The sequence below is a fragment of the Armigeres subalbatus genome, chromosome 2 (genome assembly GCF_024139115.2).
Source record: "Armigeres subalbatus isolate Guangzhou_Male chromosome 2, GZ_Asu_2, whole genome shotgun sequence".
Classification (NCBI taxonomy): Eukaryota; Metazoa; Arthropoda; class Insecta; order Diptera; family Culicidae; genus Armigeres; species Armigeres subalbatus.
Window position 1 is genome coordinate 115332494 of NC_085140.1, and position 60948 is coordinate 115393441.

General features: G+C 39.8%; 2 protein-coding genes across 2 annotated transcripts; both read left to right on the forward strand.

Moving 5' to 3' along the window:
• The first annotated feature begins 4484 nt into the window (after window positions 1-4484).
• On the forward strand, window positions 4485-5335 carry LOC134214983 (uncharacterized). Its single transcript, XM_062694251.1, has 4 exons — window positions 4485-4602; window positions 4669-4760; window positions 4821-4980; window positions 5045-5335. The coding sequence occupies exons 1-4, from the start codon at window positions 4503-4505 to the stop codon at window positions 5191-5193; spliced, it is 501 nt and encodes a 166-aa protein (XP_062550235.1). The 5' UTR covers window positions 4485-4502; the 3' UTR covers window positions 5194-5335.
• Window positions 5336-32299: 26964 nt separating this feature from the next.
• Window positions 32300-36625, forward strand: LOC134214985 (uncharacterized). Its single transcript, XM_062694252.1, has 4 exons — window positions 32300-32526; window positions 32728-32819; window positions 32886-33066; window positions 33130-36625. Exons 1-4 carry the CDS (start codon window positions 32388-32390, stop codon window positions 33276-33278), a joined length of 561 nt encoding a protein of 186 aa, XP_062550236.1. The 5' UTR covers window positions 32300-32387; the 3' UTR covers window positions 33279-36625.
• Window positions 36626-60948: the final 24323 nt, after the last annotated feature.

Below are 60948 nucleotides of genomic sequence, written 5' to 3' on the forward strand. Positions count from 1 at the left end.
AACATGTATTTTATTATGTTTCTATTGACTAAAACTAAATACGCGCTGGATATAAAAATCCAGAAGTTTGCTTATGCCAAGTAACATTTTAAGTTTTATAACGCTCTTGAAAACCATAATTTACTCTACAAGAGTGTTATAAAACCAGTATAAAACCAAAATGTTACTAGGGATGGATCCATTATCCAATTGATAATGGTAGCATAAACAGGCGGGGCTTATTGTAAGCAGCCCGAGCAACACAGGTCATACAAAAATGGTTGCAGCAACTTGATTGTGACTGAATCTGGTCACATAAGAGTTGCAGTAACCCATGTGGAATATGTGTGCTGCTAGGGAGAAGTAACCTCGGACTGGTAATGAAATACCGGGCAGTCTGAAATGGGTACTGGAGCTGCTGTAGAGCTAGCACTTTCTAACTTCCGAATTAAATCTGCCCAAACTATTTAAACATACAGCATTCTTTGCGGGCTTCGTGGCCGTGCGGTTAGCAACTTCAATCGTCTAGCCACATGTGCTATGGAGTGTGGGTTCGATTCTCGCCCCGGTAAGGAGGAAACATTTCCTGATCGAAAAATTCTCCATCATTGGTTCATTGGGTGTTATGTGTCCTGTCCGTTGTCTCATGCTAGGTGTTAAGTGTTCATTCTGTACGACCTTTGGTCAAAGGCGGTGTTCCTGTCTTTTTAAGATAACATCACTGCCAACCAGTGGGGGTTAGTTTGTACAACACACACACCTTAATTTTTTATCTGGTTTACATGTAATTTGATTGTGCACATGATGTATCTGGCCTATGGCCGAATAGGTCATTTGAAAAGTAAGAAATAGGGTGTGAAAAGTGAGACGCCTCACTTCTCACTACTTATTTCCCACTTCTCACTGTGAAAAATGAGTAGCGCAAAGTGAGAAGAGAAACGTCTATCTACTCACATTTTTTACAGTGAGAAGTGAGAAATTAGGAGTGAGAAGTGAAAAATCCCAATTCTCACTGCTTATTTCTCACTTCTCACTGTAAAAAGTGAGAAGAGAGAAGTGAGTAGTGAGACGTCTCTCACTTTTTACAGTTAAATATGAGAAATAAGGAGTGAGAATTGATTCGTCTCACTTCTCACTCCTAATTTCTCACTTGTCACTGTGAAAAAATGTGATGTGAGAAGTAACTTCTCACTTCACACTACTCACTTTTCACAGTGAGAAGTGGGAAACAAGTAATGAGAAGTGAGACAGCTCACTTTTCACACCCTATTCCCCACTTTTCAAATGAATTATTCGGCCAAATGTCCTTTTCTGCTAAATGTCCTAATCGGCCAAATGTCCTATTCCACCAAATACCCTACACGGCCAAATGTCCTATTCGGCCAAAACAGTACCGAAACGACTACTGTAAACAATTATTCAAACGTCGATTTGATGAATCTGATAGCACTCTCACGCAAACCAACAACACCAAACTAAGATAGCAGAAGTCTTTACCTAAGTGTTGATGGTGTTGGTTTGCGTGGGAGGTGAGCGGGTCATTTGGCATAACGGACATGTGGCATATTTTTTTTGTTGAATATAACACAGCTTAATAATAATAATAAAAAGACATAATCTTTTCGAAGAAAGCATGTATTAGCCGAGTACGAAGCAATGATAAATGTTATCTCCCAATTGGAAATAAAGCATCTATCGTGATTTGTTTGCCCGGGTTAAGACAATGGTGGATGTGATCCCTTTTTGCCTTTCACGTATACTAAGCATACGTAAAGACTATAGGATCACTCCAAAACCGAACTTTTGATAGAAGGCTCGGAGACCCATAGTATTATATACCAATCGACTCAGCTCGACGAATTTAGGTGCTGTCTGTATGTGTGTATGTATGTGCCTGCTCGCAGAGCAAGATTACTTTTGACAGATATCGAATCATTTTGCATCGATGTCTTATTGGAATTGCTGAGTAGCACCAGCCATTCTTATGACCGGGTGATTTTCTAATTATCGAACTGTCACTTTTAAGTTTAATTCTCCAAATGAGACAGACCCTTAGTGTTCATTAGGCACTTCCACAGTTATTAACTGCGAAGATAATAAGTCGAGTTACCATTTTTGCATTCGTATATCATGAGACTAACACGATGATACTTTTATGCCCAGGGAAATCGAGACAATTTCCAAACCGAAAATAGCCTAGACCGGCGCCGGGAATCGAACCCAGCCACCTTCAGCATGGTCTTGTTTTGTAGCCGCGCGTCTTATTGCATGGCTTAGGAGAGCCTCCTGCCAGCAGTAGTTATTAAAATGAATTTTGTTGTTTACTTGCAAAGATCAACTCTAGACCAACATTTGAAAAGAGCGGAACAGACAAAATGTATGCCTTTTGTTTCTTTATCTACAAATATGATATGTGGACGAAGAATCAGAAGGAATAACTTGACTGTTACGCCCTTTCAATGTTGGTTTAGAATTATTATACAATCTCGCGAATGAGTTATACAAGAAGTCTTGTAGTTTGGCATCCTTTAAACTTGCGTATAGTTTTAAGCTCCCTGTCCTGTAAAAGATAAGTAAATTTTGATATTTTATTTATAGATGGTTATGCATATCCACAAACTTTCGTTGAATGGCAAACTATTCGACATGACTTTGCGAAGCTTATATTGTGTAAATCCATATTCAAACTGGATACATAAGTTTTTCTAATAGTTTAAAATTATTTGTTTGATGAGCTATTCCTCAAATATATCATGCTTTGTTACGAACAACCAGATATATTTTGTTTGAATTATTTGTGTAGAAAATTTTCCGAACAGAAGAAGAAAATTGCATGCTGCTCTATATAAATCAGTTCCTTTTTCATCTTGAATATATAAATGTTTTGCTCTTCTATGTAACTTACGTTTATTAAGCCCACTCAGTCAAAAAGACTCCCCGCCCACTCAGGGTCGGCTCTCTCCACCGAGAGTTTACGAACAAGAGGAAAATACGGTAATAATACGGGGTAATGACGGCTTTTATTAATGATTTTCCCTAACGTCCCTAAAGCCCTAACTACGGCCAACCATTGACAAAATTCAATTTTCCAAAAATATCAAGGGGGCGAAAAAAAAAGTTTTTTGATGGATTTTTTTTATTTTGAGCATTATGTATCACTGTTTTTATTTTGGCACGAAATATATCATTTATAGACCATACATTTGTCACCAAGAGTATTTAAAGTAAAAATACGAGCATACATCTCTATCGGCATAAATATTCTATATCCTATCAGGTCACAAATATTAAATGGAATCTCGCTTACAAATTTCGTCTAAGATCCCTTGCAATATGTGGCCGACCCATTTCCATCCACGATTTCGAACATCTATTGTTATCGGTATTTGGTATTTATCGGTTGCTCGGCACACGATATCCAACTGTTATCGTCGGAATTATAAATTTTAGACATCATCTGCGTTTCACGATAGAGTAGTACATTCGAATTTTGGTGCGTGTATCAATCCAATCCGGTTGGGTCTCCAAATATTTCGAAAACTCGCGAAGGTAGCCATTCTGACTAGTGCTTCCATGTCGATCCCAATTTTGCAATCTGATGATATCAGACTGTCAAGATATTGAAATCTTTCGATCGTTCGACTACTTCAAAGTTTGAGGGGCTGTTCTCGATGACACTCAACCACAGCCCCGTAACGTTGGGTAGACACCTTTGCGTGGTGTGTTACGGTGTAAAATCTACCACGGTCATATTGTCAGCTACAGGCAAATCCTGACCCAACGAATACCTTCCCCAATATCCAACTCCGTGGTACTTATGAGGGTGTCGCTGAGTCGGGGGCCTCTCGTTAAGTAAGTACTACATCAACACTTCCTTCCCCTCCCATGTTACGGTGAAGATGGGCGTGGTCAGGAGTAGTAATCCTCATGCTTTTGAGATTTTTATCCTAGATTGAAATCAAGGACCACACCCACCTAGATTTCTGATAGCAATCTGGATGAGGACTTCAAAAGAAAAACATGAGTATCACTAGTGTCCGATCTACGAAGTACACGTAACTATGGTATGCTATGCTATGCTATACTGAAAATCTAATTATTTTAATTTCACATATACCCAGCTTTTAAACAGAAGTGAACAATCGCAGTTTGAGTGATATTATTATGCATGAATATTCAAAATATAATCGAAATGTACAGAATAGAGATATGTAGATAGAAACTTTTTGGTGAGAAGTTGTTTAGTCGGAACAACTCTAATAAAACGGGTTAGCGCTTATTCATCTAACATTTGAGTTGAATGATAAATCATGGCAGGAAATATTTTTACAAATAACATTACGTTTGCTTCTGGAGCAGTGGATCTTAATATTATGAATTACAAAGATAAATCGCGTTCATTTCAATACAATCAAGTTCCTTATTATACACCATTCTACTATTGCAATTTGTGATGATTGATGAGTCTGTGAAGTCGCCGAAGAATCAGTAGGTGGAATGCGTTTTCGAGAACGAGACGCAACATGGTGCAGTCCGAGACGTTTCGTCTGTTGGGCTACTTTTTTGCAACTATCAAAATATGTTTGTCAATGTTGGAGGCGGTCAAGTGCAGCGTTCAAATAGGTAACCAATGAGAAGACACATTTTATTGAAATTATTACGTGTATTGAACATATATTTGATTTGTAGGTGGAGTCCATGATTTCACGGAGCTGATCAAGCTGATTCTGGCAGTCGTGTACATTACTATCAATTTGCTTTTAATTCTGGGCATTCGATTTGTAAGAATGAAAAAAATTCATTCAACGTTTTCGTTTCATTTTATTTTCATCTTATTTCAGCTCATTGTGAAACTTATTCTAATCAATAGGATATTTACGATTGTAATGAACATATTAGCGATATTGTACACAATCGGGCAATATCTGACCGTGATGATATTTCGACGACAGATGGATAAAGGACCCATAGCTTTGATGATAATCTTGCTAATACTAGTTGGTAAGAAGCTAATTCCATTGACATGGATTCAAAACTTATTGGATACATATTTGTTTTATTTCAGTTATAATGGTATTTGAGGTTTGGATAATGGCAGGAGTTTTGCAGTATGTGAAGAAGCAACAATTTTCAAGTACAGTTGATGAGTCTAAAGCTCAAGAGGATGAAATCACTAAAAAGACGAAAAACATGCAACCAAAATCAGCGCAGTAGGGTAATAAAACATAAAGTTGAAGACCCGACCGTTGAGGAACTAAGCACTAATCGCTCGATAACATTTTATCAATGCTTTGTTTTCGCTTTCTTGAGAGTGATCCGATAGGGAAGCATCCATAAATTATGTAACGCTTAGAGGGGAAGGAGGGGGTAGGTTACCGAAGTGTGACAACCCATACCAAAAATTAAAGTGGTTCATACAAAAAGTGTGACATAGGGGGGGGAGGGGGACTTCAAAATGGCTCATTTTTGCGTTAAGTAATTATTGAATCTTCCTTAGCTCATAAATGCAGAGTGCTGTTGTTAAAATAATGTACATTATTACATCTTCAATAAATGGTGCAATGTTCCAATAGTTGCCGAATTTTGTTATTCGTGTTTATATAGTTGCCAAACCCATAGGTTTGATACAGAAACACTATCGCAGTTATTAGAGCAAGGGAAAGAAAGCAGAAGGTACTTCAATCAAAGCTTACCAGTTATATAGAAATTCCAGAGTAGTTTTTGCTTCTATCGCAATGACAGGTCAGCTAATTGAGCGGCATCTGATAATGTATCAATAAATTCCCCATTCCTAACTATGTCGCTAACTATGTAACTGGCGGAAAGAAGGGACGATAACCACAACACAAACAACCATCAAAAAGTTTACCATTAGTTAGTTCAATGAGAATCGCCCAACCATGTAGCCGAAATCTTTAAGATGAATATATTAATTACTGAATTTTTAAAATGTCATTCATTTAATTTATTAAGCTTACATCTAAACAGAAAACACTAAATCAACAATTTGATGCCACAATACACGTTCCGAGGTGACAGACGTCGGAAGATGATCTGGTCGGGGTTCAGCCAAATCACACCAAGCGCCATCGAAAAATTACCGATTTTTCTGCTCAAACTTTCATTTAGCAGATTTAATTGATCGCAAATCGCATCGAACATCTCTCAACCCCATAACTGAGGATATCCTTCTGCAAATGTATGCTTAAATTGATATGAAACTATTTCCGTTGTCCTTGTACGAACAAAATATCACAAGTCAGTCGAAAATCCGCACGGTGCGGTTTGGCTGAACCCCGACCATCTGGGATATCACTTTGTAGGCGGCATTAAGGATGGTAATCGCCTGAAAGCTCTCACACTCCAGCTTGTCGCCTTTCTTGTAGATGGGGCATATAACCCCTTCCTTCTACTCCTACGCTGCCGCTAACCGCAAGTCGAGCACATCTGTATTTTTTTTCTTCCTAAGCAATGGATGGGGAATCTGCTCAACAGACATGCTGGGTTGTCCAGGAAGTGCGGGGTTAGGGGCAACCTCCAACAGCAAACGAGGGAGGCAGGACTGCATCCCCGACCCGCTAAACCGTTTCCATTGCCGCCAAGCCCATCGTCCCTTTGGTACAACCAGAAAGTAATGCTTCAAAGGGGGGCCAGTGCATAACGCACCCTCGAGGTTAGCTGCGTGTCCTTGCAGCATCGAACATCGTGACTCGCTTTTTTAGAAGAACACCATGGTATCGTGCCAGCGCATTGCCGGCTTTCCAGGTGGCCTTACCACGCCCTATGTCCTCGGAAGGTGAGAAGGGTCAACTTCGCGCCTGCTTCCCTCTGCACGACTGGTATCAAGAATGATGATGCCGCGTGCACCCCAAATTGACCTCTCTGCGATAGTGCCTATTCGCCAGTACACAGAGGGACTTGCCGACGCGGTGCCTACGCCTGTCCCAGCCTTTACGAGGACCCCTTTCCGTCCTCGGGCTCGGAACCCGCCCGGTTGACCGACGCCGCGAAAGCGACGATACCATGTTGTTCTTCGCGCGGCCACTTTTTCGATAAAAGGATCGAGTTCGACCACAGAGCATGACCACCGGTATGACCCATGAAGCCGACTCCGATCCCTTGGACCACCTCTTATTTGCGCCTGAACAAGCCATCCATGAGTCCACGCGCCACCTTCTGTGTAGCTCCGAGACGATTTGGACGATAGCCGATAAAACGGTGTTCCAGCCAACTTCATCTTTACACATCCTCCGAACTAGGTTGTCCGGGATAGTGTCCAGACCACATATGGCAAGCATGTAGTCACGCATTGCGTGAAAACGTGGGCACACGAACAACACATGTCCCGCCGTTTCCTCTAAACCTGCGCACACCAAACACTCGGGCGAGGCCGAGCAAGCCAGCTGCGTTATCTGCACTGTGATTTTGCAGCACGCTTAAACGCCGGGCACTACGAACCCCCCATGGGGTGCTTGCTTTTCGTAGCTTTGCTGGAACAAATCAAACAATTGGGAGGGTTCGTGCAGCATTGTGCCTTATGTCCCTCCAATCCGCAACGTCGGCAGAGATTGCTTCTGTCAGGGCCTTTGCAGTCCCATTGCTTGTGCCCCGGTTCCAGGCACTTGAGCAAACTTCGGATTGCTCATATATGCCCACAGGGCACACCGACCATCCCACCTTGACACTCCCTAACTTGACTACCTTGGAGGCGTCCGCTGCAGATAGCCGAACCAATGCTACCTGCGTCCCTGCCGGACCTTTCCGTAGCCGAACGGCTACGGTGGGCGTCTCCACTTCACACTGTCGCCACAGTACCGTGACGAGCTCTTCGACTTCAGTGATCTCGTCCACGTCTTTAACCCTTATATTAGCCTCCGTCGTGAGTGCCCTCACCTTGACCGTCTCGCCTAGGACTTCCTCCGCTCACTTCTTGTAGGCGGCGCCCTTTTGCGAGACGCCCCGCATGAGCTCGAGGATCATCTCGCCCATCCGGGTACGTCTTATTCGACGTACGTCGGCGCCGAGTTCACCGAACTTGACGTCACTTCCCATCGCCTTCAAGACGTCCGAGTACTTAGCCTCGTCCGTTTTGATGACTAGGGCATCGCCCCTGGAGCGATTGGCGCCAACCCTAGACTTCTTGCTACCCTCTTTCGCCTGGGCCTTCTTTTCGGCCCTTGACGTCTTCGGTTTCCTCTAGTTCTTGACCAAGGTCTATGAGGCGTCATCCCCCTCTATTTTCCTGGTCTGGTGCGGCTGAGAGCTCTCAGCCTGCCGTAACCCCTTACCACCGTCTCTCCTGGGTGGACGGACCTTTCAGGTCCTTCCTCCCCCGGTTTTGGAGGTACCTGGCCGGGGTTCAGCTTCCCAGCCCCACTACCCTTGTTCGGGGTAGTAACCCTCCGCGTTTTGGAGCGGCCCCAGGGAGCTCATCCCCTGGAGACTGTCTCCCCCGTTTTTGTGTCTGCTCCGTTGGAGCAGTCACCCCCGACGTGCCCGCAAATACTTGAGCCTCAGTCTGGGTAGACTTTGGCACCACCGTCTTCGCTGGCACGCCCTCGGTCGATTCGACCTTGCCCGAGTCCGCGAATCCTTGGGCCTCAGTCTGGGTAGACCTCGACTCCACGGATTTCACGGGTTTACACTTGGCCGTCCCGACCGCCCTCTCCAGCTTGGCGTCCAGCATCGACTTTCGAAGTTTCAGCAAGCTCCTCTTGAGGTCCTTACTGATATTATGCTTCGATGACGCAAAGTCGATGATGGCGTCCAGCTGTTCCGTCGCCACCTCGAAAGCCAAAAGCCCATCGCGTTTCCGGTTCATCGCCTTCACAAGCCATGAGCCGTCTATATCCTCTACCGGCGTAGCCTGGGAGATGGTTTAGTGACCCACGCTGGCGCTTGAAACTATCTTAAGGTCTACAAGGGTCAGATGGACCCCTGGCTACTCCCCTGGACACTGGTCTAGCCACGGTGTCCACTTGGGGTGGGCTCTGCAACAGCCTCTTTAAATTGATAGTTGTTTAGTTTACAGGGTCGTTCATGAAGTGTTAGGTTCCTGGTAGAGACTGCCTTCCCGTTTGGTCACTTGGGCAATAAATTAACAATTTGATTACAGAAAACAAGCAAAACAATAAAATGGAAAGGAATGTAATATTTTAGAATTTAAAAACTAACCAATTTGACTCAGACAAGAAACGTTAAACATTTATTGAAAAGGTTTTTTTAATAGTATTTTGAAGTGCACTTTAATTGAACTTTATTTAGCGTGTAACTAACAAAATGTTTCGATCTTACTTGGATTTCTCACACAAACGTTGCGGCCGATTGATGATCACTCGGTGGTCGACATACAGCAGAACCGGGAGCAGGGGTGAACAAACGTTGACGACGAAGACCACGGCAAGGGGCACTAGGCTGGATGTTCCAGGGATGTTGTCTTGGCTTTACCGTATCATGGGGCACTCAAACTTCATTCCCAATTTGCACGAGGGAAACACAAGTGACACTGTGACCGTATTGTAACGCTTGGTCAATGTTCCAATGGTCCAGGAAGCGGTACTATTTCGCGCGCGCACTTTACAAGGTGGTCCTATCCGAGCGAGAAACACCGGAGCCGACGGCATCAGTCTTTTCTGAACACCACCATGTGCTTTAGGCTTCTGATATGCACTTTCTTCACCGTCAGCTCGGACCACTATACACCGGTACTGTCCTTTACTACTATTTGCACCACGCTCGCTCGGAAATTTAGTGTGATACGATTTTGACCTAGCTGGCTTAGCTCGGTTAGAATTTAACGTTCACTTTTCAATCACTTTTGGTGTCTATTATTCGTAACCGTCCGTGGTGCAGCCAAGCATAGGCCCGTACCAATTATAACTTTTAATGTTCTTCAACTTGTGGTGTTTTAGCTGATAACTTTTTAATCATTAACTTTAGTCTAATTTGTAAGTTTTAACAAAGATTATAGTCACAAATTCTCACAAACTTTAAACTTTGGAACAACGATTTGCTCGAAAACGTGGCAAATTCGCGGGTGTCACTTTTTCATCACTCCTCTGGACCGGTTGAATTACTAAGAGAGCGATTCTATGGAGGCCTTGCCCTTTTATTCTATTCTTGCCGCCCCGAATATAACGCCCATAGCCTGCCATTTCGTTATTCCGGTGTGCGTTTTGATGAATCGCTGCGTTTCTCGTTGATTTTTTATTAGTATAATATCTAGGGGTTTTGGTTGATGTTGCGTTTTCAAATTTTAGATTTAAATTCAAATAATTTTAGCTAGATTGCATGCAAAATCTGTACATTTTCAGCCCTAAGTGCTTGTTTTCTTTTTTTTTTTTCATTTCTTTATTTAATTTTGTATGAAAATAATCAAATGCAAATAGTGTAAATAATTATAATAAATAGTGTAAATAAATATTCGAATAAATAATGTAAATAGGAAATCCAATAAATAATGTATATAAATAATGTAAATAACGTAAATAAATATTGTAAATAATGTAAATAAATATATATTTTTTAACACCAACCAGGAGGTAAACAAACAACTAAATATAATGTACAAATTTGGACTCAAACGTCATCTTTTATTTAATAGAATTGTTTGTTTACACCCTAAAGCTACTATATACAAAATAAATATCAGTCAAACATACAAATATGGACCACAGACATTTATTTTATATACAGACATTTAATAATAAATTAGTAGACGAACACGGAAACATAAATTTACAATTTTTTTGGGGGTCTGAGCTAAATTGGCCCAAGAACCAAGGGGTTTTAATTGTAACCCTAAAATGGCGGGTTACACGCTGCGCACTGAGCTGCGGACTATTGCCTCTGGCCTCCTAGGCGGAGACCTGAACAACCCACCTCTTGCGAAGGGGTTGTCGCCTGCACTGCTACCATTAATTGAAGAATTGACTTGGTTTTCCATTTTTGTCCCACGAGTTGCTCGGGAAAAGAGGTCCACCACGCCAGAGCCCAGCATGACGCGGTAAGGGACAATTACTGTGGAGGGTGCTCAGGTATCCCACAGGCTCCTTTAAAGGCCTAGCTCATTATTTCACCCTCCTGGCCATGCATCCCCTCGGCACGGGTCGCTTAATGCCTTGGGATTAGGGTTTAGGGACGATGGTCCCTTTGGGCGCACCCGCTCACGCTAGCTGATGTCAGAAGGACAACAGTGCCCAGGCTGCACTACCAGCTATGTACAAAACCCTTAGCTGGCGGTCGATTGTCATCGGAAGACCCGTGGAAGCGTGAGATTGGAACTTGTGAGGACCAGAGCTGTGTAGGTCGCTCCTTCCCAGATGTCAACTCACCATTTCGCAGCCCGTTCCTTCAGGTATGCGAAGTACCAATGGTACGCTTTACCCAGCATTTGCCGTGCGATTCCGAGATATACCTCATACATTAGCGCTGCCAAGCGGATGAATTCCAAACTAAATTTACCTCTATCATGATGGTTCTGACCACGTGAACGACATTGTACAAGATGGCAGTTTTCTAAATCTTACAAATTTCGAGGTATTTGGCCAGACTTTCAACTATCACTCCGTAACATCGGATTCCCGGAGGTTGCTTCAGTAAATTGTCCCGTGGCCACTCAATTATGTCCGGAAATCAGGAAATGGGCAGCAGGGTAAGCGATTTGAGGAATACACGTTCGTTTCATGTCGATATTTGACTTGACAGCAGAAAATTCACATGTGTTGTACGAAATACAACAGCGCGCGTGCTCAAATGTTAAATATATTTTTAGCTCTCTGTTGCTTCTTTCCACTAATGTCGAATTCGTTTTTAAACCTGGGTCAGTGCCAACCCGAACCCTGAATAAAGAAATATTTTCAGTTCCATCTGTCATTGGATATGTTGGTGTGCGTAGCATCGTGTTTGTTTTGATTCGAAACATATGATCCAGATGATCGCGGACATCCAGTGCACTGGCAGTGCGTTGGCCTTGACTAATCAGATCATGATAAATAAATAAATATGTTCAAGTGCGTGAACTGATTTTTGCGGAGAGTGGAATTTACTTTTGGGCGGATATAAATAGGGGAACTGCTCCTGGAATTCATCTCATGGCTCCGATATTCATCCCATCAAAAGCAAAGCAATGGAAAGGAATTTGGATTGTTCATTATTTTTGTGATTTTTTCAGCAGTGAGCACGCATGTTGACAAAATGAGGCGACGAAATTGGTGCTGTATTTTTTTGTTTCCCGATGAGATGAATACATATATGTATTTATGTTCAGTGAGATGGAGATCGGAAAAGTTCCCCTATTAAATTATATTATATTATCAAGAATTCCGTATAGAATTCATGTAAAAGAGATTTTATATTTTACAAAACGAACAGTGGGTAATGTCTGTGACATAACCGCGAAGTGGACGTAGGACTTGACTTGACCATGCCTTTAAGATACATAATATGTCCAAATTTCTCACATCAACTATTTTGGATTAATAAATGGCGATGCAAACCATTCCTGGGCAAAATCTTCTCATCAAACCGACACAGAAATCAAATCTACCTCGAACAAGAATCATCAAAAAAAAATTCAGGAAGTATCTGTCCGGTCACGAAATATTAGCCTCGACAGTGGCAACCTTCCCACTGAAGGACTGTCTGAAATAAACCACAAGTTGGCTCAGCAGGGGATGTAGACTGTATCTCAGCCCTTCCACTGAAGAGCCTTCTAATCCGTGCGATAGCGACTGAAGGAAAACATTATTTTTAACTCTTAGAGCCTTGAAAAAGGCTGTTTGCTTAGGCTAAGTGCAAAAAGTAAGAAAACGATATTTTCAAATAACCGCGAATTTCTAGTGATGGTATAAAAAAGACTGAATGCTCTGCGAGCGAATGCGCTTTTCTTTTATACCTTATTATGAATCTTCTCTGCTTCCCAATTGGTGAGCCAATCAGCTAGTGTCTTGTATCCCGCTTCTTTGTCAGCCAAAGCGTCATCATCATCAACGCGAGACATCTAACGAGACTTTTCGCTAGATACAGGCCAGTAAGCCGGGCAAGCGAGCTTAGAATTGCAGATCAGGTGGGAAGTACGTGTTCTTTTCTGAGACAACATTGTTAGTAGTAGAAGGAAGGAAACACCCGGACATGGGATTTCGGGTGATAAGATTTAGAATTGGTAACATGGGACGATCATTCAGTCACGTTCGCTTTGTGTGCGGTCAGTATCAAACAATGTTTATCTACATTTTTTTTTTTATCAATGCCAAAAAATCCAACATTTGATGAAAAATCGATTGATAGTTTATTAATGTTTGAGCTGTTATCGGTGTTTTTTTATCCAAATAAGATTATGTGAGAGATTTGGACATCTTCAAAGGCATGGTCAAGCGAAGTCCTTCGTCCACTTCGCGGTTAAATCAGAAAAATTATCCACTGTTAGTTTTGACGCTATTTATGAAAATCACGCATATAATTTTATCTCTAGAATATTGGATTTGGATTTGGAAGTACAATTTCTATCCCGAAGGGTATTGAAAGCATTGATATTGATCTCTATTACTGGCTCTCTGAAGAACCGTTTGTTTTTTAGACATACAAGCTGCATCATGTGGCTTTTCTTCAGTCTGTCTCGGCTCAGCACCGATGCCGGTCGGTCTCGGCTCGACTCTGCTGCTGCTGCCGGTATCTGCTCAGCATTGCTGCTTTGTCGGGTCTGTAGGGTGGACTGCTGATGTACTGGCTAGGTTTCGGCTGATGGTGGTGGCTTCGATGGTGTCGAGCCGGAAAAGCGGTCGGTGCAGACTTCATTCCCTGCTAAAAGGTGTGAGTGCTGTTCAATCGATGATGCGGTTGCTCCGCTTGTCCCGGTCAGAATGAAAGGAAAAAATCGCGTTGCGTTGGCTTCTCGGCAGACCCAGCGGCTGCTCATTCGCTGGTGTCTGCACCAATCAGAACGTGGTAATGGAATGATGCAAGAATTATGCGGTATCCATATTTATAGGTTTCCTTGAACTCAATGTTTTGCTTTGAAAACAGTTTTAGGCCTATTGAAACGAATTTTTCGGGTCTTATCAAATATGGACTTGAAAGGCATACTTAAAATCTGTCGATTAGGGGCTTACCGTTTAAATTCATTCACTGAGAGGATCGATATTAACATTTCAAATCTTTCAACACAGCGTAACGCGGTCGATTTGAATATTTTGAAATGACACCCGGTATAGTAAAGAGAGACGTAAGTCCTACGTCAAAAACTCATCTATTTTTACAAGTTTTTTTTTTGGAGATCACTCAGAAGCATGAAATTAAAATTCTCTACCTCTCCTGATAAAGGTAGCCTCCACCTTCGGAAAATTTTCCGCCGGATTTCGGGCCCCGTGCATTTTCAATTTTCAAGAATCTCCCGGAGGAATTGCTCAAGGTACTTCCGGGGAACTTATGTACGAAACATGGGGAGCAATTCTTGAAGGAAACTTCGAGTAAGCTCCTGTATTCCGGAAGGGAATATTCCCTGAAGGAATTATTGTAGGAATTTCCGAATTAATTCCTGAAGCAACTTCAAGAGATAATCCTGGAACAGTATTCAAAGATATTCCTAGAAGAATTTCCAAAGGAATTCATCTCGAAACGATCCCTTGGAAAACATATAGTGGAATGCCTGAAAATTCAAGAAAGAATTACTGAAAGAATGTCTGAAGTAATTTCTGGCAGGATTCCCGAAGAAAATTCTAAAACACAAGAAAGAGTTTTTGGAAGAATTTCATAAGAAACAATTCTATTCAGTATTCCTCAATTATATTTTTCTGACAATTCCTAGCGGATTTTGTGAACGGGTTTCAAGGGGAATTCCAAAACTACATAATTCCATCCACCGACCTAATTTAGGACACAAAATGTGAGGAATACCTGAATGAACTTATGAATACATAACTTCCCTAACAATTATTTTTAAAACTGAATCTAGACAATAGTACTGGATTAGTTTCATTTAAAACTACAATTACAAATATCACAAAATTCCCAAAAAAAAAAGATTTTCAATGCGCATTTTATTTTAATAAACAGACAGTTTCGTTTCTCCCTTCTGCTTGTTTATTCCACCCAGTCCCACCCACCCACGTGGTTTTGACAGTTGAAGTACATTTGTATTGGTGAACCCGGTGCGAAACCGTGAAACAACACAGTGCGAACCCGACAGCTTTGGGGTTGGAACTAGTGCGAACCTAGTTCCAACCTGAGCGAATAAAAAAACACTTTGACAGCACTTAGGTTGGAACTGGTTCCAACCTAGGTTGGTACTTTTTAAAAACGAATTCGACATAAGTTTTTCTGAGGATTATAAGCGCTCGTATTGAAACATGCATGTTTGAAAACTTTCTCTCGTCTGTAACAAGCGCCATGGGTGATCCAAATCTACAGATCCAATATTCAACAAATGCTTTCGCAACTGTTTCAGCTTCCGGATTATTCATAGAAGCTATACTTCTAGCATCCTATATAAATCATCTTGCATGACCAATCCACATTTGTTACCCCAATCTGACTCTGGAAGTACTACAATGTCCATAAATATTTTTTTTCAAATGATTCAATTCTCGTTTTTTGACATCTCTAAATAATTATTGTATGCGGCAGCCATAATGGATCCGCATTCCTATCAATTACCCCTCTACCCCCATCGATTCTTAGTAAGCAATCAGATTCTTCGATATTGTTCAGTAGGTCAGTATTATCGTTTATGAGTTATCGTCCATATGACCGAGGTCCAGCTTAGTTGGTTTGTTTTGCGCTTGTTGCGTGTTGCGGCGCTCGTCCGTATCGTAGCCATGTGACGCATCGAGTGCATCGTCCGTATCTCCTTTCACCAGCTGATTACTGGGGAGTGGGTGGGGACAGTTTTTTAATTGCATTTGCTGTTGGCGTGTAGTAACTGCTACTAGTGTTGGGGCTGATACGTTTTTCCAGGAAATCTCTTCGCTTGGTAATCTAGATAAGAAGTCTGCATTTTTTCTTTTCCTTGCTTAGACCTGATGTCGCACACAAGGCCTTGTAATTTAAGACGCAGTCGAGTTAATGTTTTTGATGTCTCTTTCAATCTCCAAATAGATACTAAGGGTCGATCAAGGGGTCGATGATACGTGTATACTATGAACTATTGATTAAAAATATAACGCATGAAATATTCGACAGCCCAGACTATTGCAAGTAGTTCCTTTTCAATAATGTGGTAACCAATTCCGCTCCTATCAGTGCCCTACTAGCGTAAGCGATTGGTCTGTTCTTTGTTTTTTTCATTTGATAAAACGGTGCCAATGGCATAATAGCTAGCATCCGTAGTTATAACAAATGTATCCTCATAGTTTGGCCTTACTAATGAAGGTTCGATAGTCAGGTATAGTCTAAGAGCATTGAATAAAGTTTCGCATTCATTTGTCCAACAGAATTTGTGATTTGATGATTAATTTACTATAAAAATTTACTGACCCAAGAAAAGATCTTACTTCTTTGACTGTTCCTTGCTGCGTCATATTTTTTATTGCCTCAGTAGGTATTGCCGAACCTTTAATCCATTTTTGTCAACTTTATGGCTCAAGTACCTTAGTTTTTCTTTTAAAATGTGACATTTTGCTGGTTCTAATTTTAGGTTATATTTTCGTAAAATTTTAAGAAATTTCGACAAATTTCCATTGTGCTCTTCAATAGTTTTGCCGAAAATAATTATATCGTCGATGTAGACAACGATTTTTACTTCCGTCAAGTTGGTATGGGGCCGTCCAGAAACCACGTGGTCATATATGGGGGGAGGGGGGGGTTTGGAAAATGACCACGATAAGCCACATGGGGGGGGGGTGTTGCTCTCGAACCACGTGTTTTTTTTTACACGAAAAACTTTTGGTGAATAACAATAGCGGTGAAAAAAAATACAAATCATTAAAATTTAATGATTCAATTAATAAACGCAAAGCGCGTCTTAGGGCCGATGCCCACGTAGCGTCTTTTCAACTCAGCGTTGAAAAGACGTAGGTGTACATCGAGAAAAACCGGTAACGCAGCGTCAGTCGTAACGCCTTAGATCCTTTTTCCATAAAAAAATTAACGAAAAACCAGGTTGCGATTCAGTCTCAACTCCCACAAAAAAAAAAAGGGAAAGGAAAAATGAAAAAATATTTAAAAAAAATTCCGCCGCGGGTGGTTTTTGGCATCACGCGCCGACACTTTTGCATCAGCGTACGCAGCTACAATTTTGAAAAATGTTCATGTTTTTACAATAATCCAAGAAAAAAACTTTCAAAAGAATTTTTTGTGGATAATCAGTAAAAATCCAGTAGAGTAGAGTGGGGCAAGAGTGCGCGTGGGGTAAGAGTACGTTTTCGATTTTTTTAAGTATTAAAAAAAGATAAACTAGCAGCACTGCATCAGTTTGACAGGTATTCTGGCCAACCATTATCATGTGTAATTTTAAAAGATTTGAATAAACAACAAGGGAGATATGGAGTTTGATAACTTTTTCGTCATTTTGCTAAAAATAATTGGATTTCCGCAACTAGTATTTCATTACCATATATACGTTCAATCAGGTGAACATTATACCATTTCGATAACCTATTGTATAGAGTACTTTATGGTACAGAACACCAATCGGGTTGGTTTTCCAAGAAGTCAAAACCATTACTTGAATATTTTTTGGGACTGTGGGGTAAAAGTACGCAGGAAGCGGTGGGGCAAGAGTACGCATATGAATCATCAAGTTATGATGTCAAACCCGTATCTCCGGCCAAAATAAGACTTCTTCCAAACCGTGAAGATTCACAACTAAGAAAAAAGGGACAGAATTCGTAATTATCACAAGTTTAGGAAAAGTTGAAGTAGTTCGGTGTTAGAAAGGACTTAGCGAACAAAGCACTGAAGCGAAATAATGAAATAGTATTAGGACTTGTTGTACACCTAAACATAGTACGAAAACACAACTTCATCTAAATGATATTTTCATTAAATCAAAAGAAACATTCATAAATTACGCAACGTTTAGCTGGGAGGGGTTGCGAGATGTGTGACGATCCATATAATTTTTAGAAGATTCATACAAATAGTGTAAGATAGGGAGGGGAGTTGAGTTGGTGTGATGAAATAGTCAAAACTTACGTTACGTGATTGGTGGACTTTCTTTAAGGAAAATGCCTTTGTATACGCCACTTGAAACCTGATATATATTTTTACCTCTGTAGTTTTTTTGTATATATAAAAAACAATGGTTTTTTGTATGAAAGTGCACATTTTTAGGACCCCCTCCCCCTTTAAGAGTTACGTAATCTTTAAACATTCCCTAATATATGCTCATTAAACATCAATTAAATGTTATTAACTCTTATTTGTGTTATAATATACTTAAAGCACATGATTGGATAAATGCGTACTCTTACCCACCCGATGCGCACTTTTACCCCACCGGTGGGGTAAGAGTGCGTTTTTCACTTGTCTTGCAATAAAGGTTCTACTAAAATGAATCTCAATAATTTCAATATTTTTTTCACTGGGTAACATAAAGGAAGAGTATATGAATCATCGACACTGATTTGCTATGCAGAAGCTTGCTTCATAAGGGCCACATGATCGATTGAAAACTAAGTGCGTACTCTTGCCCCACTCTACTCTAAAGAAATTTCATGTAAAAACTTTGACTTAATTCATATAATCCTGATAAAATTCTGACATTCAGAATGATTTTTGAACAATTCGCTTTGAAAAATTTTGCTTGGAAATTTTGCTACTGAGGAAATTCTAATAGAATATACTAAGTTGAAAAGCAGACCAACTTTCGGTTGGAATATGGAGCCGTAGAAGAGAAGAAGACTTTTAAATTTTTAAAGAAAAAATCTTCTGAATTTCCGAAAGATATTAAACAGCCAATGCCACACGAAACACTTTTTCTGTTGATTTTTTGTTTTTGGATTTTTTCAAATTTGGAATTTTGAAATGAAAATTTGTCGGAATACTTTTTTACGCTCTTTGTGAATTCTACACATTTTTTTTTAATTTTCCAAGTATTTTTTTTATTCGAGGCATTATTTAGAATTTCCGCGGAAGAGTCTATGGATTATCTTCAAACAATTCTTTGGATTTTCAAAGAATAAATCTTTAGAATTCTCAAGGTTAATGTTTTTAATTTGCACCATACATTTTCCAAAATTTCATCGGGAATTCATTCTTCTTCGGGAAGTCATTTTGATTTCTTTGTAGGTTCAGCTAAACATTGCTTTAAATCTTTACCATGCAAAGATGCACAGGAAATGATTTAGAAATTTTAAGGAATTTTCACATAAGAAAATCTTTAAAATTTTGATTTAATTTTTTAAGTAATTCCTACTGGAAATGCTTCAAAAGTACAACCTTTACAAGTGCTACAAAAGTACAATTTTTTCGTTATTTCCACTTGTAAAAACATCGGAATTTCGTCGGGAAATTCATTATTGGTATTTCAGATGAACTTTTTTCGATTTTCTACTGGAAAATCTTAGGAATTTCTATCGGAAATATTTTGGCATATTCCGAATAATTTCTTTTGGAAATTAAAAAAACTGCTGAAAATGTCTAAGAATTTCTTTTGGAAAACGAAAAAAATTTCCATTGGAAATTTAGAAGAATTTTCTTTGAAGATTCATTAAAGTTGCCCAGGATTTTGAAGGAAATCTTTAGAGATTCTGTAAAAAAAGTAAGCTGGATTTTTTTTCTAATTTATATTGGAAATTCTTCGGAATTTGATGTTTATTGGAATTTCATCGTAAATATGCATTTTGGATCCTTCTACGGATTCTTATAGTTCTTTATAATTTCTACCGAACGTTTTCGGAACTCTTCCACAGAATTTCGAAAAAGAATGTCGTTGAAATTCTAAAGATTTTTCCGTGGAGACTCCGAAGAACTTCTTGTCAATATTCCGAAGGGTTTCCCTTGCAACTCCAGAATAATTATTCTTTATAATTAAGTAGATCTTGGAATTTGAAACTAATCCAAGCAATAAATATAGGCAATAGTTTAGGCTTAAGAAGCTCAGTTTTTATTATATTGAATAATTAGGATATTTGATCGAAAAATGTAATAATGCACCTAAATGTTCTAAATGCACAAAATTCTAGTAGTGCGTATGAAAAAGGTTATGACATAGAGAAGCTTGCATTTAAAAAATCAAAATGAAATTCTAAATAAAATGCTTTTTAAATTCATAAAAGGGTCTTAGAACTTAGGAGATTCCTGCGATATGAAAAAAAGCGGCAGTGTTCCAGAAAAAAATCCCTCCAATTCCTAAAACAATCTAGGTTAAAAAATTGTGTTATAATAACGATTGAAATTGAATTCCAAAACAAATCTCAACCCTTTCAGGACGGATGGGTCATATATGCCCAGCGTTTTAGATTGTCTATAAAATCACAAAAGAGAGCTAGGCCACCATTTTCTTCAGTAAAATTGTTCATCAAGATATTGGCTTTGCAAAAAAAATGGGAGCCTAAATTTGACTGTCCTCGAAAACTCTGATATCCGAAACCTTGGGAAGATTTCGATTCTAAGAGCATACAATTGAAATTGAAATGTTTGAATCACTCAGATAAGATGGGTCATCCTGAACGTTAAGCCAGTGATTAATATTCAGGAATACGAGATGCTCAAGGTACTCCAAAATGCTCTCAAGTTCAGCCCACGATACTGGTAGATATTTTGCAATGTCCTCATCATCGGTATATACCCAATCCGATGCAATAAGCATCCATTAACATGAGATCCAAGAGACAAGGTACCCAAAATTATCTTGAGTCAACATCAAGTTGCAAACATTACGACTTCCAGGACGTTTTGTATAACCTAAAGCTTGTATAAAGCTTGTATAAATAATAATTGAAGTCATATCAACCCAATGAACCTACTGGGATATTATATCATACATCATTCATAAGTTGGTTAATTGGATAAATCGAATGATCCGAACTCCAAAATAATAATTGGTCTATAATACATCCATTCCTCTATGAGTCGCTTATGAAAGGACCATTGACTGAAGCATATTCGAGATGTGGAATGGAAAAATTTTCGAAAAGAACCATCTGAGTGACCGAGAAAATATTTTTAGTAAATTTTTAAAAATTTTGTAATTATTTATTTCTAATATTGATTTATTTATGGAATGTTTGTATTTTTTCCGTGGAAAATTTTGATTTCTTTATGAAAAATTCTTTTTTTATATTTGCAATTTTTGGTTTTTAAAGTGTTAATTTATTTTTGTTTTGTGGAAAATTCTTAATTGTTTATGGAAATTTTGCATTATTTGTAGAAAATTTGATATTTTTTTATTGCTCATACCATAATTTCTTTATTGGAAATTTCCTAATTGTTATGGAAAACTTTTAAAAATTTTCAGGCTGCTTTTTTACTTCTGTCGATATCGTATCTTAAAACATCGACTCATGGAAGGCCTGTTGTAGCTTGTGAAAGTAATAAATGAAATCGCATCGGCTCAATAGACCTGCTTGGATGCTTAGCAATACACGGATACATCAAAATTTTTGAATTCATGAATATTTATAATTTCCATGCTAGGTTTAGCTTGATTTTGAATCAGTTGAAATTGTCCATCTTCAAAATTGATCGGATTAACCATATGTTTTAGTTACATAAGGTTTTTTTCTTAAATTTTTGTACTTGAAAAAAACCACGTGGTCATAGGGGGGGGGGGGAGGGGGGGGGTCTGCCAAATGACCACAATAAGCCACATGGGGGGAGGGAGGGTTGAAAATCTTCAAAAATATGACCACGTGGTTTCTGGATGGCCCCAAATCAGTATTCATTATTTCTGAAATGTAGATGGGCTATTTTTTAGCCCCATGGGCATTCTAATAAATTCAAAATGACCTTTTGATGTTGAAAATGCTGTTTTGGCGGCATCCCTTGAATGAATTGGTACTTGATAGAAATCTGAGTTTAGATTTAATGTTGAGAAATACTTACTGTTACCTAAACTTTCGAATAGTTCGGCAAACAACGGGTTAGGTAATCAGATCAAGTGATTTGAAATCAAACACAATCCGTTTCTTTGGTACACATAGTACCGGAGCATTCCATCGACTTTTGCTTGGTTCACATTTAAAATAAATCGCCGAGATGCCGGTAAAATTCACCGAATACTGTGAAATGAGTTAAGTTTGTTTGATTATTTCTTGGAATTCCAGGAACCTGCATAGTCGTTAAAAGATTGCTATGTTTGTTGATGTTTCAATCTCATGTACAGCCACATTCGTTTAACTTAATTCGTCACCTTCCACGAAGAAAGCGTCACTGATATTGTTAATGATGTTTCTGATGTTGTTTATATTCTCTTGTTTTAAGTGGTCAAGTTTGACTAAATCCCTGAGTTTGTTTTCTCGTTCGTTTCCCCGTAGTGTTTTATATTGCTTGTATTCGACTATGTCATAATCAATGTTAGAGTCCAAATTTAACATCGTGTTTTTTTTTGCGTATGTTGTTTACCCAATCATCATCGGATTGGTACGAGCAATCACTGTCATATTCTAAATCATAGCAAGGATCGTTTAATGGTAGAATTTTATTAATTGTAAACACATATTTATCTATTTATTTATTTATTTACACCGCCTTCAGACAAGCTATGATTTTATTCTAAAGTTTAACCTAGAGACGAAAACAGATGAACAGATAAAAAATCATTTATCCCTAATTAACTATTTTACACAGTACTACTTAATACTCATTTCGGCAATCACAGTTTTCAATAACACTCATAAATAGTAATAACAATTATACAACAATTATTGAACATTCTTGAGATCGACGATCATTTACAATACCTAAGCTGGCTCTAAGTTGTTGAATTTCTAAGCAATGACGGTTTCCAAGCTATGCTGTTTCCCTGGACAAACTCTCGGAATTTTATCCCTCGTGGCCATGTAGTGGAAGACGGAGCTCATACTTCATCGTTCATCTAAAACAATTTTGTAGGAGATGTAATTTAGATTATCGGAATTCTCTAAGGTATTTTTTGAGGAATTACCAAAGAACTATCCGGATGAATCCTCGAAGGAATTCCCGTATAAATCCCGGGAGGAACTCCTGAAGTAATTCTCGTAGGAATTCTAGAAGGAACTCCCGAAGAAATACTCGGAGGAATTCCTCAAGATATTCCCGGGGGAGTTCCCTAGGTAATTCTAGGAGAAATTTCCTAAGCAGGTCGCGTAGGAATTCCCGAAGGAATTCCTGAAGGAATTCCCGGAGGAATTCTTCAAGGTATTCCCGGAGGAGTTCCTGAAGAAATTCCTGGAAGAATTCCCAACAGTGTTCTTGGAGTAATTCCCGAAAGAATTTCTGGAGGAGATCTCGAAAGATTTTCCCAATGTCCCAAAATGGAATTCTCGGCGAAAGTTCCGAAGAAATACCAGGAGGAAGTCCTGAAAGAAATTCCGGAGGAATTCCTGAAAGAGCTCCCGCAGAAATTCCCCAAGGAATACCCGGAGGAATTTCCTAAGGGTTTCTAAATTGTATTCCTTCGGTATATCCTAAGGTATTCCTTCGGAAATTCCTCCGAATATTCCTCAGGGAATTCCCGTAGGAATGCATGACGGAATTCCCGGAGGAGTTGCCAAAGAAATTCCCGGATGAATTTCCCGAAGGAATTCAAGGAAGAATTCTCGAAGCAATTCCTGTTGGAATTCCAGATGGAGTTCTTGTAGGAAATTCCGAAGGAATTCTGTGAGGAATTCCTAAATGAATTCCCGGAGAAATTTCCGGAATAATTCACAGGAACTTTCCGGAGGATATCTTCGCTGCGCATATGCACAGCACATGTTTTCAAACTGAACAAATTGATTTTCCGAGAAAAAAAATCGACCCCACCAATACGTTCATCAAACAAGTTAGGTAAGCTGCAATTCTAGAGGTGTGCGCCGTCGCACAACGCCGCCGCCGACAGTTTTTGGCACACCACCGCCGACAATTTTGCATCGGCGCGCCGCCGTTTAAAATTTGTCACGCCGCTTAACTATGATTTTCCACGCCGATTCAAATTCTAAGAAGTCCGCAGAATTTCCCGATAGATATCCCCAACTCATCACGTTAAAACTGAATTTTTCGTGAAAATACCAGTGATTGTCTGGAAAAACCAAGAAGAACTTCGAGTGAAAATTCTGAAAGATTACCCGCTTTTTTAGAATTTTAGAACGAAGAAGGGTCGTTTGATAGAAAGCCATTTGGTCTAAAGCTTTATTTTGTTTGGCCAAATAAGGAATTTGATCGAACAAACCATTTGGCCGAAGCTCATATAGCCTAAAGTTTTTTTGGCGAAAATATCATTTGGTCGAAAGGTTCATACTGTCGAAAGTATCGTTCAGCCAAACAATTACTTTGACTAAAAAAATTATCTGAAGATTTTCGAAGAATATCCTATGAGCAAAACAAAGAATGTCGTAGAAATCCAAGAAAAGTCGTTTAAAATTCCAAAAATCAAAACAGATTTCGTAAAAAATTAAAAACTGAGTGTTTAAATTCTGAAATGGTTAAGTGGAAATTTCGGAAATTTATTCGTGGACATTTTCAAGAATTTTATGTGCACACGGAATCTTTTATCTTTATCTTTTATAGCAGTCTGTGGCAAGAAACATCCTTCTTTCGCTCACTCTCTCTCTCGCTGTTGAAATAACCCGATCAATTAGTCATAACAAAATTTTATCACAATTATGTCAATATGTGTTACAAATAATAATACTTGCAATAATTTTGTCATAAATTATTTTTTCAAGGATGGAGGAAAGAAAATTTCATGATCGTCATAACATGATTATAACACAATGTGCTATGTTTATTTTCACCAAAAAACTTTGGGAAAGATCCATTAATTACGTAACGCAAAAATTGGCCATTTTCAACCCCCTCTCCCCTAGGTCACACTTTTTGGGTGATTTTTTAACTTTATTAATGTGTAACTTTTTGTATGAAGCAGCTGGAATTTTTGGATGGATTGTCACACTTTGGGTAACCCCCCTTCTAAACGTTACCTTAATTATGTATGCTGCCTTGCCTACATTTTTGGTAGATAGGAATTGAAAAAAAACGAAGCTACCACCAAATAATGAACCTACATTCAAAGTAAAGCCAGCTGGACAAAGTTAAGGTCTTAGGGAAGCTCTCTCGTGGTAGAGCACTATTTTGTACTAAAATGTCCATAGCTCGGAATTGGGAACGAATTTCGCTTATCCCAACTGACAATCTCTTTGAAAATTATCAAGGAATGCTCCCAGTAAATTTTGTGGACCTACTATTTCCCAAATATGAATTAAGCTCTAAATACTGAACTATTGTACAATTGAAATTTTCGCTTCTCGGTACCTCTTTCCGATAATTTGAGGCATAAAGGAACCGATTTTTTCAAAACCCAACTAATAATAAAACACACAAATAATGAAAAAAAAAAAATTCAAAACCCAACTGACAAAAGTTTTGAAATTTTCCAACGACCATTTTGATGTAATAGAAAGTATATGTAATAATGCGGTTAGTCGGTTAAGGAAAATCGTTTTACATCAACCAAGTCTCCCTTAACTTTTCAAAAGGACCTAAGTAACATTTTTTAAGTAACGAGAAGTTTTCCGAATTCCATAAAAAAGTGGAGGGTTGTAAAAACGATAGGACCGCAAATCGAACGTAGAACGTATAGTGCAAAAAAAGACAAATAAGACAAATAAGACAAATAAGACAAATAAGACAAATAAGACAAATAAGACAAATAAGACAAATAAGACAAATGAGACAAATAAGAAAAATAAGACATATGAGACAAATAAAACAAAACATGCGGAAAAATACCCCGAAGAACTTCCGGAGGAATTCCCGGAATCACTTCGGAAGGAACTTCCGGTTGAATTCCCGAAAGAATTCGAGGATTAACTTCCGGCGAAACTTCCGAATGAACCTCCGGAGGAATTCCTGGAGAAACTTCCGGAGGAATTCCTGGAGGAACTTCCGGAGGAATTCCTGGAGGAACTTCCGGAGGAATTCCTTCGGAAGTGCCTCCAGGAATTCCCCCGGAAGTTCCTCCAGGAGTTCCTCCAGGAATTCCTCCGGAAGTTCCTCCAGGAATTCCTCCGGAGGTAACCGGAAGTTTCGCCGGAAGTTAATCCTCGAATTCTTTCGGGAATTCAACCGGAAGTTCCTTCCGAAGTGATTCCGGGAATTCCTCCGGAAGTTCTTCGGGGTATTTTTCCGCATGTTTTGTTTTATTTGTCTCATAAGTCTTATTTTTCTTATTTGTTTAATTTGTCTTATTTGTCTTATTTGTCTTATTTGTCTTATTTGTCTTATTTTGCACTATACGTAATTCTACGTTCGATTTGCGGTTCTATCGTTTTTACAACCCTCCACTTTTTTATGGAATTCGGAAAACTTCTCGTTACTTAAAAAATGTTACTTAGGTCCTTTTGAAAAGTTAAGGGAGACTTGGTTGATGTAAAACGATTTTCCTTAACCGACTAACCGCATTATTACATATACTTTCTATTGCATCAAAATGGTCGTTGGAAAATTTCAAAACTTTTGTCAGTTGGGTTTTGATTTTTTTTTTCATTATTTGTGTTTTTATTATTAGTTGGGTTTTGAAAAATCGGTTCTTTATGCCTCAAATTATCGGAAAGAGGTACCGAGAAGCGAAAATTTCAATTGTACAATAGTTCAGTATTTAGCGGTTAATTCGTATTTGGGAAATAGTAGGTCCAATAAAATTTACTGGGAGCATTCCTTGATAATTTTCAAAGAGATTGTCAGTTGGGATAAGCGAAATTCGTTCCCAATTCCGAGCTATGGACATTTTAGTACAAAATAGTGCTCTACCACGAGAGAGCTTCCTAAGACCTTAACTTTGTCCAGCTGGCTTTACTTTGAATGTAGGTTCATTATTTGGTAGCTTCGTTTTTTTTCAATTCCTATCTACCAAAAATGTAGGCAAGGCAGCATACATAATTAAGGTAACGTTTAGAAGGGGGGGTTACCCAAAGTGTGACAATCCATCCAAAAATTCCAGCTGCTTCATACAAAAAGTTACACATTAATAAAGTTAAAAAAAATCACCCAAAAAGTGTGACCTAGGGGAGAGGGGGGGTTGAAAATGGCCAATTTTTGCGTTACGTAATTATTGGATCTTTCCCAAAGTTTTTTGGTAAAAATAAACATAGCACATTGTGTTATAATCATGTTATGACGATCATGAAATTTTCTTTCCTCCATCCTTGAAAAAATAATTTATGACAAAATTATTGTAAGTATTATTATTTGTAACACATATTGACATAATTGTGATAAAATTTTGTTATGACTAATTGATCGGGTTATTTCAACAGCGAGAGAGAGAGTGAGCGAAAGAAGGATGTTTCTTGCCACAGACTGCTATAAAAGATAAAGATAAAAGATTCCAAAAGTGCACATAAAATTCTTGAAAATGTCCACGAATAAATTTCCGAAATTTCCACTTAACCATTTCAGAATTTAAACACTCAGTTTTTAATTTTTTACGAAATCTGTTTTGATTTTTGGAATTTTAAACGACTTTTCTTGGATTTCTACGGGACATTCTTTGTTTTGCTCATAGGATATTCTTCAAAAATCTTCAGATAATTTTTTTAGTCAAAGTAATTGTTTGGCTGAACGATATTTTCGACAGTATGAACCTTTCGACCAAATGATATTTTCGCCAAAAAAACTTTAGGCTATATGAGCTTCGGCCAAATTGTTTGTTCGATCAAATTCCTTATTTGGCCAAACAAAATAAAGCTTTAGACCAAATGGCTTTCTATCAAACGACCCTTCTTCGTTCTAAAATTCTAAAAAAGCGGGTAATCTTTCAGAATTTTCACTCGAAGTTCTTCTTAGTTTTTTCAAGACAATCACTGGTATTTTCACGAAAAATTCAGTTTCAACGCGATGAGTTGGGGATATCTATCGGGAAATTCTGCGGACTTCTTAGAATTTGAATCGGCGTGGAAAATCATAGCTTAATGGCGTGACAATTTTTAAACGGTGGCGCGCCGATGCAAAATTGTCGGCGGTGGTGTGCCAAAAACTGTCGGCGGCGGCGTTGTGCGACGGCGCACACCTCTAGAATTGCCGCTTACCTAACTTGTTTGATGAACGTATTGGTGGGGTCGATTTTTTTTCTCGGAAAATCAATTTGTTCAGTTTGAAAACATGTGCTGTGCATATGCGCAGCGAAGGAGGACTTCCGGAGGAATTCCTGGAGGAACTTCCGGAGGAATTCCTGGAGGAACTTCCGGAGGAATTCCTGGAGGAACTTCCGGAGGAATTCCTGGAGGAACTTCCGGAGGAATTCCTGGAGGAGCTTCCGGAGGAATTCTTGGAGGAGCTTCCGGAGGAATTCCTGGAACTTCCGGAGGAATTCCTGGAGGAACTTCCGGAGGAATTCCTGGAGGAATTTCCGAAGAAATTCCTGGAGGAATTTCCGAAGGAATTCCTGGAGGAACTTCCGGAGGAATTCCTGGAGGAACTTCCGGAGGAATTCCTGGAGGAACTTCCGGAGGAATTCCTGGAGGAACTTCCGGAGGAATTCCTGGAGGAACTTCCGGAGGAACTCCTGTAGGAGCTTCCGGAGGAATTCCTGGAGGAACTTCCGGAGGTATTCCTGGAGGAACTTCCGGAGGAATTCCTGGAGGAACTTCCGGAGGAATTCCTGGAGGAACTTCCGGAGGAATTCCTGGAGGAACTTCCGGAGGAATTCCTGGAGGAACTTCCGAAGGAATTCCAGGAGGAACTTCCGGAGGAATTCCTGGAGGAACTTCCGGAGGAATTCCTGGAGGAACTTCCGGAGCAATTCCTGGAGGAACTTCCGGAGGAATTCCTGGAGGAATTTCCGGAGGAACTCCTGGAGGAGCTTCCGGAGGAATTCCTGGAGGAACTTCCGGAGGAAATCCTGGAGGAACTTCCGGAGGAATTCCTGGAGGAACTTCCGGAGGAATTCCTGGAGGAACTTCCGGAGGAATTCCTGGAGGAACTTCCGGAGGAATTCCTGGAGGAACTTCCGAAGCAATTCCTGGAGGAACTTCCGGAGGAATTCCTGGAGGAACTTCCGGAGGAATTCCTGGAGGAACTTCCGGAGGAATTCCTGGAGGAACTTCCGGAGGAATTCCTGGAGGAACTTCCGGAGGAATTCCTGGAGGAACTTCTGGAGGAATTCCTGGAGGAACTTCCGGAGGAATTCCTGGAGGAACTTCCGGAGGAATTCCTGGAGGAACTTCCGGAGGAATTCCTGGAGGAACTTCCGGAGGAATTCCTGGAGGAACTTCCGGAGGAATTCCTGGAGGAACTTCCGGAGGAATTCCTGGAGGAACTTCGGAGGAATTCCTGGAGGAACTTCCGGAGGAATTCCTGGAGGAACTTCCGGAGGAATTCCTGGAGGAACTTCCGGAGGAATTCCTGGAGGAACTTCCGGAGGAAATCCTGGAGGAACTTCCGGAGGAATTCCTGGAGGAACTTCCGAAGGAATTCCTGGAGGAACTTCCGAAGGAATTCTAGGAGGAACTTCCGAAGGAATTCCAGGAGGAACTTCCGGAGGAATTCCAGGAGGAACTTCCGGAGGAATTCCTGGAGGAACTTCCGGAGGAATTCCTGGAGGAACTTCCGGAGGAACTTCCGAAGGAATTTATTCCTTCTGTTTCTTCGTCTACGTGCATAGCTCTATAATATAATATATTATATAGATGAGGAATCAGAAGGAATAAATTTTGGCTGTTACGCCCTTTTCAAGTGTTGGTCTAGATTTGTTTTTATTTTTACACCAGCACCACTGTTATTACCCAAATGCTTTTCATAGCTTATGTGGAAACCTTGTACAGAAATTCTCTCACGAAATTTTCTAATGTTGTTCTAGAAACGGCTCATGTTTTTATTGTCTAAAACCAGCTGGAGTTTATTTTGATTTCCTCGTTGCGTGATTGGTCGGCACTGCTGCCAGGGGTCTGCGAAGCGGCCATGTTTCTGATGCCAGCATCAAAATCATCGATTAATTTAATACGAAGGCGTAATCATAATCGTTGAAACCTGCCATTGAAAATGTATTTTGAATATCGTGATATTTTGGCGAAGTAGAGCGCTTGGTGCCCATTGAAATATGAAAATTTATTAAAGGCATCAATATTCTTGTTGAAATAGCACCTCGCATTCATACTTTCGCACAAGTTCTTGAAAAATGATGAAAAATAATTACGTCTATTTGGAAAAATCACTTCGGAATAGTGGTTTGTTTACAAAATAGAATTGACAGTGGGAAACCCACTTTCAATAGAACAATGGGAAACTCAAAGATGTTGGCTATTGTCAAACGTAGTGGGTAGGATTGGGGTTGCCAGATACCTGACTGCTGCTGTTCTCTCGCCGAACCACTGCATGACTGATAAATTTCTTCCCCATTGTTGCCAATTCCTTTTGTTCTCCGTTTACGGCAAACTCTCAAGCAATCGTAAACTGCATAATGATGAAATAATTTTGGCGACACTAGCGGGCTGAATTGGGCAATTTTCTCTCTCAGAGAGTGCTACCACGTGCTTTTTTAACGGAAAACCCTTCCCTCAGACCTTAATTCAAGCTCTATCTGGTAAAAGGGTGAATGTCGTGAGAGAGAATTCTCTACGTCGACTTCCCCTCTTTTGAATAAAAGTGACAAGCAGAGGATTTCTTTGCAGTCTTTGCAGCCTCAGAATGCAAGTTCGCATTGTTTTCTATCGTGCTGAGGTGATAAACCACAAAGAAATCCGCTGTTTGTCACTTTTATTAAAAAGAGGGGAAGTCAACGAAGAGAATCCTCTCTTGCGACATTCGTTCTTATTCCAGATAGAGCTTGAATTGCCTACATCATGGATAATCATAACCTTTTTAATAACACAATTTGTTACAGAATAAGTTATTTTCACTACTTTTTATGTAACACATTGAGTTACATTTTTGTTCAATAATAACATTTTTAGTAATATTTTTGTTAAAACCAGAAGAGATTTTGTTACATTTATTTTTATTTTTACTACTAACGGTACATGTTTTATAACAACTGCTGTTATAAGAAACTGCTGTAACAGAATAATAAGTTTAGATATAAATCTGTTTCAATCTACTGGTCGGGTAACCATTTTTATCCGCTTATATGGTTCGATGTATCATTTTCTTCATAACTTTTAAACGCAATGATCGATAGTTATCAAATTCAATAGTGATCAACAAGGTTTCGCCCCTTGTCGAATAAAACTTGTTGCGAGAAAATCGGTTTTAGATTACTATATGAAAAGTTGTCAAAAGTTGTTTTTCTTAGCTTTTGTGCACGCACATACACACACACATACATACACACGGACAGACATACATGTGCTCAGTTCGTCGAACTGAGTCGATTGGTATATAACACTATGGGTCTCCGAGGCTTCTATAAAAAGTTCGTTTTAGGAGTGAAATGATAGCCTTTCGGTGCAACTTCGTTGTACGAGAAAGGCAAAAACATGCTAGTTCCCATGGAACTTCCCAACTTCCGCGGAAACTCTGAAGAATTTTCCGTAAAAACTCCGGAGCGTCTCGTAAAAATTCTTGAGATTTTCCCGTGGAAACGTGGAACTTAAAGTTCCACACATATTCCGAAAAACTTTCCGTGGATATTCTGAACATTTTCCGGTAGAAATTTAGATCAATTTCTCTTAGAAATTTTGAAAATTTCTCACCTGAGGACCACCCTCCCCACCCTCTTGTAAGATTTTTCCCATACAAATAATTTTTCTGTTTATATGAAGAGTAAGAAAATGACAGACCCTTTCTCCCCCCCTATGTGCCTACGTAATTATTAAACGAGCCCTTTTATGCCACCGTCACCGCTGGCTAAAATGTGCCGCCGCTGCAGGCCGAAATTCTAACAAACGCCGCCGCCGCCAATTTCCGGACCGGCGCACACCTCTAAGCTATTCAATAAAATTAATCTTAAACCGTCTATTCTCCATATTTCGTTATCTTTGCAGATACGTATTTCGATCACAACTGTGTGGTCGTCTTCAGTGTCTTGTACTTGACTCGACGTATCTGCAAAGATAACGAAAATTAACTGGTGGAATTAAATGGACAGTACTTAATTCGTCTTAGACGGTTTAATACATTCCACTAAACGAGCTTAATATATTTTTCTGAAAATTAATCTTATCATTTGAACAACAGATAATTTCTCAATCCCTGCCCCAAAGCTCAACACTTCAGCTCATTCATGCGACCGCAGTTCATTTATCCATCCATTCATTTTGCTTCGGGCTCTCGCGCAGTTCAGTTTGCGCCTCTGTTAGTTGTTGACACAATCACAAAACTTCCCCCGATCTAGTCGAGCAGTCGAGTTCAAAACAAATATGGAAGCAAGGTTGATCCGTCGCATTGGTACCATTTATGTTGTGATTTGTTTTACCGTCCTGGCATTTGCTTCCATCAGCTACTTCCGAAAATTGACCGCACGGTACGAGGAGACTTGCACCAAATCCTGTGAACATGGTGAGTGATTTGTAAAGTATTCAAAGAAAGAAAGGTGCGGTTGGAGCTCCAAGTCGTTGTTTTTGTTTTCGTTAGAACAAGCAGCGCAATTCAGTGGCGATTGCGCTCAATAGGAGTTGGTTATTGCGCGATTAATGTGACAAAGAAATGATAATTATCGTTTCACAAAAGGTTAACCAAGGCTCTAAATCCATATTTCAGGCTCGATCGATTTGCTTCTACTCTTAATGTGCACGATCTTCAGCGTTCTGTCAACGTTCTTCGTTGTTTTCGTGCAAGTCGGAATCCGTGACGTGAGTATAAATTAGTGCGAGCGCGTGTCAAATTAAAGTTCACCAACCGGCCTGTTTCGTCTCTAGAAAGCGCCCGGCTACATCACGTTCAACAAGATATTCATGCTGGTACGCAACTGCGTGCTGTCGGTGCGGTGGATTTACGAAATCATCGAGGTGACCATCTACCACATCCACGGAGACGGCCAAGGGGACACGGGCAACATAGCGATTACGAATTCGGTGCTGCTTGTTGTTGTGTTAGCGGGTGAGAACGTGATCGAATCTGTTTTGGCTTAATCTGTTCATTGTTTTGCTTCGCTTTCATTAGTCATCACGCCAGTGGAGCTGTACGTATTGAACGGCATCGAGCGGGATACCAAACAAAGACTTCACGAATTGGAAACCAGTAGGAAAGGTTTGGAGAATAGTGACGCCAGCGTTTGTGTAGAGCTGAAGCCGCTTGAGGAGAACGTATAGATTCGATCACCTGCAAATAGTTGCTCTCTCTATATAATCGAAAAGAAATTAACACGCTTTAGTTCTAGTCATACGATAAAACATAACTTCATAAATTTGTAGTTTTTAGACGAATCTATTTACTATTTAACGTTTATTAATGCTAATAGAATACTAAGTTGAAAAGCAGGTCAAGTTCCGGTTGAAATGCTGACCCATTGCAGAAGAACATGTAATTCGTCGCACCTGAGTAAGTGTCTCATTATATATGTATTTGTACTAAGAAATCATCAATAACACAATTTTGCGAAATAAGCGGACGGACCTGGATTTCCAGGAAGTGCAGGTTGAAGTTTGTTGAAAAAACAACAAAGGCCTTTGGGTTAATCAACTACTAGGATAGCTACTGAAACATGAGCCTCTGCTAAAGAAGTGGATGCACGGTGTCGCCTTTGAATCCTTTTGAAATGCGCAGAGGGTTGCGGCAAGGCGATAGTCTTCCATGCCTGGTATTTCACATCGCTTTGGAGGGGATTAGGATCCGTTCAGCTTCTTGGCTTTGCCGATGATATTGATATTATGGCACATAACATTGAGAAATCTTCATAAGACTGAAGCATAAAAATAAACGGACCGAACTAGTCATAAATGAGTTGAAGAGGAAGTACAAAAAAAGAAGAGGCTACACCTACACGAGTATGCTTCGGTGATGATGAAATCGAGATGTGCATATTCACAGCCAAGATATTTAACAAAAAAATGATTTTCGTACGGCCGAGTTGCCCAATAATATGCAATTAATTGTAATCGAGATGATTGATGAGTTCGCGTACTTGGGCTCACAACGATACCAGCAAAGGCATCGTGGCAGGAAATAATACTTTTTTTGGGCTCCGCTGAGTATCCGAATTGAATTCGCCGTTATGTCAAATTGACCAAATAAACGTCAAGTCCGGTAGTCCTCTACGAACACAAGACCTGAATAATGATCGAGGAGAACCAACGAGTCTTTAAAAGAAAAGTGTTGTGACTCATCTATGATGAGTGCGGATGAAAAACGGTACGTGGAAGAGGCAATACGACTTTGACTATACGAATTGCAGGGATTGTTGGGGGGAACCACCCAACACTCACACACTAAAATCTAACAAATGTGGTGTCCCGAGCACGCAATCAAAATGTCGGACACCAACCCGGTAGAGATGGTTCTCATTTGCGATCCTATGGGCACAAGAAGGCGCAGCAAGCAAAGGGGAACGATTTGTGGACCCTTCGTAGACTGCACATTTGGCGACGTTTAGCCACGAACTGATTGAAATGTAAAAACAGGCCACTGCGGCCTTAAATACAATTTTATAAATATAATAATTTACTACAGGAATATTACTTCAGAAGGATCTGAAAACATTATAAATAAAACATTTTTTGAATAATTTTGTAAAATAGAAGCTTGTAGTAGAAGTTGTTATGTTAAAGGTTTGCTCAATCCAATTCTATCAAACGAAGATGATATTATTGATCAAACAAAGAATGCTTAGTCTAAGCGAACGTATTAGATTTACACAAACGCAATTTATAATAATCTCTGCATATAAACCATACAAGAAATGTTATGATCTTTTTATTTATGAATGTTCGAAACAAATGCAAATAAAACATACGAGTTTTGGATGGGAAAAATGAAAGCTTACTGGGACGCGGTATGTTTATTGCTTTATCGCGGTGCATGCTAAACTTCGGAACAAACATAAACGTAGTAGAACATTATTTTTTAGACCCTCATTTGATAAATAACTGCTGCTGATTCATACATAATGTTAATTCCAATAAATACCACACTGCTACTCTTCTTCCTTGTCGAGTAAGTTTGACAGTGGTACTTATATGTTCCACCAAAACCTGGTATGATAACGCACCATAAATCAGTGATCCCTTCACATTCCAGCAAGAAAGCTCTGCATCCTTGAATCTTCGTGCAACGCGCCCCTTTGATCTGGGATTTAACCGGAATCGAAAACAGTTATTTCTCAGCCTTTGTCAGACAACAGTTGACGCATTCACTTTACCAAAATGTCCGTGATTTAAAAGCAAAATCAATGATTTTTTTATTGCGACTACTGACTAGACCTGTACGCAGTCGTGCAACGCTGCCACCGCCAGCACTGACTATAAATTACCGGAGAAATTCTTATGGAAATGTCCGGAAAAGTTTTTGGTGGAATTTCCGGACTGATTCCTGAGGAACATCTGGGTAGTTTCCGAGAGAATTTCTGCGGGAATTGTTGGGAGAACTCCAGAAGCAATGTCCAGATACACACTTAGCTCATTTTACAGTATTCGGTAAATTTTACCGAAATCTCAACCGCTGAACTGTTCGGTAAATTAATTTACAGATTTTTTGTAATTTTTTCCATTGCTCAACTGCCAAAATCACCGAAAATCAGTGAAATAATTTACCAAAGAGTTCAGCGGTTGAGATTTCGGTAAAATTTTACCGAAGTCGGCGATTTATTTTAAGTGTATATTTCTAAGAAAATTTCCGAATGAATTCCTGGGGGAATTTTCGGAGCAATTCCTGGCGTAAATTGCAAGCAATATTTTGGAGAATTTCTGGAATTCCTGAAGTTTTTTTTTTTGTGAAAATTTCTGTTTGAACTCTTGAACAAATGTCCGATTTGTTAAGTGTGCAACACTGCTACCTACTGCTCAATTTACTAAAACGCAGTAAGCTGGTGCGCCTAAGCTGTCAATATTTTTCTCATTCAAACTTTGTAACCTGAAGTAATAAAACCAGTTTTTCTTTCTATTAACATTAAACAGTTTTTCTCAAGTTATTTGTCCTATGGCCTTGCATAACTCTGTTAGGTTATCGGCCCAGAGTATTCCGATCATCCACAGAACGTGAAATAGTGTTTTCGCGATGGAAGACGACGGAAAACCTGAGCGTGTCTACTTGTTCGATGGAAGCAATTTTATGGCCTGGAAGTTCCGGACGCAGGTGCTGCTGGAGGAGCATGACCTTTTCGAATGTGTGGAAAGGGAGGCCACTGAAATACCGGAGTTGCAAGACCAGCCGAACGACACGCAGGTCACGAAAGCAGAGAAGAAGAAACTACGGGAAAAAACGATCCAAGCAGGAGCGAAAATGCCGGTCGCTACTTATATCAAGAATAAGCGATTCCCAACTGGAATACGTTCAAGAAAAGAAGACCCCGAAGGAAATCTGGCAAGCACTCAAGCGAGTGTTCAAACGGCGGAGCATCGCCAGTCAAATGCATCTGAACCGTCGGATGCTAAGTCTGCGTTTCGAGGGCAGATCGCTTCACGAACATTTCTTGTGTTTCGACCGACTGGTCAGAGAATATCGTGCTACTGGAGCGGATAAGGAGGAGCTTGACATCATCTGTCACTTGCTTCTCACTTTGGGCCATCGTTCTCGACTGTAGTTACGGCCAAGATGAATACACCACTAGGTGTTCCAATCTGCCGAATTCACGATTCAGCCATCTTGGATTTTAGTATGCGACAGCCAGCCGGTTTGTTTATGTTTTGCACCGAAAATGAATTTTTCACCCCCGCCTTCTTCTCGTCCACAAATTGGGCAGACTGAAACACCTAGCTGTGTATTCATCTTGGTTACGGCCATCGAAACTATGCCGGAAGATACACTTAGTATCGAATTCGTCAAATGCCGTCTGCTTGACGAAGAGGTAAAGCGGAAGGGAATTGATGTAGAATCGGTCACTTTAAAAGGTGACACGGCTGCGTTTTCTGGATATAAGCAAGATAGGAAGAAGAAAGTGATAAAATGTTTCGGCTGCAAGCAAGAAGGCCACAAGCTGGCTGAATGCCCGAAGAGAAAAGAGAGTGAAAAGAAAGCGAAACAAAAATCTCGAGCGCATCTCGCTGAGGACGCTGGTGTGTGTTTTGTTGGCGTGGACAGTGTGAAAGCAGTCCCACCGGATGAATGTAATCGAATACAGTGGTTCATCGATTCCGGCTGCTCCGACCAAGATGAATACACCACTAGGTGTTCCAATCTGGCAAATTCACGATTCAGCCATCTTGGATTTTAGTATGGGAAAGCCAGCCGGTTTGTTTATGTTTTGCACCGAAAATGAATTTTTCACCCCCGCCTTCTTCTCGTCCATAAATTGGACAGACTGCAACACCTAGCTGTGTATTCATCTTGGCTCCGACCATCTGGCGAATGATAAGGCGTTGTTCGTTGAACTGAAACCACTTGAATCTCCAGTCGAGATTGCCGTCGCGAAAAACGGACAGACGATTTTATCGAAGCACTCGGGGACGGTAAAAGTGTTGGCTCTCGTAAACGATAAATACACTGAATGTGTTGTGAACAATGTACTGTATGTACCTGAGTTGCGGTGCAACCTATTTTCAGTGATTAGAGTCGATGAGATTGGAATGAAAGTGACTTATCAAAACGGGAAAGTGTGGATCCACCGTGGATCACAGGTCGTCGCGTGTGGCTCGCGGTATGGAAAACTGTATCGGCTAGATTTGTTTATGAACAAGTACGGTTCGAGTGAATCCCATTTCTCTTGTGGACGAATTTCGATGAATCTCGAACTATGGCATCGTCGGTTTGGCCATCTGAATACGAAGAGCATTGAAAAACTGATTCGTGAGAAAATGGTCATCGGATTGAAACCGGCTACCGGTAACGCGAGTAAGAAAGTCGTCGTTTGCGAACCGTGCGTGATTGGGAAGCAGACTCGAAAGCCTTTCGTGGTGCGAGAGACGAAACGATCATCGCGAGTGCTGGAGTTGATACACTCCGACGTGTGCGGGCCAGTGACACCAGTTGGCATAGACGGGACAAAATACTTTATTACGTTTATTGATGATTGGACTCATTTTACAATGACGTTTTTAATTAAGTCCAAGAGTGAAGCTCTCGAATGTTTTCGTCAGTACGAGGCCCATGTAACAGCAAAATTTGGTCAGAAAGTATGCCGCCTCCGTTGTGACAATGGCGGTGAATATAGGAGCAAATCGTTCGAGCGATTCTGTGCGGAAAAGGGGAAAAGGGGAAAGGCATGGAAGGGCATTTTTGTAGGGTACACGCACAATGGCTACCGTGTGTGGAATCCCATAGCGAAGAAAATATTTCACGCGCGCGATGTAGATTGAACTGAAGGTAATATTTTTACCTTGGATGGAAGGAAATCTCGTACCATTGACCTTGTTGAGGTTCCGGAAATTCATGAAGATTCGGAAGCAAGTGATGCGGAAGAAGAGGCTGAAGGTCCATTGCTGGGTAGTTTATCGGAGTCGGAAGGCTCGGGCGATGAGTTTGGAAGTTTTGAGGAAAGCGGAACGGATGAGTCTGAAGTTGAACCGGTGGCACAGCTCGAAATGCAATCCAGTAGCAACATAGAAGAACGACCGCAGCGACAGCGAACTGCCCGGCGTGGCACGATGACTATGAACTTGAGTACGCTGGATATGCTCTGAATGCGATGAATTATGTGGAAAACATGCCAACAACTGTTGCTGAAGCCAAGAAACGAGACGATTGGAATAAATGGGAAGCTGCTATGAAGGATGAAATTAATTCCCTGTCGAAGAATAAAACGTGGCACTTGGAGAAGTTGCCATCAGGACGCACGGCCGTGACCAACAAGTGGGTGTTCCGGATAAAGCGAGGACTAAACGGTGAACCAGATCGTTACAAAGCTCGGCTTGTGGCGAGGGGTTTTAGTCAAAAATTCGGATTCGACTATACGGAGACTTATTCGCCCGTTGCCAAACTCGATACGCTAAGGACAGTACTTGCTCTAGCAAACCACAAGAGTATGGTGGTACACCAAATGGACGTAACCACAGCTTTCCTGAACGGAAAGTTAGACGAAGAAATATTCATGGTACAGCCCGAAGGTTTTGAACAGGGTGACGGTCTAGTATGTCGTTTGGACAAATCTCTATACGGTCTAAAACAAGCCTCAAAAGCATGGAATGACCGGTTTCACGGTTTCATAGTGGAACGATTAGGATTTACCAGAAGCTCAAATGACCAATGTTTGTATTTGAAGAAAATGGGTGAAGAAACAGTTATTCTTGTGATTTATGTTGACGACGTGGTTCTTGTTGGATCAAATCTGCGAGTAGTTGAAGCTGTGAAGCGATGCTTAGCAACGGAGTTCCAGATGACCGATGGTGGCGATCCTTCCTCGGAATGTGCATCAGTCGCGAAGTTGATGAAAAAGTAATGAAGATTAGTCAGAAGCGATTTCTTGAAGATTTACTCCGCAGGTTTGGCATGGAGGAATGTAAGCCTGTTTCTACTCCATTGGAAGTCCGCCTCAAGTTGGAGAAAGGGACGGAAGAGAAGCGAACAACGAAACCATATAGGGAATTGGTAGGATGCCTAACCTATGCCTCGTTAACAACTCGACCTGATCTGGCGGCAGCTGTTAACTTCTTCAGTCAGTATCAAAGCTGCCCCACAGACGATCACTGGATACACTTGAAGAGGATTCTTCGGTACGTTAAAGGTACTCTGGATTTGTGTTTGGATTTGTGTCGAGGTATACTCAGACGCTGATTGGGCGAATGATACGTCAGACCGCAGATCTGTTAGCGGTTGTATCTTCAAGGTTCTAGGATGTACCATAGGCTGGATCACTCGTAAGCAGAAAACCGTGTCGCTTTCGTCCACTGAAGCAGAGTTGAATGCTCTATGTAACGCAGCATGTCACCAGATATGGCTGATTCGTCTCCTGGAGGACCTCGGACTCAAATTGGAAGGGCCAACCATTTTTTATGAAGACAATCAATCCACTATGAGAATTGCAGAGAGTTCGAAGGATTTTGGACGTTTAAAGCATGTGGATGTGAAGCTCAAGTTCCTGAGAGACCTAGTTCGAGAAAAACGGATTTGTCTCAAGTATCTTCGCTCAGAGGACCAGCCAGCGGACATCATGACGAAGGGTCTTCCAGTTGGTGCTTTTCGTCGTCATCGCATTGGCATCGGCTTGATCGGTAGCAATGGTTGAAGAAGGGTGTTAAGTGTGCAACACTGCTACCTACTGCTCAATTTACTAAAACGCAATAAGCTGGTGCGCCTAAGCTGTCAATATTTTTCTCATTCAAACTTTGTAACCTGAAGTAATAAAACCAGTTTTTCTTTCTATTAACATTAAACAGTTTCGTTGGAAAACTGCAAATTGTTTCATAGTAATCCAATATTTTGCGCTCGGTAATGGTGGCGTGAGTTCCTTACAATTTGACATTCAAGAGGTAGAAAACATTGGAACTCATCACGTATGCCTTGATCGTTTATTTCTTTGTAGTCAGCAAACAAATGTCAACTATTTTCTTTGCCGGTTTACAGATCCTAGGTTTACAGAAACAAGTTTTCTAATATTACTTAAAATAAAAAAATATATTTACTAATATTAATGTTTCATTATATTTTTAGATTTCCTACTGTATATATTGCACAAGGGCTGATTCAGATATGACGTCCACTACTTTTTGGGATTTTTAGACCCCCCCTTCCCCCCTCTGAATACCTAGTACATGTTCTGTCACAAATTCTTAGACCCCCCTCCCCTCTAAAACCTGTGACATCATTTTTGAACGACCCCTAATGCCGAAAACCAGAAATGCCTAGCTATGTCCTTTTACTGACTGGATAGACAGAATAACGATTGATTCCAGTTCTATTACCAGGTGTTGCTGCTCCAATAAAATGCTAACTCTTACGCTAGGTTGGATTGTTAGGAATATGCATAGCTCCCGTTTCAGATACTGGGAACATGGGAACAAAATTACTTTAAATTTTCTGAAAATCAACTTATTCTGCGTGAAATTGTTTATCGAACAAGTTTGTTTGATGAAGCAAGTAAATATTATAATTACAGGAGGTCTGATCTAGATGATCAACCATAGCTAAATTATATTACCAGGTACTCTATTTCGATGTAGTTCTAGTACACGCCCGCCGCAAAAAAATTTCACATGGAGGAACAACTCTCTCAAACCCCCAAAAAATCCTTACGTTTTAAGTCTTTTTTAATGATGTAATAACGTTATACACTTCAACGTTCGATTCGAGTACATACCAGATTTATTAAAATGAACTTCCCAATTAGCGAAAATTTAAGTACATAATTATTATATTTATTTCATATTTCATCAATTGCATTATTTTAGGTGCTTTTCTTACGTATCTTTTATAGACCGTCAAACAATCCAACCTAGCGTAAGAGTTAGCATTTTATTGGAGTATCACCTGATAATAGAACTGGAATCAATGGAATTTTGTCTCTCCAGTCAGTAAAAGGACATAGCTAGTCATTTATGGTTTTCGGCAATATTGCATAATGCCACTTCAGTACGAAATCTAAAAATATAATAAAACGTTAATATTAATAAATTCGTTTTTTTTAAATTTAAGTAATATTAGAAAACTTGTTTCTGTAAACCGGCAAAGAAAATAGTTGACATTTGTTTGTTGACTACAACGAAATAAACGACCAAGGCATACGTGATGAGTTCCAATGTTTTCTACCTCTTGAATGTCAAATTGAAAGGAACTCACGCCGCCATTACCGAGCGCAAAATACTGGATAGGTTGCCAGTTGGTACAACCGCACCAATCATCACATCCACCATTATTTCGTCGATAACGATGAGGAGCAGTAGCAGTGATATAAAACATCTTTGCCTTATTCTAGCGACTACCTTACCCTGAAAAACCTCCTGATTCTAATCCTCCTTCTGATCTCCATATGGTTCTGGCTGCCCACTGCTGCCGAGCTCACATTTTCCTAGAAGCTGCAGCTATTTCTCAGAGCCTGGCGGTATATCCAGCTTTTTAGGCCAGCTATAATTTTGAAGGGGGCTAATTCAATAATGATATTTACTTTGTACAATTTTTGAGAGTAATTTTTTAGAGATTTTTTAGAGTAACAGTTAGATTCTAACAAAATCAAAGTAGCCTTGAATTCATGCGTGTTTTGTCATCAATGAAACAAAATCAATTATTGCTCAATCTTACTAAATACAGTCGCCTCTCCACATCTCGATATTGAAGGGACCATCGAGATAGGGAGAGATCGAGGAATGGAAGGAAAATTGAAATGGGAACTAGATCCAAAAAAGCTCGTTGCTATGAAAAACGACAACAAAACAAATGTCGTTTCCTGTTGTTGATGTGTTTGTTATTGTCCAAAGATGGTCTAGTAGCCTAAAAATTTGAACATATCGACATAGGGAGAGTTAATCCTGAACAAAATTTGATCAGAATACATCGAGATAGAGAGATATCGAGATAGGGAGGTTATCGAGATGTAGAATACCCAAATGTATGTAGATTGAAGGGACTGACGAAACCATCGACATAGGGAGAGATATCGAGATATAGAACATCGAGATGTAGAGAGACGACTGTACTCCAAAACACCAAACGAAAATCCTTTGATCTGTTTATTTAATCCATATTTTTATTATAGGTTTTTTGGAAGAGATATGAAACATTTTAAAAAGCGAGAGTCCTTGTTCCGTCCTCGAAATGCTGACTTACAGATAATTGCATCACCTTATTTTGTCTAGTGCCAGGCCGTTTTCAGAAAGAAAGATAATTATGCTAAATTTGTCGGACGCTGCATAAAACCCTTGAGGATGGCTAAAAGTCTGATAGTTACTTACTTGATACTTGATGGGCTACAGCTCTTCGATGAACCTACGCCGAATGGAGTATCCTTCTCCACTGGACTCGCTCCTGGGCCAATCGCTTCCAGTCGCCCTGAACATTGAGCGCCCTCAGGTCCTCTTCAACTGCAAAAAGCCATCGTGTACGCGGCCTTCCACGAAGCCTGCGGCCTCTTCCGGGTTCCGGTCTGATAGTTATAAGAGTCTGATAGTTATAAAAATTAATAAGCCGCCGAACAGAAGACGTCACCTGTAAATGATGTTTTTTCACGTAAACTGTGGTGCATTGTGTATGGTTCTACGCGATTTGTAACGATTCAGTTGAGTTTTTGACGTAAACTACGTCTAAGGGGAAGACTCGGATACAGGGTTACAAATGAAAATTTTCAAATTCGAGACCGTCACGAAATCATGTAAGATTTCAAACGTTAATAGCTCCTTTATCTTTCAATGGATTTTCGAGATTTTATTATCAATCGAATCGGAAACTCTCCAGCAATTTTTTAGGCCCATTGAAACTATTGATTATCAACGTAAAAACATTGAAAATTCTAATTCTTTACCAACCCAGTAAAAATTTCAGAGTTTCGTTACGACCGCCGGCTGCGGTTAGTTCTTACGCTCTACTTTTGTGCGGTGATTCGCACAAAAAGCAGGCTACGATAGAACCAGAGCAATGACCACGGTCGGAGCAAAAAAGTAGTGTTTATGCTGGACATGTTCATGTAAGCAAGAGGTGATTATTAAAATTGATAATCAATTTTATACAAGGTTATCCTACTATTTAGGCAGCACCCCTTAAAATAACACTTCAAAAGCATTTAATCGCCATTTCATAGGCAATTAACTATGAGATGTATTAATCACTCTAAGTCGAATAACATTCGGAGAAAGGCATCATCTCCACTGCAGAATAATAAATTTGGGGTTTTTAAATGAAAATTTTAAATTGTCATATCCAACCATTTTCATATAGTGAGTTACGTCAATTTTGATCGAAACATAAATGGATTTGGTGTGCGATCGAACATGATTTACGGAAAAACTACACATTACACGCGGCAAAACGTTTACCAAAACGAACCTCGCTACCTTCCGACCCCATATATCCAAAATCCCATTAGTTGTAATTTGACTAAGCACGCACGCGCGGTTTGAAATTTGTATGAGAATTACTATGCAGACAGTCATTTTTTAGAAAACCGTTTTGCAACGTTGCTCATTAATTAATATCTAAAAATATATGAGAACGTTGACAACATAGAAAATTTAGCAAGTAAATGAATCGTCTTTGCGAAACAATTTGCTGCTTGCAAGAAAAATTATTAAGGAAATGCTATATCATGGAAAATTTAATTGAGCACGTAAAAGAATAACATATCAATAATGAGCATTTTTCTTCTTTTTCTTCTTCTTATTGGCATTACATCCCCACACTGGGACAGAGCCGCCTCGCAGCTTAGTGTTCATTAAGCACTTCCTCAGTTATTAACTGCGAGGTTTCTAAGCCAGGTTACCATTTTTGCATTCGTATATCATGAGGCTAACACGATGATACTTTTATGCCCAGGGAAGTCGAGACAATTTCCAATCCGAAAATTGCCTAGACCGGCACATTGAATCGAACCCAGCCACCCTCAGCATGGCCTTGCTTTGTAGCCGCACGTCTTCCCTAATAATAAATCCCAAAAGAATTACAATAGAAATTATTGTGACAGTACGCTGAAATGAATAGTAATTACATTAAACTCTATTGTGGTTCACAATAGAATAACGTTCAAGGCTATTGTTTTCCACCATTAAGCCTATTGTAAATGGCAGTTTTACAATAGAAAATAGGGGTTGTTATGTATCTTTACAATAAAAAAATCGATTTTTTCTCGAACAAATTTTTGTCATTACAATTGAATTTATTGTAACTCTATTGCCAACATTTTACTGGCAATAGAATTTATTGTACGTCTGTTGGAATAACAATATGGCACCTAAATTGGTATGATATAAAAACAATAGAATTTAATGCTCATCAATAGAATGTATTGTATTTTTATGACATTTTATTGCAACTCTATAGTATTTTTTATCCGGGTTACCACACGGCTAAGGAGGGCCCTTCAGCATGAGCATTTTTATTTTCTTTATAACTTTGCTTACGAAAATCCGATCGGTTCGCAACAACAACCGTCTTACAGATTTAGAAATATTCTACGAAGTCTTCGGGTTGATTATATTTAGGGGGAGATCATCAAGTTCCGGACACATAAGCCAATTAACAATAAAAAACTCTAACTATCCGGATTATGTTTCTTTTTATACCTTACCAGCAGAACGTACCCTGCGTTGCTCGGGTTTTTACGTTTAATGTCATTTTCTGCGTTGATTGCGACGCCGTACTCTAGATAATTTTTCGAGCGATCGCATTAGGTTTTATCCAAACTCGCCCTAATATTGTGTTATGACAATTTTCCCAACTTTTCCTTTAAAATTTACTAACCTTTTACATATAGAAACACAGCTGATCCCAATACGAATCGATAAGTAAGGAAATATCGCAAATCGGTCATCCTATTCGTGAGTTATATTGTCTCAAAGGAAAAATATATAGAAGAAAGATACACAAAATATGACCATTGACCATTGATGATTCATACAAACTAGGGGAAGTGCACCGGTTTTGGCCAACTTAGGGCCTAATTTGGCCAACCCTGAAAAATACATATTTTTCCAAAATAATCGATCAGTTGAAAGCAGCGTTGAAGCGTGAGGGATATATCTCTTGTTGGAACTAATAAAACCCTTGCGAATTGCTTTATTTTTGGAGTTATTCGCAAAATTGGCCAAATTAGGAACATGGCCAAAACCGGTACAGTTCCCCTATATTTGGTCATTTGAACACGTTTTGCGACGATGAATTTTGGTGAAAATTTTCACGGTTCAGAAAAATGTCTCCTAGTACTGGACACTATTGCATCATGTTCAAATGTGACTAAGTTCCTGTTACATGAGTAAAGACATCATTCAGAATAGTAATATTTTTCACGTGCTTTAAGTTGTAAATACTAAAAATTGTTAGTGGAGCTTATTTGACTCTTCAGCTAAATTTTTTACATCCTAATCCAAATTCCCACCTTTTTCAATGTCCTCTCCAATTTTTGTTTCTGCTCATTTCTGTGGCTTTCTCTGCAAGAAGAAACAATTGAATTAAAAAAGTGTAATAAAATAGGTGTGAAGAATTTTTATTCAACTTCAAATTTTGTACAAAGTTCATAACATGAAGATCTGATATTCCTTGCCGTTAGAAGCCTTTTCAGCAGCTTACTTTTGTACTTAATAAGATGAAGGAGGGACCTCTGCAAGTAGTATCGTTTTAAGAAGTGTCCGATATTGAAAGGTGTCCGGAGCTGGGGATCTCCACCTAAATAGTTAATGATCCGCCTCACGAAACGATCTTTCACAGACGGGATTTCTATAGTAATTTCCATACAAACTTCAAACGACTCGTACTCAGTTAAATTATAACCAATTCAGTTGAAAATTTAGGAGGTTCATCAAAACAACAAATGTTATCGTTCAAGCATAGATGAGCGCAAAAGTCAAAATTTCAATCCCTCTAGGCTCCAACAAAAATAATTATCTTGAGATCTGTTTTACGTAGTTTACGTTGGAGGGTCGTATCTTGTATATAACCCTTCTGATTTTTTACTACAATGACGATTGGTCGCTTTGGTGCTTCGGGACTGAATTATTGAGGCGTAGTAGGGACAGGTTGCGCTTTTTCCATATAATTTTCTCAGAATTGATTCTGCCGAATTAAATGTTGCTTATCCGTGTTATCTTATCATCCACCTACGCCGCTTTGCGTATTCCAATGTCAACGCAGCTAATTGGATGAATTCATTCTTACTTTTTTTGTCTTTCTCGTACAACAAAGTTGTACCGCAAGGCTATCATTTCACTCCGAAAAAGAACTTTTTATAGAAGCCCCGGAGATCAATAGCTAACCTTAATAACCAAGAGACAACCTATTGCGTTACGATAAATCATGCTTAGTGCTTTTAATTTAGGACTCATCAAAATTGACTAAAAAGTGTCTGTAACGTACGTCAGATAAACGATTCTAGATTTTGCGAAGTCACTTTTCCATCGCTATTCATCCTAGGTGCACTATTCACATCTCAGATTATAACCAGAATTGCCAAATCAGATGCTGGTTTTCAAGTTTATTATCTTTATATCATCTGTATGCTGTTTTTGCAAAACCGATCTGTTGAATTATGAATGATATTTGATAAATTGAGTATAAAATTCGGTGATGTTTTATCATTCAATCTGTATAATTGTTCAAGTATCTGTGTATCTCCATTAATCTACATAACAAATTCGCATTATTTTAAAGAACTGTACAAATATAAAGTAGATCGTATATTTGGCTTCCCTGCTTGTGGTTTGTACCATCGCGATATTTGTTGCCTTTTTTCTTCTTTATTAAAGAGGCTTTCAGCCCTTGGCTGGTTCACCGCTGAGTCGAAAATATTTCGCTAACACGCGCTCGCCGAAAGTATGCTTTGTTCAAGGACACTGTACCAATTAGGGTTTACACAGTTTAGTCTGGCGGATGCACAGTGGCGAAAATTAGTTTTTTAATAAAATTTTTATTATGCGATTTAGCGTAATGGTGTCCTCCAGACATTTTATCAGTAAGTTAATGCGCTTCTTTGGAGGTACATATTTCGATTAATTCTACTTTACATCATACAAGGTTTGTGTATTTACAAAAATTGTAGCAAATCTTCTCCTGAGAAACTTTGTCAAAGTCATTAACTTCCTAATTTTATTATTTTTGTAGATTTATTATTTTCTATGCCAACAAGTTTTAAACACGTTCACCATATACAAGTAGGTATATGCGGCATTTCGAAAAAATTCATTTCAAGGGTATTGGAAACGAAATTCCGCGGAATTTGAGCACAACGAAATCCTATTTTGGTTTCGTTTCGTTGAATTCTAAAAAAAAAGCTAATAAAAACTGGGTTTTAATGGAATGAAACGGAATACCGGAATACCGAAATTTTCATCAATATCCTAGTTCATATATCGTGAGTGTACCAGATTGTGCGTTGTTAAGCCGTTTTCATAAATAAAATGCTAGATCAAGAAAACTAAACTATTATTTACTAATGTAATTCAGTGAAATGTTTTATTTATATTTATAATGGTAGCAGTAAATGCTATTATTAGAGAATTCACCCAAAAACTAATGAAAAATGTTGCATTTTATTAACCGATGTCAGGTACCTAAATGTGCGCACCCTTTTAGGCGTCTTCCTAATTTGGCGTATTTTTATTCCATCCACTCCTGCGGCAAAACTTCTTCCTCCCATTCTTGGTAATGACCCAGTGCAGCGCTCTAGCCAGTGCCTCACCACCGTGTTTAAACAGCTCTCCTGGTAGTTGGTCAACCCAAGGGGCTTTGTTGTTCTTCAGCCGGACAATCTCCTCCTGGATTTCCTGGAGATCCGGAGCCGGTAAAATTATGTCCTGCGCGCGTTTTCCCAGGTCCATCACCATACCGCCACCGTTGTTTGCCATATCGCCATTCAGGTGTTCTTCGTACTGCGGCCACCTTTGGATCACCTCACGCTCGTTTGTTAGAAGGGTCCCGTTTATGTCCAAACGTTTATGTGGACGGTTCAACTTCTCATAGAACTTTCGTGTATTATTAGCGCGGTACAGTTGCTCCGTCTCTTCACGGTCTCGATCTTCCTGCTGGCGCTTTTTCCTCCGGAAAACCGCGTTTTGTCTGTTCTGTGCCCGTTTATATCGTGCAGTGTTGCAGCAATCTCGCCCATGCTGCATTCTTCTCTCAACTAACTGCTCACATTCGCCGTCATACCAGTCGTTTCTCTGATCCGGGGGCACCGTGCCAAGTGCAGCGGTTGCGGTGCTACCAATGGCGGATCGAATATCTCCAGCCATCTTCAAGAGATGCTGCGCCTAGCTGCTCTTCCGTTGGGAGTGCCACTTCCAGCTGCTGCGCGTAGTCTTGGGCTAGTCTACCGTCTTGTAGCCGACCAACGTTAAGCCGCGGCGGACGACTCCGACGCGTGTTGATCACCGTCGAGAGTTTTGAGCGCAGACATACTGCGACGAGGTAGTGGTCGGATTCAATATTCGCACTGCGGTAAGTGCGTACGTTCGTGATGTCGGAGAAGAATTTACCGTCGATTAGAACGTGGTCGATTTGGTTTTCCGTTACTTGATTAGGTGATTTCCATGTGGCCTTGTGGATATTCTTACGGGGGAAGAAAGTGCTTCGGACTACCATTCCGCGGGAGGCTGCAAAGTTTATGCATCGTTGGCCGTTGTCGTTCGATACGGTATGCAGACTATCCGGTCCGATGACCGGTCTATACATTTCCTCCCTTCCTACCTGAGCGTTCATGTCACCGATGACGATTTTAACGTCCCGCAGTGGGCATCCATCGTATGTCTGCTCCAGCTGCGCATAGAACGCTTCTTTCTCGTCGTCGGATCTCCCTTCGTGTGGGCAGTGCACGTTGATGATGCTATAGTTGAAGGAACGGCCTTTTATCCTCAGCTTGCACATTCTTGCGTTCAGAAAAATATATTAAGCTCTTTTAGTGGAATGAATTAAACCGTCTAAGACGAATTAAGTACTGTCCATTTAATTCCACCAGTTAATTTTCGTTATCTTTGCAGATACGTATTTCGACCACAACTGTGTGGTCGTCTTCAGTGTCTTGTACTTGACTCGACTTGTACTCAAGTCGAGTCAAGTACAAGACACTGAAGACGACCACACAGTTGTGGTCGAAATACGTATCTGCAAAGATAACGAAAATTAACTGGTGGAATTAAATGGACTATTCTTGCGTTGATTGGCTGCCACCCAATCACGCGTTGGCGCATCTTTCCCAGCACTATGAAGCCGGTTCCCAGCTCGTTGGTGGTGCCACAGTTTTGGTAGAAGGTAGCCGCTCGATGCCCGCTTTTCCACACTTTCTGTCCTGTCCAGCAGATTTCCTGCAGCGCTACGACATCGAAGTTGCGGGGATGTAATTCATCGTAGGTTATCCTGTCGCAACCTGCGAGGCCTAGCGACTTGCAGTTCCATGTTCCAAGCTTCCAATCGTGATCCTTTATTCGTCGCCTAGGTCGTTGCCGATTGTATCGAGTCGTATTATCTTCTATGTCGTTCGTAATAGTTGTTTTTAAAGGCGGCTTATTGGGCCTGCGCAAACCTCCTGTCTCGTCGGAGGGCCGTCGTGTCAGGGCTGTTTAGCGTCCCACCTAACACCAGGACTTGGGCTTGTGCGCTTTGAGCGGCACACGATCGCTTTGGCGGAGCCTTCTTGCGGATACAGGCAGCTTTTTATAAAGGTTTAACAGGGCCTACTGTCAAACCCCACCACATCCTAGGCAGGCGCCACAACTCGCAGATGGCCTGGGGAGGGATCCTCAAGCCCTTGGACATAGTCCCTGCTGCCCCCAGCTATAATTTTAAAGGGGGGTTATTCAATCATGACATTTACTTTGTACAATTTTTAAGAGTAATTTTTTAGAGATTTTTTAGAGTAACAGTTAGATTCTAACAACATCAAAGTAGCCTTGAATTCATGCGTGTTTTGTCATCAATGAAACAAAATCAATTATTGCTCAATCTTACCTAATCTTACTAAATACTTCAAAACACCAAACGAAAATCCTTTGATCTGTTTATTTAATCCATATTTTTATCATAGGTTTTTTGGAAGAGATATGAAACATTTTAAAAAGCGAGATTCCTTGTTCCGTCCTCGAAATGCTGACTTAACCGATTCAATACGGATGGGTCATATACGAAAATCAGTTTTAAGAGATAGAGCCTTGCTTTTTTCAGCAAAAATGTTCGAAATTAACTGTTCCATCTAGGAAAAATATTTCACAGGTCAGGTTATGGTCACTAGGATAATCTAGAGCATCCAAACTATCCTTGAGTTCTAATTTTGATGTTCTAAGGAATCAACACCATTTTTTACCACATTCTGATTAAATAATTGGAATTGAAATGCTTTATGATAATATCCCGCACTTATCCTGCAGTATAACAGATCTTTTTCAAAACCGAAGATACTCTAAACAGTTCTTGAACTCAGATCTTAATATTCAAATCGGTCAACAAAAAGATCTACGATGTCCCCACTATTTTTATGAGTTGGGACAGCTCCACGGTTCTTCATTACACCATTACAGACACACCACAGAATTCATTCGACATCTACGACACTCCAAACTCTCCTTGAGTACAGATCCTAATGTTCAAATCGATCAACATGCAGATCTTCGATGTCCCCACTAGTTTTATGAGTTGGAATAGCTCCAGGATGCCTAGTAACACCATAACAGATACTCCACAGAACTCGTTCGACACCTACGACACTCCAAACTATCCTTGAGTACAGATCCTAATATTCAAATCGATCAACATGCAGATCTTCGATGTCCCCACTAGTTTTGTGAGTTGGAATAGCTCCAGGATACCTCGTAACACCATTACACACTCCACAGAACTCGTTCGACACTTACGACACTCCAAACTATCCTTGAGTACAGATCCTAATGTTCAAATCGATCAACATGCAGGTCTTCGATGTCCCCACTAGTTTTATGAGGTGGAATAGCACCGCGATACCTCGTAACACCATTACAGGCACACCAGAGTTCCTTCAATATCTATGGCACTCCAAACTATCCTGTACTCAGGTCTTAATATTCAAATCGATCAACATGAAGATCTTCGATGTCCCCACTAGTTTTATGAGTTGGAATAGCTCCACGGGATTTCGTGACACCATTATAGACACATCACAGAATTCGTTTGATATCTACGACACTCCAAACTGTCTTTGAGCGCAGATCCTAATATTCAAAACTATCAACATGAAGATCTCCGATGTCTAAACTATTTTTACGAGATGGAATAGCTTTACGAAACTTCGGTACACAGTAAGATATACACCACAGAATTCGTTGAACATGTACGACACTCCAAACTCCAAACAAGCTCAGATCCCTATTTACAAATCGATCAACTAGAAGATCTTTGATGTCCCCACTATTTTTATGAGTTGGAATAGCTCCATGAGACTTCATTACACCATTATAAATACATAACAGAATTCGTTGAACATCCATTATACTCCAAACTATCCATGAGTACAGATCAGAATATTCAAAACGATCAACATAGAGATCTTCGATGTCTCAACTATTTTTATGAGTTGTAATAGCTCCACGGGATTTGGTTACACTACCCGAGCAACACACATGTTGTAAAGTAGTTAAAGGAACCCATATACAACCGAATTTGGTCACATTTGAGTTGTTGCAACCACATGAGCGTGGATTGTGCTACTAGGGTATTAGAGACACGCCACAGAATTCGCTCGACATCTACGACACTCCAAACTGTCTTTGAGCTCAGATCCCAATATTCAAATCGATCAACACGAAGATCTTTGAGGTCTCCACTATTTCTATGAGTGGAAATAGCTCCACGGGACTTCGATACACCATTATAGATATATTACAGAACTCGTTGAACATCGACGACACTCCAAACTGTACATGAGTACAGATCTCAATACTCAAATCGATCAACATGAAGATCTACGTCATCCCATCTATTTTTATGAGTTGGAATAGCTCTACTGGACTTCGTTACACCATTATAGACACATTGTAGAATTCGTTGAACATGTACGACAATACAAATTGTCCATGAGTTCAATTCTTTATATTCAAATCGATCAACAAGTAGATGTACGATGGTCTAGGATGAATTTACCGCCAAAAAATTGTATGATGAAGGACATCTAGGGAAGATCGATATATTACGTACAATTACTATTTTTAACACCCCTCTCCCCTTCACCACTTCTTGTAATGAACCTTTAGTTTTTTTTTATTATTCGTCACGCACTTTGTGAATAACCACCTTACACAAATTTCATCAATAATGAGAGTATTTCTCGAAAAAAAATACAATGACCTGTTACCTGTTGGTCTACTAAATATTTTTTCGATGAAGAAGATTATTATCGAGAAACTTAACTATTGATTCCTTTTACTACACTGCTTTTAAAAAGTTTACTCCTAGGGTATGCTGCATGTTTGCAGCAGTGCACCAGAGCTTAACATGTCGATTCGAAAGTTTTACTGAAACGCCTTCTGTTGACGATCTCGCAGAATCACATCAAATTGTTGCAGAGGAACTGAGAGAGAGATTTTTTTAGCAACATGATTTATTTATGGAGAAAAGCATTTGAAATGAAATTTTGTGATATTATTCATACGTAAATTACTTTACTCTTACATATAAATGTTAATCTTAGTAACATCCACTTCCGTGCAATACTGAAACCAATTATATTGTCGATTGAATGTATTGTGAGCTTTATTCAGTTCTTGGTACGCAATCCTGATTTATTGGTTAGACTGTCATCTCATGATACCCCTAGGTGGTTTCAATACGTATAGAAATGGTAAACACTTGGGTAAACATATCGTATAAAATATATAATATGTATAATAAGTATGAAACAAGTAAGTATGAGAGTACCAACGCCTTCTTGGTGCAACTTACTCTAATTCTGATCGATTATGGAGTAGCAATTCACATGTATAGCCCAGCCGGTCATCAAGAGACGCCGTGGTACCCGTAGACCAAGCTTTATTCTATAACACTATAGACGATAAAAGGAACGAAAAAATTGTGGATGCGAAGTTTGTGATCACAAAAACCCGTTTTTTTTTTCGTTGATCATGTTATTCATTACTGAATAATCTGATTGCCGGGAAGTTATGAATTATCTCCCAATTTCAAGCCTGCACGGTGGGCCTGGCCGTTTTAATATTTGTGTCATATTTATGATACGCTCCAAATATTAATGCTGACAAGAAAGTGTTCGGAAACATAACCGACATTTCCAGGATGCTTTTCAATACTGGCAGTCAAGACAAGACAAGACAAAAACCCGTTTTTTTTTCATACTTACGTATTGTGTACGTAATGATGTCCATTTGAGCAATTCCAACTAACAAGATTTTTATATAATGGTGTAATGATGTTCCATGACGGTTCTCCAACTAACAAACAAGCTTCAGAATCCATGAATCACTATGTTGGTCTTTTAGACCTCCAATATCTGAACTCATGTATGGCGCCGTAAATATTCCGGGAATGTTATGATTTGTATATACAGTAGACGTTCGATAACTGCAAGTCATTCAACTGCAATGCTTTTTAACTGCAATTCGATAGTTGCAACAGTTTTGCAGTTATCGGACCGCTAAACTTCAAACTGATGTCAAACTCAATGACAGCTGCATTGCGCTGCATATTTGGATGCACTTTTATTGCATCTGACGTCGATTGACAACCAAATGACAGTTATCGAACGGCATTCGTTAACTGAAAAGTAAACATTTTGCAGTTATCTAACGGCTACTGTACTGGTATATTGATGTCCCATGGGGTTTCTACAACTGACACACACGCTCAGGATCCTATGATTCACTCTGTTGGTCTCATAGACCTCCAATATCTGAACTCGAAAACAGCAAACCTTTAACATAACAACTTCTACTACAAGCTTCTATTTTACAAAATTATTCAAAAAATGTTTCATTTATAATGCTTTCAGATCCTTCTTAAGTAATATTCCTGTATAAAATTATTATATTTATAAAAATGTATTTAATGCCGCAGTGGCCTGTTTCACCATTTCAATCAGTTCGTGGCTAAACGTCGCCAAATATGCAGTCTACTAAGGGTCCACAAATCGTTCCCCCTTGCTTGCTGCGCCTTCTTGTGCCCATAGGATAGCAAATGAGAATCATCTCTACCGGGTTGGTGTCCGATATTTTGATTACGTGCTCGGGACACCACATTTGTTAGATTTTAGTGTGTGAGTGTTGGGTGGTTCCCCCCAACAATCCCTGCAATTCGTATAATCAAAGTCGTATTGCATCCTCCACGTACCGGTTTTTCGTCCGCACTCATCATAGATGAGTCTTTTTCTTCGAAGTTTTTTTTGTGTTTTGTCTCTGTCTTTCTGTCCCGTAGAGCGCCGTAGCTCTGGCCGTCCGGAAGATGCTCCCATGTGAACCATTTTTCGAGCACGACGACACACCACATCGTCCCCGACGCCAAATGACCGGATGAGCTGCTGAAATTCCTTGATTATGATGATTCCCTGATTCCCGAATCCTAATCCCCATCCATCCTTAAACATTGTAAACCTAACCTCGAGTCACCACGAGTACGTTGGCTTATTTCCCTCTCTTACTAATTTAATAATAAGATTATGTCGATTGTACATATCACAAAGAAACGTGGCTCCGTAAAGTGTTATACACGCCTGAGCCTACCAAATAAACGAACTTGGAAAAAAAAATCATAGATGAGTCACAACACTTTTCTTTCAAAGACTCGTTGTTTCTCCTCGATCATTATTCAGGTCTAATAGACGTTTATTTGGTCAATTTGACATAACGGCGAATTCAATTCGGGTACTCAGCGGAGCACAAAAAAAGTATTTTTTCCTGCCACGATGCCTTTGCTGGTATCGTTGTGAGCCCAAGTACGCGAACTTATCAATCATCTCGATTACAATTAATTGCATATTATTCGGAAACTCAGCCGTACGAAAATCATTTTTTGTTAAATATCTTAGCTGAGCATATGCCCATCATATGTTTCATCATCTCGATTTCATCATCACCGAAGCATACTCGTGCAGGTGGAGCCTCTTCTTTTTTTGTACTTCCTCTTCAACGCATTGATAACTAGTTCGGTCCGTTTATTTTTATGCTTCAGTCTTATTTATGAGTTTTTCTTACTTCAATGACGATTGATCGCTTTCGTGCTCCGGGACTGAATTATTGAGGCGTAGTAGGGACAGGTTGCGCTTTTTCCATATAATTTTCTCAGAATTGATTCTGCCGAATTAAATGTTGCTTATCCGTGTTATCTTATCATCCACCTACGCCGTTTTGTACCCAATGTCAACGCAGCTAATTGGATGAATTCATTCTTACTTTTTTATTGTCTTTCTCGTACAACAAAGCTGTACCGCAAGGCTATCATTTCACTCCGAAAAAGAACTTTTTATAGAAGCCCCGGAGATCAATAGCTAACCTTAATAACCAAGAGACAACCTATTGCGTTACGATAAATCATGCTTAGTGCTTTTAATTTAGGACTCAACAAAATTGACTAAAAAGTGTCTGTAACGTACACGGAAGAAATAAACTACCCAATAGTGAGTTTAATTCACCCAACCTCGAACATCCGTACGGGAAGCCAAAATTGAGTAAGTAGAGTCGAAGTAGTTTGCCTTTACTCCCATGTTAAAAAAGTACCCAACGGAAAATTTATAGATCCAAATTTAAGTTTAATTCACTCAATTTCGACCTCAGGTAATAAAACTCAAAATTGGCTTCCCGTATTGAACTGGCGTCGTTGGATTGTTTCCCGAATAAAAAATACAGTAGAATAACAATACAATTTATTGTAACACTACTATTAATAACATTAAATTGGCAATAGATTATATTGTAATTGAAACCATAGAAATACATTAGAATGCATTGTTATGAACCATTTACTCAAATGTAAATGAAGTTTTCGCAATAGAATGTACGGGTTGTTAAGTATCGTAACTATACAAAATCTGAGATTTTTCCATACATTTGTTTTAGTCACACAATAGAGTGTATGGTTAATATATTGTTGAAATATCCGAACAAAGCTGTTCAAAATACAATGGATTGTATTGTATTTGTATAGTAAAACAATACAATTTTTGATTTCTCAGTTGTGACAGCTTTACTGTTCAACAATGTAATTTAAAGGGAAAATATGCATATTTGGCGCTATGAGGCAAATATTGTTATATAGGTTATATGCAATGTGAAGAAACGTTTAAAAAATAATCAATGTATGAATCTTATGTACGAAAACGTTTCAGAAACAATTGCAAGTATTGTTACATTAGAGAAATATGTTGATGTATTGTATCCTCAGTGTTGATACAATCCGTGCAACCATCAAGAAACATAGTATCCTATTGTATACCGTACATTGTATGGTAATTCAATTGTTTACACTATTGAACCAATAGTACATTTTTATCCGGGTTGGCTCTTTTGCTTTTGACAATAAAAGAAAGAGTGGATGAAAGCGAAGAGAAAAAATAACTCAAAAGTAAGTTTAAAAGTACTCAATTTTGGGTACTTTTTTTCTTCCGTGTACGTCAGATAAACGATTCTAGATTTTGCGAAGTCATTTTTCCATCGCTATTCATCCTAGGTGCACTATTCACATCTCAGATTATAACCAGAATTGCCAAATCAGATGCTGTTTTTCAAGTTTATTATCTTTATATCATCTGTATGCTGTTTTTGCAAAACCGATCTGTTGAATTATGAATGATATGATATTTGATAAATTGAGTATAAAATTCGGTGATGTTTTATCATTCAATCTGTATAATTGTTCAAGTATCTGTGTATCTCCATTAATCTACATAACAAATTCGCATTATTTTAAAGAACTGTACAAATATAAAGTAGATCGTATATTTGGCTTCCCTGCTTGTGGTTTGTACCATCGCGATATTTGTTGCCTTTTTTTTCTTCTTTATTAAAGAGGCTTTCAGCCCTTGGCTGGTTCACCGCTGAGTCGAAAATATTTCGCTAACACGCGCTCGCCGAAAGTATGCTTTGTTCAAGGACACTGTACCAATATGGGTTTACACAGTTTAGTCTGGCGGATGCACAGTGGCGAAAATTAGTTTTTTTAATAAATTTTTTATTATGCGATTTAGCGTAATGGTGTCTTCCAGACATTTTATCAGTAAGTTAATGCGCTTCTTTGGAGGTACATATTTCGATTAATTCTACTTTACATCATACAAGGTGTATTTACAAAAATTGTAGCAAATCTTCTCCTGAGAAACTTTGTCAAAGTCATTAATTTTATAATTTCATTATTTTTGTAGATTTATTATTTTCTGTGCCAACAAGTTTTAAACACGTTCACCATATACAAGTAGGTATATGCGGCATTTCGAAAAATTTCATTTCACGGGAATTGGAAACGAAATTCCGCGGAATTTGAGCACAACGAAATCCTATTTTGGTTTCGTTTCGTTGAATTCTAAAAAAAGCTAATAAAAACTGGGTTTTAATGGAATGAAACGGAATTCCGGAACACCGAAATTTTCATCAATATCCTAGTTACCTAGTTCATATATCGTGAGTGTACCAGATTGTGCGTAGTTAAGCCGTTTTCATAATTAAAATGCCAGATCAAGAAAACTAAACTATTATTTACTAATGTAATTCAGTGAAATGTTTTATTTATTTTTATAATGGTAGCAGTAAATGTAATTATTAGAGAATTCACCCAAAAACTAATAAAAAATCTCGCATTTTATTAACCGATGTCAGGTACCTAATTGTGCGCACCTTTTTAGGCGTCTTCCTAATTTGGCGCATTTTTATTCCATCCACTCCTGCGGCAAAACTTCTTCCTCCCAAATCTTAGTAATGACCCAGTGCAGCGCTCTAGCCAGTGCCTCACCACCGTGTTTAAATAGCTCTCCTGGTAGTTGGTCAACCCCAGGGGCTTTGTTTTTCTTCAGCCGGAAAATCTCCTCCTGGATTTCCTGGAGATCCGGAGCCGGTAAAATTATGTCCTGCGCGCGTTCTCCCATCACCATACCGCCATCTTCGTCAGCCACATCGCCATTCAAGTGTTTTTCGTAGTGCTGCCTTTGGATCATCTCACGCTCGTTCGTAAGAAGGTTCCTGTTTATGTCGAAACACATATTAGACTGTGGCACGTGGCCCTTACGTGAACGGTTCATCTTCTCATAGAACTTCCGTGTGTTATTAGCGCGGTACAGTTGCTCCGTCTTTCCACGGTCTCGATCTTCCTGCTGGCGCTTTTTCCTCCGGAAAAACGAGTTTCGTCTGTTCCGCGCCTGTTTATATCGTGCCTCGTTCACCCTCGTGCGGTGTTTCAGCAATCTTGCCCATGCTGCATTCTTCTCTTCTACTAACTGCTCACATTCGCCGTCATACAAGTCATTTCTCTGATCCGGGGGCACCGTGCCAAGTGCAGCGGTTGCGGTGCTACCAATGGCGGATCGAATATCTCTCCAGCCATCTTCAAGAGACGCTGCGCCTAGCTGCTCTTCCATTGGGAGTGCCACTTCCAGCTGCTGCGCATATCCTTGGGCTAGTCTACCGTCTTGTAGCCGCCCAATGTTAAGCCACGGCGTTCAACTTCAAAGCGTGTTGTACGCCGTCGAGAGTTTTGAGCACAGGCATCCTGCAACGAGGTAGTGGTCGGATTTAATATTCGCACTGCGGTAAGTGCGGACGTTTGTGATGTCGGAGAAGAATTTACCGTCGATTAGAACGTGGTCTATTTGGTTTTCCGTTTCTTGATTAGGTGATCTCCATGTGTCCTTGTGGATATATTTGCGGGGAAATAAGGTGCTTCGGACTACCAGACTACCTGCCACGGGAGGGTGCGAAGTTTATGCATCGTTGGCCGTTACCATTCGATACGGTGTGCAGACTATCCGGTCCAATGACCGGTCTATACATTTCCTCCCTTCCTACCTGAGCGTTCATGTCACCGATGACGATTTTGACGTCCCCAGCTCGTTGGTGGTGCCACAGCTTTGGTAGAAGGTAGCCGCTCGATGCCCGCTTTGCCCGCGATTGCATTCTGAACCACCTTTGAGTTCGGACGCGCTTTTTTAGCGCTCGTGTATATAATTTTATTATTTTCGCTTTTTTATAAATATTATTAACTGACCGCGCGCGACCTCCGCGTTCGTTTTATTTTTTCTCGTAAGTAAGTACCCGCATGTGACAATGAAGTGTGGAATGGTGAACTGTGCACAAAACGATAATCGTTTTCTTTGGCGATGTCACGGCAGTTGCAGACGTACATTTCACGCAGCATGCGTAGGAGTACAGCGCAATCACGAGGAAGTATTGCGGACTTTCATGCTCCCACTATGTCAAGACTGTCAGGAAAAGTTCACCTTTGAACAAAACCTGCAACATTTAGCAGAATCCTTCTTTAATATCAAAGAAGACATTGAGCGCACTTTGTCTGCAAACCATAAACTGCTTTCTAACTACGAAAGCTTAGCTGCCACTCATGACGAAACGCTGGAACGCGTAGAAAAAATGTTTGGTACTATTAAGCAAAACATTTCAAACGTCGCCAACAGCAGCAAAAATAGTGCTACGGAAATAAAAAATAAATTATCAGCCCTACTTGACACACCTTCAGCATTCACCTGTACGACTGTGGAAAAGACCGCCAATTCGGCAGCAGCTGCAACAACAACAGCAACAACAACAACAACGGAAGCAGAACACTCAACAGACTTGCTGCCGGACCTCATGAATGAGAGCGACTTGGTAACTTTAACCAAGTCAGCTGTGACTGCGGCAATAACTGAAATTACATCAGCAGTAGCAAAACGAAGCACAACTGGAGACTTCCCTCACTTAATTTCTTTGAGTGAGCAACTTTTAGAGGAGGTCAGGTCAGTTTCTGCTGCTATTTCCAATATTGACTGCAGTACTGATAAAATCTCAACGCTCGCAAACAAGACTTTGGCGGATGAACTAGCAGAGGAATCCCAAGACAAAAACTCCACTGAAAATAATTTAGTTGCTGGGGCTCACAATCCACAATCTCCACTCAACATCAAAGTTAAACAGCACCAACCAAACCCATCTCCAACCCGGCAGAAAATTTCGCGTGATGCCATTGCAGAGCTTTTCGCTGAGCGACGCGCAAAAATGGCGCAAGTAAAGGGAAGTTGTGTTAGACACCTCAATAAAGCTAGTTGGAAATGCTTTCTGCCAGGAAAAAATGCAGCTTGGAAAAAACTGGAAGAATACCGTC

Coding starts and splice junctions, on each gene's coding strand:
- LOC134214983 (XM_062694251.1), top strand. CDS start 4,503: ATGGTGCAGTCCGAGACGTTTCGTCTGTTGGGCTACTTTTTTGCAACT. Junction 4,761..4,820: donor TAATTCTGGGCATTCGATTT/GTAAGAATGAAA, acceptor ATCTTATTTCAG/CTCATTGTGAAACTTATTCT. Junction 4,981..5,044: donor AATCTTGCTAATACTAGTTG/GTAAGAAGCTAA, acceptor GTTTTATTTCAG/TTATAATGGTATTTGAGGTT.
- LOC134214985 (XM_062694252.1), top strand. CDS start 32,388: ATGGAAGCAAGGTTGATCCGTCGCATTGGTACCATTTATGTTGTGATT. Junction 32,820..32,885: donor TGCAAGTCGGAATCCGTGAC/GTGAGTATAAAT, acceptor TTTCGTCTCTAG/AAAGCGCCCGGCTACATCAC. Junction 33,067..33,129: donor GCTTGTTGTTGTGTTAGCGG/GTGAGAACGTGA, acceptor CGCTTTCATTAG/TCATCACGCCAGTGGAGCTG.